At 46.6% G+C, this 72,089-nt stretch overlaps 1 protein-coding gene across 4 annotated transcripts; it reads right to left on the bottom strand.

Annotated features, from left to right (window-relative positions):
- Nucleotides 1-25,225: 25,225 nt before the first annotated feature.
- On the bottom strand, nucleotides 25,226-43,313 carry LOC123144528 (CLP protease regulatory subunit CLPX1, mitochondrial). 4 transcript variants are annotated; one of them, XM_044563719.1, is made up of 15 exons: nucleotides 42,467-43,309; nucleotides 34,468-34,529; nucleotides 34,226-34,326; nucleotides 34,012-34,091; nucleotides 31,425-31,475; nucleotides 31,240-31,314; nucleotides 31,083-31,160; nucleotides 30,416-30,472; nucleotides 26,722-26,792; nucleotides 26,526-26,625; nucleotides 26,309-26,413; nucleotides 26,150-26,212; nucleotides 25,962-26,084; nucleotides 25,713-25,856; nucleotides 25,226-25,608 (listed from the first exon to the last, which is right to left on the bottom strand). In XM_044563719.1, the coding sequence occupies exons 1-15, from the start codon at nucleotides 43,199-43,201 to the stop codon at nucleotides 25,534-25,536; spliced, it is 1,920 nt and encodes a 639-aa protein (XP_044419654.1). In that variant the 5' UTR covers nucleotides 43,202-43,309; the 3' UTR covers nucleotides 25,226-25,533. The 4 variants fall into 4 exon arrangements, with proteins under 4 accessions (XP_044419654.1, XP_044419652.1, XP_044419655.1 ...); XM_044563717.1 differs by having other exon boundaries at nucleotides 26,526-26,792; nucleotides 42,467-43,311; XM_044563720.1 differs by lacking the exon at nucleotides 31,083-31,160 and having other exon boundaries at nucleotides 42,467-43,311.
- Between the last annotated feature and the right edge of the window lie 28,776 nt (nucleotides 43,314-72,089).

Genomic DNA, 72,089 nt, shown 5'->3' with positions numbered 1-72,089 from the left:
ACTAGCCATTGAGTATTGTCGGCAACGTTACTTGTGCACATTAGTGATCCGTACCTTCCATTGCAATAATATCATATCATATTGGTATCATCATATCATCCCTTGTGTCACAAGATTGTTCCCGCATATACACAATTGCTATCTTGGTTTGTGCCTTTCGCATAAGTGGCCATAAAAAAAGAATAAGCTTTTAAGCAAAAAAGAGAGCAAAGAAGCTTGTAAGCAAGAGCCATAGCATCACCACATTGCATACCATACTACCATATTGATCATCTTGGATCATCGTGTGCGAAACACCGGAACATCATACATATATAGCATACTTGGGATAGAAAGTTGATACATTTTGCATCTTATAGGTTGTGCACAAGTGTTGTATCCGCCTATTGAGCAATATTTCTAGCGTCTCTCTAGAGTTGTGCAACACGAGCGTTTTCCGTGGATTCCACATTTTGTGCTCATTCCTTGGTTGCACGACCCCATTTATCTATATGTGTGTGTGTGTGTGTGTGTGTGTGTTTCCATGTGCCACTTATTGCTATTGATCTACTTGTTTCACTTGTGAATTTGTGAATCTTTTCCAACATTATTGACTCTTGCTAACATTTTGCATCAAACTTTTGTGCCTCTATCCTCACCGAGCTCCACCATAAGCCTTACTTGTGTAGGTGTGAGAATTGACAAGATCCGGTACCAATTGTGCTATTTCCTTGTTACATTATTGAGTGGTCATTGATCCATCTTCGACATTGGATAAGGTACATGGGTCTAGTTCTTTCCTTTCTTCCACTCACATTTGCTCGAGTCTTGTGATGGATAGGCAAGGCATTTCATCTCCGGTCTTCCACGACAACAATGGCGTGAACAACAACATCAACAAAACGTCCATCTTCGGACTACAACGAGCAAGGCAAGGCATTGAGCGACTCGCCTTCGACATTCGCCAAAATGAAGCAAGGGAAAGGGACTACATCGACACCAAGTTGGACGAACAAATGGATCAAGTACGAGACATGTTGGCCAACTACAAGTCTTCTTCCCCTTCGTCATCTTCAAGGCGGCGACGCTCTAGTAGCAAATCTTCGGAACGCCATCGAGCTCAAGCACTACAACACCATCAAGATGAAGATGCTCGACATGCGCAAACATAGAGATCCGAACATGCTCTACTTCACGCTAATGATAAGCTTCATGAGCAAAAGAGAAGACCGCGAGACAAGCACCACCAAAAGGAAGCTCCGGCTACCACGACTACTTCGGCCTCTTCGCCAAGCGTTATCAAGGCATCTTTGCCTTCGGACGTACGGCATCTTCACCTACTTGCCACGAGTACGCCTACTTCGACATCATCAAGTCCAAGGCAATCACCTATGAGCGAGGGAGACACTTCCATCTTTGGAAGCTCCTCAAGGAAGATGATCGAGCATGGGATTTTCCCTTCGGTCATGGAGGAGAGTGATGATGTGCCATCTTCGGCCTTCATCCACGGCGACAGTGACGAGATGATCGAGCATGGGATTTTCCCTTCGGTCGTGTAGGAGAGCGATGATGTGCCATCTTCGGCCTTCATCCACGACGGCGAAGACGAGATGGTTGAGCATGGGATTTTCCCTTCGACCACGGCGACGTATGATGACTTGAGTGACTTATGCCACCATATTGAGAGTGAGAGTGACTTCACCACTAGCCCCATATATGATGAGTTGCCACAATTCCCATGTGAGGAAAGCCACCACCACCAACACTTGAGTGATTTGAGTGACTCCACCATATGTGACATTGAGTGCACCTACCTTGAGGGAGTGTGTGAGACACCACCACATAGAGAGAATGAGGTAGTTGATAGGGCATGTGAGGCCATTTCGATTTCTAACAACTTAACCTATACCTCTATTATGTCTTCTCATTTGGTGCTAGGTCCCATATATGATGATGCGTCGATCCTCGACGACTTCTTCCTCCCTTTAGACAAGACGATGGCCATGGTGGAATATGATGCACCCCCACATGGTTCCATCAAGATGAAGATGATGACCACCATTTGGTCTTTGCCACCTCACCTACACCACTTGAGTGGAATGAACAAGGTAATATAGGTGAAGGTGATGCTCTAGTCCCACTAGTGGACATTCTTGACATTGATTGCTTGCATGATGTTGATCCATCTATTGTCATGTTTCATGCTAGTTCGACTTCCCCATGCGATGATTTACCCATTTATGATGAGTTTGATGATGTGATGCCATGTTACATAGGATTTCTTGTGATAATTCTCTCGGTCACATCAGGTTTCACAATCCGCTTGACTTGTCGTATGCGATGCATGAGATCAACAATATGTCATATTTGCAAGCTCATCATAGTGACTATGCATATGCCATCAACATAAACCCAATTTGCACATATGGCATAGATGACAAGCCCATGGTTATTGGCATTTGTTTTTCTTGTGATGATGTTGATATACTTCCTTTGCATCATTTATCTCATATGCCATGCCATGACCACCTAGCTTCGGATATGCATTGTTTTGGATGTTCTCCATTTTCTCCATATGATGTTTCCACTATTGCTCATGAGGACACCCCCATGGTTTCCTCATACATTTTAGGAGATTTTGATCCATCCTATCCATTGCATGATCCCAATACTTGTGTGCACCATATGCTCCCCATGAATAAACATGCTAGTGATGTGTCATATACTTGTATTCTCAATTTGTGTCCCCATCGTGTCATACATAACAACTATTCTTTCATGATGGATGACATGTTCATATACCGTGTTTACAATTTCTTGGAGCGATGCTTATCTTGTGCTAACTCTCACGAGCACATACACATCATGATGGATTAGGGATGAAAATGGAGTGGAAAGTTTCCGCTTTTCCAGAGGAAAAATGGAAACGGAAATGGAAATTTGCAAAACAAAAATGAAAATGGATTTTTTTATGCGGAAACGGAAACAAAAACGGAACAGTGTTTTCCGGTGGAACACATGTGGAAACGGAACTTTCCATTTCCGTAAATATGGAATTTCCGTTTCTACTATAGGCCTATTGCTGCTTTTTAGCCCAACTACCAAACAACACACAACGACGAGTAGAATGGGCAGAATGGATCATTTGAGGACCAACTTTTATTACCAGACACGTACTCAACTAGACCATATACACAATTGTCATGTACTACTACAATACTATCCTATGTTACTAACACAACCATATTATTTTGTAGTCAGGTTAACAATTCCATAAATTTGTTTGTTTTTGTCTATATTTCTCTATGATTCAAAGAGGTTTTAAGTTCTGGTCAACAAACCGTTTTGTTTTTGTGTCCGCTCTGTATTCGCTCCGTGTCTGTTTCTGGTAGTATTTGTTTCCGTATTCGTTTCCGGGGTTTCTGTATTCATTTCTGCTTCTGCAAAAAAATATGAAAACAAATATGGTAGCACCCAGTTCCGAACGTTTCCGCGCCGTTTTCATCCCTATGATGGATGATGTGTACATTTACCGCGCACACAATTTCTTTGGTTTGTGTCTCTTTTGTGTAGGTACTCATGAATACTTGTCAACTTCACAATCCCATGAGTTGACAAAACGAGCTCTGGAGAGCAATGATGACTTGGGATCCCATGGATGGTCTTTCCCACCACTCTCTTCGCGCATTTCTTCTACATGGCCCTCACTTGGCTATGGGTTATTGTCCATTACATATTATATTCCCATCTTGTCATGTTCACTTTGCATGATATGCTCATTCCTATGCCTTTGCCATGCATTTGTGACCCATGCTTTGCATTACACATGATGATTGATTCTAGTACTTGTATGTGTATTTGCAAGCTTGGTGGAGATATTGCTTGTTCTTGCCATGTTTCCTTTGTGATCCATTCCTATGATGATACTATGATCTTGCATTGTGCTCGTGCTCGCGATATGTCATGTGCATTTCCTATATCTATTATTTTCTCACATGACATGATTGCCATGATTTCCTCTAGGGTGTTGCATTTTCGCTCCACTAGTTTGCACGACTTGGTTTCTATGCTTTCTCATGTTGCATCCAATTCTTGGATTACTTGCTCCTATCATATGTTTGGTTGCAACAATCTCATTACTTGACATACACCATGTCCCATTGCTTGTCACTTGCTTGACTTGATTGCCTCACACATGATGAACAATTGCTCTTTCCATTGTGTTAACTGCCACACTATTTTCACTATACCATGTGCACATTATGCTCGGATTGTCTTGCACTTACCCCATGTGTTTAGACATCTCCTCTTATTTGGTGTTGTGAATGGTTCATATGCATACCATAGACCATTTGTTGAGCACTTTATGCATGCTTGCTATGACATTGAGGTAGATGCTTGTTTACTTGTCCCACATATTAGCATCTTTACCTCACCTTTGCATGATTGTTTCCATGATGCTTTTCCATGTGCTCAATTTAGATGCTTAAATGGCATGCCACACTTCTTTGTCAAACCATATGTTATGCTTGAGGACAACACTTATTGGGTTAATCACCTCTCGAATGCTTGGTTTTGCTCTAATGCCAACCACATTTGTTTTTCTGAGTGCTTGTTATCTTTGCGACTTTTCAAGGAATCACAAGACGGTGTGACATTGGAGAGTGACCATTTCGAGCTTCAACATGATAAGTGCTTGGTAGTCGTCCACTTCTACACGGCGACGCCCTCTTTTTCCCGTGGTGATGAAGATCATGATCCGTGGACGGATCTCTCCCAAGGGGGGGAGATGATGCGGAGCATCCCTCGCTCATCCCCATGGACTCTACTACAACTCGTCAAGCACCTCGAGGACCAATGACAAGAGCACATGCACGCACCATCGAAACCGAGGTTAATTCTTTCCTCTCTGAGTTTTGTCTGGATTCACTTGAGAACGGGATTCTACCTCAAAGAGACACATTGTGCATTCTTAGGTACTTCAGAGATCGTCACGAGGAAGCGCGAAGGAAGTACCAAGTTGACCGGAGACCCAAGAGGAAGGAGACGGAGAAGAGCATGAAGACTCGGAGGTTCTGGAACCCCCGGGTGCCCGGGCCTTCTACCGTCGGCTGGGCGCTAGCCCTGGCCACTCCGGGTGCCCGGCCCCCCAGCCTGGGCGAGGCGCCATCGCCCCGGGTGCCCGGCCAACTAGCCTCGGGTGCCCGGCCTTCCACCGCTGGGCGCTGGCCCTCCCCACCGGGTGCCCGGGCCACTATCCCCGGGTGCCCGGCCTCCCACGCCTGGCGCTGACTTGGGCCGCCATGGGTGCCCGGCCCTCCTACAGCCCGGCGCGCCCCTGACCACCCCGGGTGCCCGGGCCTCACACCCCCGGGTGCCCGGACGACTCCGAATATGCATGCGTGCATTTTGGGCAATTGACCCTTGTATCCCCCTCTCCCCTCTATTTCGTCCCTAGACTATATATACCCTTTCCCTAGCTCATTAGAGAGGATAGCAAAGTATTTCGTAGACAAAGAGAGAGCTTTGCTCATCTTCCTCATGGAGGTCATGAACTCCTAAGGGAGAAGATCCTCTTGTGGATATCAAGACCCCATCTAGGGAAGGATCCCCATCATAGGATCATCAAGACCTCTCTCCTCATAGGATTGGGATGAACTAGTTACCTTGTATCTTTCCTTTGTTGTCCTTGAATCATTGTGACCTCTTGTGTGTTCTTGGATCTAGCATATGTGTGATTGGATCTAGTCAATTTGAGTGTTTCCCCTCTCTTGTGTTCTTCGTGTTCTTGGAGATTTCCCCTCCAATTCGTGAAAGATCTCCATCTAGGGTTCCACCCTACAACACTACCTCAAATGGATACATCATGCATTCTTAGGTACCAAGGACATGACCACGAAGAAGCTAGGAGGGAGACCCAAGCAGCTGGGAAGGAGAAGAAGGAAGAAGGAAATATGAAGAAGGCGGACGGGGAGGTCCTGGACACTCCAGGTGCCCGGCCATCCATGGCCCCGGGTGCCTGGCCGCGGGCTCGGGAATGCCCCTGGCCACCCCGGGTGCCCAGCCCCTTTGCTTGGCGCTAGTTGTGGCAGCCCGGGTGCCCGGCCCCTTTACGTGGTGCTGGCTGTGGCAGCCCGGGTGCCCGGCCAAATGGCCCCGGGTGCCCGGCCCCTTCAGCCGCCCGCGGTCCGGCTCCCTGACCGCCCCGGGTGCCCGGCCAAATGGCCCCGGGGGCCTGGTCCCCTCAGCCGCCCGGCTCCCTGTACGCCCCGGGTGCACGGGCCTCACACCCTCGGGTGCGTGGCCCACCTTCCGAGGCACGCCCCAGGTGCCCGGACCCCTTGACTTCGGGTGCCTGGCTCTCCCTCCGTGGCTAAGTGTTTTACGGGACAAAAATGACCCTTGTAACCCCATGTTTTCCCCAACTCGTCCCTAGCCTATATAAATTCTTTCCCTAGCTATTTTGTGGGGATAGCAAAGTATTGGATAGACAAAGAGAGAGCCTTTCCCATCTTCCTCCTCTTGGAGATCATGACCTCCTAAGGGAGAAGATCCTCTTGTGGATTTCACGGCCGCCTCTTGGAGAAGGATTTTCATCATAGGATCATCAAGACCTCATCTCCCTTGTGGATTTGGGAAGAACTTTACCTTAGTTGTTATTTTCCTTGGATTGATCTTGTATGCTTGTGGATCTCTTGTATGCTACTCTAGTGGATTTGTGATTGTGGTTTCTTTGAGTGTTTTCCCTCTTGTGTTCTTGTGTTCTTGCTCTTTTCCCCCTCCAAGTGTGAAAACATCCTCCCCTAGGGTTTCACCCTACAACAGTTAAGCTTAGTGGAGTTGATACGTCTCCATCGTATCTACTTTTCTAAATTTTGTTGCCCTTGTTTTGGACTCTAATTTGCATGATTTGAATGGAACTAACTGTAACACCCCGGATGTAACTTTCCATATTTGCAACTCCAACTCTTGCCATTTTCGGCTATGTGTTATGATATTCCCTTCGTGGTCGGGTTTTGCCTTTCGTTTTGCATTTTGTTCATGTCATGCATCTCATATCATGTCATCATGTGCATCTCATTTGCATACGTGTTCGTCTCATGCATCCGAGCATTTTCCCCGTTGTCCGTTTTGCAATCCGACACTCCCACATGCACCGGCGCACCCCTCTTGTTTCTTTTCGTGAGAGGGTGTTAAACGTTCTCGGAATGGACCGAGGTTTGCCAAGTGGCCTTGGTACACCACCGGTAGACCACCTGTCAAGTTTCTTTCCATTTGGAGGTCGTTTGATGCTCCAACGGTTAACTGGATAACCGCAAAGGTCTTTTGTGTGTTGCAGCCAAACCCCCCTCCAAACAGCCCAATAACCCATCTAAGCCCCCTCCATGCTCTCGGTCGTTCGATCACGATCATGTGGGCGAAAACCGCACTCCATTTGGAGTCTCCTAGCTCCCTCTACCTATAAATAGGTGATCCTCCCGGAATTCTCGTGCAGATCAAACCCTAACCCCTTCCCCTCTCCGCAGCCGGACGTGTTCGGTCCGGCCGGACAAATAGCCGCCGCCGCCCAGAGCCAACCGTATGCCGCCACGTGGCCCCAGCCACCGCGCGCCGCCGCCGGCCCGCCAGGCCCGCGCGGGCCCCCCGGCCCGCTCCGCCACCCGGCACCTCCTGCGCCCGAGCTCCTCCTCCGCGCCCGTCTGCATCCGCGCTCCGCCCGCCGCCGGCGCTGTTCGCCGCCACCAGCCTCCGCGCGCCGCCCGAGTCGCCGCCTCTCCGTTCCCGCGCCGCCCACGCCTCGCCTCCGCTCGCCGCCGCCCGGTCGTCGTCCGCCGCCATCGCCTCCGTCCACGCCGTCGCCGACCACTGCCGCCTCCGCCGCCTCGTCCCGGCCCGGGTCCACCCCGATCTCCGGCGAGCCGCCGCTGCCTCGGCATCCGTGCCCGCGAAACCCTAGATCGAGGGTTTCCCCGTATTTTCCTCCAAGTCCTGAAGTTATCACATTATGTTGCTATGTTCATCACATCATATCTCATTGCATATTGCTCCGTTTCGCGTGCATGATATATAGAAAGGTTCATCAAGAGATGCTCTTTATTTTGTTCCATTGTGCGATGCTCGTTTGAGTCCAGCTTGACGCCAAAATCTCTGGTGCAAAAGTGCTATATGATGTTTACTGCTGTTAATTATCAGAACTTGATGTTTTGTTATTTTTGTTGCATTTGATGTGTGCATCTTATGGGCATGAGCTCTGCAGGTGTTTTGATCTATGCCATGCCATCTTTACAGAGGTGTATGCCATGTATTTTTGTGTTCTAGGTGGTGACTAGCACAAGCATGCAAACTAGGCTTCGTGATGTTTCTGTTTCCAGGGACTTAGAATTTTGTTGTCTGTTACTGCTGTTATTTTGTTGCCATATATCCATGTGTCTACAGTGAGATCTATGCTTCTTTTGGGCATGTTCAGTAAGGATGTTTTGTAGATATAGTTGTGCTCTATCCATCCATGTCCCTGTTTGCAATTATGGAGTGCCCTAGCATGTCTCAATCTTGCTCTACTTTTGCTATAAAATGTTCCTGGCAGAATGTTAACGTGATATTCAATTTTGCCTAGGTTGTTGTAGTTGATCCATACATGCTATGAACTTGCTCTTGCTATGGTTAGCTTCATGAACATGTCATCTTGCTGTAGGTATGCTTGTTTTGTCGTGAATTGCTTTGTGATGAGTGCATCGAGCTCACAAAGATGCCTTCATAATTCTGTTAATGCCATGCTCTGTTTTCTGCGAAGTCTGAAACCTGTTAACGAAACTTGCTATGTTTACATGGGTGCCATCATATCTTCTGATCCCTTTTGGCTCATGGTCAGTAAGGGACTTTTGTTCTATGCATTTAGTATATTCATGTCATGCCTTGTTTTGCTATGATAAGTTCCTGTAGCATGTGTTTTGCTTGCTCTGAACATTGCTACCTGATGCTGTTTCAGCCATGTTCAGTATTTTCACCAAGTCTGTGAAGCTGATATCTTTTGCACTTTTGCCATGTTTGTTTGAACCTGTTATATTGTGATCTAGCCATAGCTCAGTGTTCATCTTTTGTCAAGCATCTCCTGTAGATCACTTCCATATGCTTTGTTTCTTTGTTGGGGTGCTGTAGCATAGTTACTTGATGTATTCTAAGTGCTATCCTGCTGTTAATCGCAGATTTATGTCATTCTTGTTTTGCTTGCCATTTGCAAACCGTGCATCCGTTTCCGGTGATCTTTATATCGATTTCGACCGAAATCATCTCATATTTCCAGTGGCATACTTGGTTTGCCAAGTTTCTTCCTTGTTTGTCATTTTTCTTCCGGAGCACGCATACGCATCGCATATCATATCTAGCATATCATGCATGTATTGCATCATGTTGCTTGTGCATTTCCCATGATTGATTGTGGTTCCATTGCTTGTGTCTTGCTGTGGGTAGAGTCGGGAGACGAGTTCGTGAATGAGGAACCTGTTGAGTACGCTTACGAGGATCAAGCTTTCGACAACTCTGAGAACCTTGCAGGCAAGATGACCATACCCTCGAAATCACTTCTATCTTTGCTTTGCTAGTTGTTCGTTCTATTGCCATGCTGCGCTACCTACCACTTGCAATATCATGCCTCCCATATTGCCATGTCAAGCCTCTAACCATCCTTTCCTAGCAAACCGTAGTTTGGCTAAGTTACCGCTTTTGCTCAGCCCTTCTTATAGCGTTGCTAGTTGCAGGTGAAGTTGAAGTTGGTTCCATGTTGGAACATGGATATTTTGGGATATCACAATATCTCTTATTTAATTAATGCATCTATATATTTGGTAAAGGGTGGAAGGCTCGGCCTTATGCCCGGTGTTTTGTTCCACTCTTGCCGCCCTAGTTTCCGTCATACCGGTATTATGTTCCTTGAGTTTGTGTTCCTTACGCGGTTGGGTGATTTATGGGACCCCCTTGACAGTTCACCTTGAATAAAACTCTTCCAGCAAGGCCCAACCTTGGTTTTACATTTGCCTACCTAAGCCTTTTTCCCTTGGGTTTCGCGAGCCCGAGGGTCATCTTTATTTAAACCCCCGGACCAGTGCTCCTTCGAGTGCTGGCCCAAACCGAGCGATGTCCGGCGCCCCCTGGGCAACCAGGGTCTATGCCAACCCGACGTCTGGCTCATCCGGTGTGCCCTGAGAACGAGATATGTGCAGCTCCTATCGGGATTTGTCGGCACATTCGGGCGGCTTTGCTGGTCTTGTTTTACCATTGTCGAAATGTCTTGTAAACCGGGATTCCGAGACTGATCGCGTCTTCCCGGGAGAAGGTTTATCCTTCGTTGACCGTGAGAGCTTATAATGGGCTAAGTTGGGACACCCTGCAGGGTATTATCTTTCGAAAGCCGTGCCCGCGGTTATGAGGCAAATGGGAATTTGTTAATGTCCGGTTGTAGAGAACTTGACACTTGACTTAATTAAAATACATCAACTGTGTGTGTAGCCGTGATGGTCTCTTTTCGGCGGAGTCCGGGAAGTGAACACGGTTTGAGTTATGCAATGAACGTAAGTAGTTTCAGGATCACTTCTTGATCATTTCTAGCTTCGCGACCGTTGCGTTGCTTCTCTTCGCGCTCTCTTTTGTGTATGTTAGCCACCATATATGCTTAGTGCTTGCTGCAGCTCCACCTCATTACTCCATCCTTTTCCATAAGCTTAAATAGTCTTGATCTCGCGGGTGTGAGATTGCTGAGTCCTCGTGACTCACAGATTCTACCAAAACAGTTGCAGGTGCCGACGATACCAGTGCAGATGACGCAACCGAGCTCAAGTGGGAGTTCGACAAGGAACGTGGTCGTTACTATGTTTCGTTTCCTGATGATCAGTAGTGGAGCCCAGTTGGGACGATCGGGGATCTAGCATTTGGGGTTATCTTATTTTCATTTGGATTTGACCGTAGTCGGTCTATGTGTGGATTTTGGATGATGTATGAATTAAATTTATGTATTGTGTGAAGTGGCGATTGTAAGCCAACTCTCGTTATCCCATTCTTGTTCATTACATGGGATTGTGTGAAGATGACCCTTCTTGCGACAATACCTACAATGCGGTTATGCCTCTAAGTCGTGCCTCGACACGGGGGAGATATAGCCGCATCGTGGGCGTTACACTAACCCGGACTAACGTTGTTTTCAGTAGAATTGCCATGGTGTTATTTTTGTGCAGAAATAAAAGTTCTCGGATTGACCTGAAAATTTATGGAGAATATTTTTGGAATATATAAAAAACTATTGGTGCAAGAATCAACCAGAGGGGGGCCACCCAGAGGCCCCAAGCCCTGGGGGTGCGCCCACCCCCCTGGGGCGTGCCCTGCAGGCTTGTGGGCCCCCTGGAGCTTCTCCGACCCTAATTCCAACTCTATAAGTACCTATTCACAGAGAAAAAAATAGAGAGAAGGATTCATCGCGTTTTACGGTACGGAGTCGTCGCCACCTCCTGTTCTTCATCGAGAGGGCTGATCTGGAGTCCGTTCGGGGCTCCGGAGAGGGGGATTCGTCGCCATCATCATCACCAACCTTCCTCCATCACCATTTTCATGATGTTCACCACCGTGCGTGAGTAATTCCATCGCAGGCTTGCTGGACGGTGATGGTTTGGATGAGATTTATCATGTAATCGAGTTACTTTTGTCAGGGTTTGATCCCTAGTATCCACTATGTTCTGAGATTGATGTTGCTATGACTATGCTATGCTTAATGCTTGTCACTAGGGCCCGAGTGCCATGATTTCATATCTGAAACTATTATGTTTCCATAAATATATTTGTGTTCTTGATCCGATCTTGCAAGTTGTAGACACCTATTACGAGTTATGATCTGCATACCCCAAGGTGACAATAATTGGGATTCTTTCCGGTGATTACCGTAGTTTGAGGAGTTCATGTATTCACTAAGTGCTAATGCTTTGGTCCGGTTCTCTATTAAAAGGAGGCCTTAATATCCCTTAGTTTCCATTAGGACCCCGCTGCCACGGGGGGGTAGGACAAAAGATGTCATGCAAGTTCTTTTCCATAAGCACGTATGACTATATAAGGAATACATGCCTACATTACATTGATGAATTGGAGTTAGTTTTGTGCCACCCTATGTTATAACTGCTACATGATGAATATCATCTGACACAATTATCATTGCCGATCCATTGCCTACGAGCTTTTCACATATTGATCTTTGCCAAGTTACTTTCATTGCTACTGTTCTTACAATTACTACAATACTGCTATTGTTATTTTTGCCACCGTTACCGTTACTTCCATATTACTTTGCTAATAAATACTTTGCTACAGATATTAAGTCTTTCAGGTGTGGTTGAATTGATAACTCAGTTGCTAATACTTGAGAATATTCTTTGCCTCCCCTTGTGTCGAATCAATAAATTTGGGTTGAATACTCTACCCTCGAAAACTGTTGTGATCCCCTATACTCGTGGGTTATCAAGACCTTTTTCTGGTGCCGTTGCCGGGGAGCATAGCTCTATTCTCTAGGTCACTTGGGATTTATATTTGTTGATCACTATGAGGAATATTAGAACCAAGATTTTTACATCCACTACGAGGTGAGGTAAGGAACTGCCATCTAGCTCTGCACTTGATTCACCTTCTGTTTTGAGTAAGCTTGCTACACCTACACCTGCTATTGACTCTGATATATCGCATGTTATTGATGATGCTACTTCTACTATGAATGATGCTTATGATGCTACTACTTTGCTTGATAATACTGTGTCACTGGGTGAATTTCTTAACGAACAACTTGCTAGAGCTAGAACTATTGAGTATGCTGAAGATGATCATATTTCTGAAACTGATGAAATTATTGAAACTGAACAATTTGGATGACGGTTAGCGGGCAGAAGCAATAGCCGATTTATTATTAGGTGAAGATACACCAGTACTCCCCCTGTTCCTTCATATAAGATGTCTTTGTTTTTCCAAAAGTCAAACGAGTGCATTTTTACCAAGTTTTTAGAAAAATATATCAATATCCACAATATGAAATTTGTATCATTTGATCGATCTTCAAAGCTAGTTTCATATTTTATATATTAGGTATTGCAGATGTTTCTATTTTGTTCCATAATCTTGGTCAAACTCTCAAATGGTTCACTTGCACAGAAATCAATAGACCTTATATTTTGGAACGAAGGGAGTATTTGACAGGAAACGAGAAACCAAACACGCCATTAGGAATTCTTTTTATTCATAGAAAATTTGGACGTACAGACATACAACAATGTTTCCCATAATATAAGATAACTGCAAAAATGTCTTATATTATGGGATAGAGGTAGTATTTTTCTAGACCACGAGGGTGCATTGAGCCCAGCAGCAGAAACTCCCAAGTTCCTAAGGGCGCGTTTGGTTGCCCGCATGCAGCCCAACCAGGCCCGCGCGGGATGTGCATGGCCTATTTGGTTGCCTGGGCTGCATGCGTTTTGTGGCCCGCATGGAACTTAAAGCAGGCCTGAGCCTGGCCCGGCGGAAACTGCCGAATCGGCAGTTTCTCGCGAGCCTGGCTCGGCGCGGCCACGCATGCGAGGGGGTTGCACGCCTCGGGCAGCACGGGAGACGGACGGGACGTCTCATAACTCCCCTCCCCCCACTCTCTTGTCACCGCCCCACCCGCACTGTTCCCACTACCTCGCCACCCCTCCCTCTCCTCTCCTTCGATGGCCCCGCCTCGCCCACCGCCGCGCCGTCTCTGACCCCCGTCGACCAGTGCATCGCCAGCATCCAGGAGCGCTGGGTGGCCGGGCTGCAGAACTCTGGCAGGGACCTGGCGTCGGCGCTGTGAGCACCGTCCCCCATCTGCTGCCGGCCACCACGAGCACCGGTGATGTAGGGTGGAACCCTATACGGCCGATCTTTCACGAAAGGAGCGGATCCCAACTAAGAACACGAAGAACACACGGGGAAACACAAGGTAAAACACAAGAGGAACTCTCAAACCAACAAGATATAGTCACACATATGCTAGATCCTCGAAACATGAGAGGAGATACAAGATCCACGATCAACAAAGAACGATACAAAGGTAACCGGTTCTTCTCCTAGAGGAGGTCTTGATGGGGCCACCCAAGAGGGGGTCTTGAATCCAACGTGGATCGTCTCCGTAGAGGGGTCGCGGTCTCTCTCAAGGAGCAGATCCATATGGATGAGCAAAGCTCTATCTCACATATGAGCTAAACCAATGCTAACCCTAGAAAGAGGAAGATGGGGGAGTATATATAGTCTAGTCTAGGTGGGCGAAGGGGTACACGGGCCTCGCCCCTTACACTATGCGCAGACAGGGGAGGCCGGATGTCCGGGCGTCGGGCCGGATGTCCGGGCCTTCGCGAGGTGCCGGATGTCCGGGCTGGAGGGGCCGAATGTCTGGGCTAGTGCGGTTGGCCTCGAAGTTCTCTGGATAGGCGGGGTCCGGATGTCCGGGCGAGGGGCCGGATGTCCGGGAGCTCGGGACGGGCCGGATGTCCGGGCCTTTGGCCGGATGTCCGGGCTGAAGTGTCCTTTCTTCTGTCCTCTGGATAGGCTTGTCCAGATGTCCGGGGTGGAGGCCGGATTTCCGGGTCGGAGGCCGGATGTCCGGGCTGCTCGCCGGATGTCCTGGCCCTGTAGACTTGGCTGCTGGCTCCTTGACGCTGGTGACGCTTCTAGGGGCTGGATGTCCGGGGTTCTGGCCGGATGTTCGGGTCCTGGGAGTTGTACTTGACTCCTTCCATTGGTTCTCCTCATCCATGAACTTGGCGGCTTGTCCGTCTTCACGAGCATCTTCGGGAGGGTCCTCTTGATACCTAATCATGCACATCATCTCGGACTTAGGTAGTAGCCATGTCTCGAGTGGATCATATGTAATATCACTAAGGAAGGAAGTCACCTCGTTCTCGAGAGCTCTAGCTCGTGCTCGTGTCATGGATCCTCTTGGCACTTGATGAGACGATGGTAGGTCCATGGGGATGACCGTAGGATGCTCTGCATCATCTCCCCTCCCTTGGGAAAGATCCGACCTCGGATCAAAATCCTCATCACCATGGTACGGGGAGAGATCTTTGACGTTGAAGATGTCGCTCACGGAGTACTTGTTGCGTGGTATGTGGATCTTGTAGGCGTTGTTGTTGTAGCGTGCAAGCACCTTGAAGGGTCCATCGGCTCGTGGTAGAAGTTTGGACTTGCGTTCGTTGGGGAAGCGGTCCTTGCGAAGGTGTAGCCACACAAGATCTCCAATGTTGAATATCATGGGTTGCTTGTTGACGTTGAGCTTGGTCGCGAGTCGTTGTACTTGGCGTTCGATGGTGTGCCTTGTATCTTCATGCATCTTCTTGAGGTAGTTGACTCGGGCACTCGCGTCCATATTTGTGCGCTCTTGGAGTGGTAGAGGAAGAATGTCCAATAGTGACAACGGGTTGAAACCGCAGACGACCTCGAAGGGGGACTTGCCGGTAGTCGAATGTCTTGCACGGTTGTAGACGTACTCGGCGATAGGTAGGCACTCCTCCCACTCCTTGATGTTCTTCTTTATCAACACGCGTAGTAGAGTGGAGAGTGTACGGTTCATCACCTCCGTTTGGCCATTGGTTTGTGGATGGTATGCCGAAGAGAACATGAGCTTGATTCCGAGCTTGGCGCATAAGGTCTTCCAAAAGAAACTCAAGAACTTGACGTCACGGTCCGAGACAATCGTCTTTGGCACTCCATGTAGGCGCAAGATTTCCCTACAAAAAAGATTTGCAACATGTGAAGCATCGTCTATCTTGTTGCATGGTATGAAATGTGCCATTTTAGAGAATCGTTCCACAACAACAAACACGGAATCCTTGCCATTTCTAGTTCTAGGGAAACCAAGGACAAAATCTATGCTAATATCTTCCCATGGTTGGTACGAAATTGGAAGAGGCATATAGAATCCATGAGATTGAGCTTTAGACTTAGCTTTGCGACATGTAGAGCATCGGTTGGTGAAGCGGTTGACGTCACGAAACATCTTGGGCCAAAAATAGTTCTTGGAGAGCGTAGCAAATGTCTTGTCGCGTCCAAAGTGTCCCATGAGTCCTCCGCCATGCAATTTGTGCAAAAGCAACAAACGAAGAGAAGAGTCGGGGATGCAAAGTTTGTTAGCTCTCATAAGATAACCATCTTTGAGGTAATATCTATCCCAAGAAGTATGCGTCAAACACTTGGCATAAGGAATAGCAAAAGTAGGATCATGCGCATACAAGTCTTTTATGTGCTCAAAACCAATGACATTCAATTCAAGTTGAGTAACAAGCATGCATATACGGGAAAGCGCATCCGCCACAACATTTTCCTTACCTTTAATATACTTGATGATATAAGGAAAAGACTCAATAAACTCACTCCATTTAGCATGACGCTTGTTCAACTTAGTTTGACCCTTAAGGTATTTAAGCGTTTCATGATCGGTATGGATGACAAATTGATGAGTGCGGAGATAATGTTCCCATTCGTGCAAAACTCGCACAAAAGCATAAAGCTCTTTGTCATAGATGGGGTAATTGAGTTGCGCTCCGGGGAGTTTCTCACTAAAGTATGCTATGGGGCGCTTCTCTTGCGTTAACACACCTCCTATGCCATTACCACTAGCATCGCAATGAATTTCAAAGGGTTTGTCAAAATTGGGTAATGCAAGCACGGGAGCATGAGTAAGCAAATTATTAAGCTCATTAAATGCACTATCTTGCGATGGTCCCCAAACAAAGGGTGCATTCTTCTTGCTCAAAGCATGCAAAGGAGATGCAATAGTGCTAAAATCCTTCACAAATCTACGGTAGAAACCTGCTAAACCAAGGAAACTACATACTTGTTGCAAATTGGTTGGTTGGGGCCAAGTTTTAATAGCATTGATCTTAGATTCATCAACATGAACACCCTTAGAAGATACAACAAAACCCAAGAAAACAAGCTTATCAACACCAAAAAGGCATTTGTCCATATTAGCATAAAGACGCTCTTTTCGAAGAGTTTGTAGTACGGTGCGAAGGTGGGTGACATGCTCTTTGAGAGATTTGCTAAAAACAAGGATATCGTCGAAGTAGACCACAACAAACTCACCAATGTAAGGGCAAAACACATAATGCATAAGACGCATGAAAGTACCGGGTGCTTCCAATAAACCCATAGGCATAACTAACCACTCATACAAACCAAACTTTGTTTTGAAAGCGGTTTTCCATTCATCACCCTCTTGTATGCGTATTTGATAGTAACCCCTTTTGAGATCAATTTTTGAGAAAATAGTGGCACCGCTAAGTTCATCTAGCATATCATCAAGGCTTGGAATGGGGTACCTATATCTAACGGTGATAGCATTGATAGGTCTACAATCGGAACACATGCGAAAGCTACCGTCTCTTTTTGGTACAAGAATGACCAGAACGGCACAAGGGCTCAAACTTTCACGCACATGTCCATGGTCTATGAGATGCTTTACTTGCCTTTGTATTTCTTTGGTTTCTTCGGGGTTGACGCGGTAGGGAGCCTTGTTTGGAAGTGGTGCTCCGGGGATGAGGTCGATGCGGTGCTCGATGCCTCGTAGTGGAGGTAGACCCGGAGGTAGCTCGTCGGGGAAAACATCTTGGAATTCCTACAAAAGAGAAGATAACACTAGAGGTAGATTGTGAGAGGTGTTAGCTTTTGGTGCCTCATCTTTGCACAAAAGGACATAGTGCGTAACACTTGATGGGTTCTCACACACTTCTCTCATCTCACGTTTGGTGGCAAATAGGACTAAGTTGTTCTTGTCGTTCATCGTGGAGGCACTCAATTTGGGCTTGTGGCGCTCACTCTCTTTTTGGTGGTTCGCTCTCTCACTATTCTCTCCATGATGGGTGGCTTGCTTGTCGGCAATCACTTGGCTTGGAGACATAGGCCGTATCACGTACTCCTTTCCTTTCATCTTGAAGCTATAGTGATTTGTATGCCCGTTGTGGATGACACCTCGGTCAAATTGCCATGGCCGTCCAAGAAGGAGGTGGCAAACGGTCATTGGAATGACATCACACTCCAAAGTGTCTTCGTAAGCTCCGATCTTGAAGGAAACTTGTACCTTATGCTCGACTTGGATTGTGCCGGAGTCGCTTAGCCATTGAACCTTATAGGAGTGCGAGTGCCTCATCTTAACCAATTGGAGCTTGGAGCATAGTTCATCACTTGCTAAGTTATGGCAACTCCCTCCATCGATGATGACCTTGACGGACCTTCCATTGATGCCGGCCTTGGTGTGGAAGATATGGCATCTTTGGTCTTCTTCTAGTTGATGTTGAAGAGTCAAGACCTTGGAGACAACGAGAGCGGGGCTCGAATCTTCCTCACAAAAGACTTGATCATCTTCATCGTCATTCACTTGTTGGTGCATGGCCACTTGTTCAAGGGCTTCCATTTCTCCATCACTCATGGAGTCGTAGGTTCCTTCGTCGTGGAGGATCATGGTGCGCTTGTTTGTACACTCAAAGGACTTGTGGCCTCGGCCGCCGCATGTGAAGCATTTGAAGGAAATCGTCTTGATGGTCTCATCGGTTGGGGTAGATGATGATGAAGCTTTCGGCTTGAAGTTGCTTGTAGTAGGAAGACGACTTGAGGTTGTCGAAGTTTTCTTGTAACTTGACTTGTCGCAGTTGCTTGTAGATGGCTTGGTTGAAGTATAAGTTGTTGGAGTCGTTGAAGCTTGGGTGTTGGAGAAGCCATAGGACTTGGATGAGAACTTGGCATACTTGAAGTCATCTTGCACTCGGCGTTCCGCTTTGGTAGCTTGATGCACTAGCTCGATGAGGTTCGAGTATGGTTGGAAGTCGGCGATCTTCTTGATAGGATGATTGAGTCCATTCAAGAAACGTGCCATAGTTTGCTCATCATCTTCCGTGACATTGGCTCGTATCATGGCAATCTCCATTTCCTTGTAGTACTCTTCAACGCTCTTGGTTCCTTGCTTGAGTAGTTGGAGTTTCTTGAAGAGGTCGCGGTTGTAGTAGTTAGGCACAAAACATGCTCTCATGACATCCTTCATTTGCACCCAAGTAGTGATTGGTGGTTTACCTCTTGCCGCTCGGCGCTCAATGACTTGTTCCCACCAAATGAGGACGTAGTCTTGGAACTCAAGGGATGACATCGCGATCTTCTTCTCTTCTTCATAGTTGTGCAAGCGAAAGATTTTGTCAACCTTCAATGCCCATGATATGTACTCTTCGGGGTCATTGCTTCTGGAGAACTTGGGCATGGTGAACTTTAGCTTGCTGTATCGTTGCTCTTCATTGTGTTGGGGTCGAGGATGATGACTCCCATGTCGTTGAGGATTGACAATCTCATGTTGCTCTTGGCGAGGAGGGTTGTCGACCTCATGTTGCTCTTGCCTTGGAGGATTTCCATTATCTTCGTGCTCGCGATGAACTTGATGTTCTTGTCTAGCTTGAGGAGGCGCTTGTCAATCTTGACGAGGAACTTGACGGTGCACGCGTGATTGATAAATCCTTTCTTGAACGTCATCATGAAGCGCTTCTTGATGCTCACGAGCTTGTCGGCCTCGGTTGGCTACGGCGCGACTTGAATCACGAAGGGCACATTGCGCCTCAAGTGCTTGAGCTTCACGTAGTTGTTGTTCTTGTTGTTGTGCCTCGGCATCTTGTGCATCTTGATATTGTCGCGCTCGCTCCTCTTGTTCTTGTTGTCGTTGGCGTTGCCATTCTTGTGCTTGCGCGGATGTAGCTTGGTGTTGACGGTGTCGATGCTCTTGAGAGTCGGTGTCGTGTAGAGGATTGCGGTTTGCTTGACGATCTTGACGCGTAGCACGACGAAGAGTGTTTGATGTTGGGGTACTTGAGCCGGAGATAGTGTCGTCGGAGTGTCGACTCGAGCGACTCCTTCTTGAGTAGGACAAAGTGGTAGAAGAGCGGTTGACCAACAAGGCACGAATCTCGTCCATTCTTGCATTGTTCTCTTGCTTTTGTTTGTCGAGCTTGTTGTCGAAGTAGTCTCTTGTACGTTGCTCAGAGAGTCGCAAGTCGGTGGCGAGGTTGTCGATGCGGTCGCTCATTGCTAGTTGCTCTTCATGCAAAGCTCGTTGTGTACCAAATAGGTGTAGCTTGGTGACGTAGTTGTTCGGGTCGTCGTCTTGCTCAAGGAAGAGTGGGTTGGTAGAAGTACTTGGCTTATCCATCATTCCAAACAAAAATATGTGAGTGGGAGAAAGAGAAGAACCTATACCAAATGTACCTTGACCGATGTTGAAGATGGATCAATGATCACTCCAATGTGTAACAAGGAAATAGCACAATTGGTACCAATTCTTGTCGGTTTCTCACACCTACACAAGTAAAGTCTTATAGTGGAGCTCGGTTAGGATGGTGGCACAAAATTTGATGCAATTGTAAGTGAGACTCAATAATGTTGGAAAAGATTCACAAATTTGCAAATGCAACAAGTAGACCAATAGCAAGATGTGGTACACGGAAACACACACGCAAAATAGATAAGTGGGGTCGTGCAACCAAGGAATGAGCCAAAATGTGGAATCCACGAAAATGCTCTTGTTGCACAACACTAGAGAGACGCTAGCACGATTGCACAGTAGGCGGATACAAACTTGTGCACAACCTACTAAGCAAAAATGCAACGACTTCTATCCCAAGTATGCTATATGTATGGTATTTCGATGGTATGATCCAAGATGCCCGAGTATGACAATCTTTATGTTGTATGATGCTATGGTTCTTGCTTATAAGCTCTTTGCTTGTCTTTCCCTTTTTTCTTAAAATCTTGTTTGGCTCTTTGTGTTTGAGCTCTTTTCTCATGCAATGCTTCACGAACCAAGATAGCAATTGTGTATGCGATGACAACTTTGTGACACAAGAGATGATACCAAGATATGCAACACGATGATACGGTATGTGTGCTATGGGAAGTATGATCACTAATGTGCACAAGTCACGTTGCCGGCAATACTCAAAGGCTAGTCTCGATGGGTAAGTTACGTAAAATGGGCTATGGGGTTATCAATGCAATTGCAAGAAAGTATGATGATATCACGATACCGAGATGAGGTTACCGTTGTTGAAGATGAATCCGTGGCGAAGATGAGCGGCGGTGGTTTCGATGTCGAACCATACCTAAATAGCAGAAACACAAAAGGATACAGTTAACCGGAACTCAAGTTCTCAAAGCAAAACGTGTCAAAATTATCAGAGGTGGTAGCGGGAAGGCTATGGTGGTGCTATGTGGAAGTGGTGGTGGTATGCGGAAGTGTATGTGGGCACCGGGTCAAAATGTGACGAAAGTTAGGCGGAAAAAGAAGCGGTGGATGGAAGTGTTGCTGTCAGGGGCCGGATGTCCGGGCTGGACGGCCGGATGTCCGGGCTATCGGGCCGAATGTCCGGGCTCTGGATCCGTGGACGAACTCAAGGAACTCCACGTGGAGACGTCAAATCCGGGGCAAAATTCTGAAGAATTTGTGGATGGAAATTGGGGAAAAGATGGGGAAAAGCTAGATCTACCTGCAACACACGAAATCCGCGGATCAAATCCAACAAAACTTCATCACACCAACAAATCACAAAAAAAATTGGGGCAATTTTTGAATTAGGGACAAAATCAACAAAACTAGGCTAGAAAACTAAGAGAGGGGGCTCCGAAATCGTGATCAACATGGCTCATGATACCAAGATATCATGAGACAAGCTGGCTCTAATCCAAGATGATGTAGGATGGAACCCTATACGGCTGATCTTTCACGAAAGGAGCGGATCCCAACTAAGAACACGAAGAACACACGAGGAAACACAAGGGAAAACACAAGAGGAACTCTCAAACCAACAAGATATAGTCACACCTATGCTAGATCTTTGAAACACAAGAGGAAATACAAGATCCACGATCAACAAAGGGCGATACAAAGGTAACCGGTTCTTCTCCTAGAGGAGGTCTTGATGGGGCCACCCAAGAGGGGGTCTTCAATCCAACGTGGATCGTCTCCGTAGAGGGGCCGCGGTCTCTCTCAAGGAGCAGATCCGTATGGATGAGCAAAGCTCTATCTCACATATGAGCTAAACCAATGCTAACCCTAGAAAGAGGGAGATGGGGGAGTATATATAGTCTAGGTAGGCGAAGGGGTACACGGGCCTTGGCCCTTACACTGTGCACAGACAGGGGAGGCCGGATGTCCGGGCGTTGGGCCGGATGTCCGGGCCTTCGCGAGGTGCCGGATGTGCGGGCTGGAGGGGCCGGATGTCCGGGCTGGTGCGGTCGGCCTCGAAGTTCTCTGGATAGGCGGGGTCCGGATGTCCGGGCGAGGGGCCGGATGTCCGGGAGCTCGGGACGGGCCGGATGTCCGGGCTGAAGTGTCCTTTTTCTTTCCTCTCGATAGGCTTGTTCGGATGTCCGGGGTGGAGGCCGGATGTCCGGGCCCTGTAGACTTGGCCGCTGGCTCCTTGACGCTAGTGACGCTTCTAGGGGCCGGATGTCCGGGGTTCTGGCCGGATGTCCGGGTCCTAGGAGTTGTACTTGACTCCTTCCGTTGGTTCTCCTCATCCATGAACTTGGCGGCTTGTCTGTCTTCACGAGCATCTTCGGGAGGGTCCTCTTGATACCTAATCATGCACAGCATCTCGGACTTAGGTAGTAGCCATGTCTCGAGTGGATCATATGTGATATCACTAAGGAAGGAAGTCACCTCGTTCTCGAGAGCTCTAGCTCATGCTCGTGTCATGGATCCTCTTGGCACTTGATGAGACGATGGTAGGTCCATGGGGATGACCGTAGGATGCTCCGCATCATCCGGCCAATGCGGTACCGGCCCTGCCTGCTCCGCCGCCGATTCCGAACCTCGTGGTCCTGGGCTCGGCGCCGGCGCCATCCACGGAGCCGTCGCTTCTTGGGACCCCATTATGCAGGGGGGTTTCTTGACCCATGTCCAAGGGTTTTCTCCTGTCGGCGCGCCGTCCTCCTTGACCTCCGGCGTGGCCATGAGCACGGGGCCGATGCCGCAGGTCCTCGCCAGGGCCGGCTCCTCCTCTGCTCCGCCACCTCTCTCCTTCCCGTCGCGGTTTTCACCCCGGCCTCGGTTCGCTGCGACTGCACGTGCTCCGGTGAGCCAAACCCCCCATGCTTGCTCGTAGATGTAGATTAGGGGTTTATTTCTTAGGCATGTGCTAGTAGTTAGTGAATTCGATAGGGTTAGATAGGATTCGAGTAGACCCGATTGGATGCGATCCGAGTCGAATCCAATCAGACCGATATGTTCTTGTTTGCTACAGTGTGTGTCCTAGGATAATGTTCTTCTGCTCTAGTGTGCTTTGCTAGTGTCATGTGTTCATGGTAGGAGTTGTGTTCATGCTAGAATCCCCAATGCTAGTGTGTTTTGCTAGGATCTGTGTTCATGGTAGGGTCTTGCTAGGATCTGTGGTCATGCAAATGGCATGTTCATGTTCATGTTCAAGCTAGGATCATGTTAATGTTGTTGTTCATGTTGCATGCTCTAGATTGTTATACATGTTCAAGCTAGGGTTTGTGTTGCATGCTCTAGATTGTTATACGCGCATGTAGTAGGACCATTTTAGGATGCTGCCAAATGTACATGGGTGCACGTGGGTGCTTTTGATGAGTGGCACTTGTTGTTGCTCTTTTTAGATCTTTCCATGCTTAGGATAGTGCACTGATGAGTGGCAGTTGTACTTTCTTTTGCTATTTTTAGATGTTTCCATGCCACTGATCAGTGGCATTTGCTCATGGGCAAGTACCACTGATTAGTGGCACTTGCTGTTGGGCAAGTCTACTAATCAGTGGCATTTGCTCATGGACAAGTACCACTGATCAGTCGCACTTGCTGTTGGGCAAGTCTCATGATCAATGGCATTTTCCCAAGAGCAAGTGCCATTGATAAGTGGCATTTGACAAAGAGTTTGTGCACTGATCAGTGGCATTTGCTCTTGGGCAAATTTCTCTGATCAGTGCCATTTGCTGTAGTGCTAGTGCAACTGATCAGTGGCATTTGATAAGTGGCATTTGGCATAGAGTTTGTGCACTAATACTTGTCATCTTACCTGACAAGATATTGAGAGTGACTGGGATGTGGCTGGTGGAGGAGCTCAGGTGGTGGCCGGAGCTGAGGGCGCCGAGGATTTCGTCCCCACGAACAAGTGGCTCAGGACGGTGGACCTGCCTGGCAGGATCGCCTTCATGAGCCCGCCTCGTTCAAGGGGACGATCTCCGAGGCAGGGCCACGAGGAGGGGGCCGGGAGCCGCTGCGCTTCTACCAGCAGATTAAGGACAACGAGGACCTCGCCATGCTCGTCGTCCCTCGCAAGTTCGTGGAGGTGATGAACACCTGGCTGGTCATCAAGCGGCTCACGCGCGTGGACAGGCTGTCGGCGAACAAGCGGTGTGTGTTCTGGGTGCAGGTCCAGAACTTCGAGGGGCACATGGTGCTTGGCCGGGGCTGGAACTACTTCTGCCACCGCCATCGGATTGTCCCCGGCGACCTCGTCGTTGTGCGCATCTCAGGACTCGGACTGAAGGTTCAGATCTACAGCCACAACTCCTCGATCATGTGCAGGTTTCGTTGCAGCAGGCATAACTACGTTGGTGACATTAAGCATGCTATGTAGTTAAGTAAGGTGTTAGTGTTAAACTTTTATGGTGTGTGCCTAGACTTATGATACTTGTGTTGGGAACTTGTTCATATTTTGGCCAAGAGCAGCACCCTAGCGTGGAGCAGGGAAGGAGGATGCCCCTACTGTTAATCTAGACTTATGCTATGTAGTTAAGTAGTTTGCTTTCATTTCCTTGCTTGCTTTGTTTGATTTCATTTAGTTGCTTGTTTTGTTTGATCTCATATGTGCTTGCTGTTATGCTGATCATGTGGTGGTAAGGCCACCACATTTGAATGGGGTAAGCAAAACACAAACGATTTGCAACAAAACAGCTCAAATTTTCATCTGCTCACACCCTAAGCACAAAAATGGCAACCAAACAGCAGGGGTAAGTACCCCTTCATGTGATGCAGGCAACCAAACAGGTTGCATCTACTACATATGAGGCTGCATTTCAAAAATCTGGCTCGCTGGAGATGGGCATGTAATGCAGGAACTGTAGCAAACTGGAACCAAACACGCCCTAAAGCATTCGGATCTCTTTCTTCTTTCTACCAAGCAAGGCTGGTACACCACACAGCACAATTCGGGCAAGGAGCTGATAACATGATTTCGTATCTCCATGCTAAATTTCAGCCCCTTCATCTCAGTGTTTGAAGTTTTACAACATCTGGCAAGCATTACAGTTCTTCACATAAAAAGTCTCTCACCTTCACACACACGTCGACACCCAACTTGCTCCACTATACACTTCCCAATCCTGCTACAGATTATGCAAGGCGTGAGGACGGCCAGACAGCTGGGGTTTGAATTAGCAATGGGTACTGCACATGTGTTTTTTTTCTTTACATTAATACAGCTAGGATCAGATTTTACAGTGTACAGTAGAGCTAGAGGAACCATGAAATCACATGCTCATGGCTCTTGACGAAGAAAGGTCAGGATCCCCGTCCACTTCGCTTCCTGCTCCGTCTCCCATTGCCTGCAGCATTTTTAGTCCACGAAATATTACTCGCAGCAAATGATTGATATTAGCATCACAAGGCAGTCAATGAAGGCAAGCTGATTGAGGTTAGCAATTCCCACCTTTATCTGGGATAGATAACGATCAAATGCACCATCGCCGTAAAGGATCTTAGCTCCACAGCCAGGTCGGTCCACCAATCCTACTGCACCTTCATCTACAACCACTGCGTCAATTCGCTTCTCTCCAGATTTTGTATCTGGAATCTGCAAGGCAGTCGCAAATTCATGAATATATGGTATGAATGCCAGCTCCATTGAGTTTGTGTGTAAGTTCAAGGAAAAGGAATACAAAGTTGCTATCGGACGAACCTCATACATGGAATCCATGAGAATATTCTCAAGGATAGTCCTTAAGCCCCGTGCACCTGTATTTTTGCACATTGCCTTCTGGGCAATTATTCTTAGTGCAGCATCCGTGAAGTGAAGCTTAACCTGAAAGCCAACAGTGTGAGAAGCGCCAGATAACACTTGCATGTTTCCAATGAAAATATACTCACATTATTCATGCTGAACAACTTCTTGAATTGTTTACCTAGAGCATTCTTTGGCTCGGTGAGAACCTAGCAGTACATTATTGCATTAGCCATCAGTTCAATAAGAACCATATAGAAATATGTTTTCCACCTAATAGGATATTGTTTCTCCTACAGATCTACCTGAACAAGTTGGTCCTCATTTAGTGCTGCCAAGCTGACAAGGATAGGAAAACGTCCAATGAACTCCGGAATGAGTCCATATGCTATAAGATCGCCGCTCTCAACCTGAAAACAAAACCAAATAAAAAACACTTTAGCTTTTACAGAGCAAATGCATTCACATTCTCCCTGAAACAAAGCTTCCAAAAATAGCTGGCTCCTGGACTCTGGTACTCACTGATTCTAACAAGGACGATGTCACTTGAGCACTTGAAATACCACTAGTCCTCATGCTTGCACGGACAGGTGCCCCAAATCCAATAGAAGAATCCTGCCGCCTATTTACACAAAAAGGGGGTGGGATGCCCCTTAGATGAAGACTGATAGGAAACACCAGAGATAGCAACTTTGAAACATGTAAAAAACAATGGTACCTCTCTGATATAGTTTTCTCCAAGTCAATAAAAGCACCCCCACATATAAACAGAATATCCTTCGTATCTATCTGTATGGCATGCAGAATAGAGAATTAAAGCTCACCCATGATTACATTACCTTAAACAAGGAAGGCCTTGAAAAGTGGATCATGGTTTAGATGGTAGAAGGCAATTAGAAAAATGAAGTTAATATGACATTTGTGGTGCAAAAAGTGGTGGCACTTGGAGCAAGCTGTGGGGTTCCATCCACAGAGATTTCGGATAAACATAGTATTACAACAAACAAACAACAACAAAGGCTTTAGTCCCAAACAAGTTAGGGTAGGCTAGAGGTGAAACCAATAAGATCTCGCGACCAACTCATGGCTCTGGCACATGGATAGCAAGCTTCCACGCACCCCTGTCCATAGCTAGTTCTCTGGTGATACTCCAATCCTTCAGGTCTCTCTTAACGGACTCCTCCCATGTCAAATTCGGTCTACCCCGACCTCTCTTGACATTCTCCGCACGCTTTAGCTGTCCGCTATGCACTGGAGCTTCTGGAGGCCTGCGCTGAATATGCCCAAACCATCTCAGACGATGTTGGACAAGCTTCTCTTCAATTGGTGCTAACCCAACTCTATCTCGTATATCATCATTCCGGACTCAATCCTTCCTCGTGTGGCCACACATCCATCTCAACATACGCATCTCCGCCGCACCTAACTGTTGAACATGTCGCCTTTTAGTCGGCTAACACTCAGCGCCATACAACATTGCGGGTCGAACAGCCATCCGGTAGAACTTGCCTTTTAGCTTTTGTGGCACTCACTTGTCACAGAGAATGCCAGAAGCTTGGCACCACTTCATCCATCCGGCTTTGATTCGATGGTTCACATCTTCATCAATACCCCCATCCTCCTGCAGCATTGACCCCAAATATCAAAAGGTGTCCTTCTGAGGTACCACCTGCCCATCAAGGCTAACCTCCTCCTCCTCACACCTAGTAGTACTGAAACCGCACATCATGTACTCGGTTTTAGTCCTACTAAGCCTAAACCCTTTCGATTCCAAGGTTTGTCTCCATAACTCTAACTTCCTATTTACCCCGTCCGATTATCGTCAACTAGCACCACATCATCCGCAAAGAGCATACACCATGGGATATCTCCTTGCATATCCCTTGTGACCTCATCCATCACCAAGGCAAAAAGATAAGGGCTCAAAGCTGACCCCTGGTGCAGTCCTATCTTATCGGGAAGTCATCAGTGTCGACATCACTTGTTCAAACACTTGCCACAACATTATCGTACATGTCCTTGATGAGGGTAATGTACTTTGCTGGGACTTTGTGTTTCTCCAAGGCCCACTACATGACATTCCGCGGTATCTTATCATAGGCCTTCTCCCAAGTCAATGAACACCATATGCAAGTCCTTTTGCTCCCTGTATCTCTCCATAAGAGCTCAACCAGAGCTCAATGACTCTCTCCCATAGCTTCATTGTATGGCTCATCAGCTTAATTCCCCGGTAATTAGTACAACTCTGAACATCCCCCTTGTTCTTGAAGATTGGTACTAATATACTCCGTCTCCATTCTTCTGGCATCTTGTTTGCCTGAAAAATGAGGTTGAAAAGCTTGGTTAGCCATACTATTGCTATGTCCCCGAGGCCTTTCCACACCTCAATGGGGATGCAATCAGGGCCCATCGCCTTGCCTCCTTTCATCCTTTTTAAAGCCTCCTTGACCTCAGACTCCTGGATTCACCGCACAAAACGCATGCTGGTCTCATTAAAGGAGTCGTCCAGTTCAATGGTAGAACTCTCATTCTCTCCATTGAACAGCTTGTCGAAGTTCTCCCGCCGTCTATGCTTAATCTCCTCGTCCTTCACCAAGAGTTGGTCTGCTCCGTCCTTGATTTATTTGACTTGGCCAATATCCCTCGTCTTCCCCTCTCGGATCTTGGCCATCTTATAGATGTCCCTTTCGCCTTCCTTCGTGCCTAACCATTGGTAGAGGTCCTCATATGCCCAACCCCTCGCTTCACTGACAGCTCGCTTTGCAGCCTTCTTCGCCATCTTGTACTTCTCTATGTTCGCACTCCTATCCAGGTGTAGGCGTCTGAAGCAACCTTTCTTCTCTTTAATCGCCTTCTGGACAACATCATTCCACCACTAGGTATCCTTATCTTCGCTTCTCCTCCCCTTGGACACTCCAAACTCCTCCGAGGCCGCCCTGCGAATGTCAGTCGCCATCTTCATCCACACATTGTCCGCATCCTCTCCTTCCTCCCAAGGCCCTCCTTAATGACCCTCTCCCTGAACGCCTGAGCTCCCTCCCCCTTGAGCTTCCACCACTTTGTTCTAGAGACTTTGGCACGCTTATGCCGCTGGACACGAATCCGAAAGCGGAAGTCAGCAACCACCAGCTTATGCTGAGGTACAACACTCTCCGGGTATCACCTTACAGTCTAGGCACGCACGCCTATCTTCTCTTCTCGAGATCGAGAGGATGAAATCAATCTGGCTAGAGTGTTGGCCACTACTAAAAGTCACCAGATGTGATTCTTTCTTTCTAAAGAGGGTGTTAGCTACAATCATGTCGTAGGCTAGAGCAAAGCTTAAGACATCTTCGCCTTCCTGATTCCTGATGCCATAGCCAAAGCCCCCATGCGCCCCTTCAAAACCTGTGTTAGATGTACCCACGTGGCCATTGAGGTCTCCTCCTATGAAGAGCTTCTCGCCAATCGGTACACTCCTAACCATGTCTTCCAGGCCTTCCCAGAACTCCCTCTTGGTATTCTCATTGTGGCTTACTTGCTGGGCATACGCTGATAACATTGAGAACCAAGTCCCCAACTACCAGCTTGACCAGGATAATCCGGTCCCCGTCTTGACGTCTACCACTCCATACTTGAGGCTCTTGTTGATCAAGATGCCTACGCCATTTCTGTTTCCAGCTTGAAGCCGGTATCCTCCACCAGTCCACCTCCTTCGCCTTCTGTCCCCTCCATTTGGTTTCTTGGACGCAAAGGATATCAACACCTCTCACCGTTGCATCAACTAGCTCCGAAGCTTCCCTGTCAGAGATCCTACGTTCCAGCTACCTAAGCGAATCCTCCTAGGCTCGGTTAGCTTCCTTACCCTTCGCACTCATCGAGTCAAATGCGAAGACCCTTGCTCATTTTCCACTACATCTGGGCGCCAATGTAGCGCGCCACTAAGGATGCGACGACCCGATCCTCGCTCACTTGCCACCGTATCCGGATCAAGATACGGCGCGCCACCAGGGGGGTGATGGCCCAGCCCTTGCCCATTTTCTACCACACCCGGGTTCCGATGTGGAGCATCGCTGAGAGGGTTACGCCCCAAACAAAAATCTGAATAAACATAGTATTACAAATAGCATTAATCTCTAGAAGTTACTAACACCACATGTCCTAGCTCCTGCCTCCTGGCACCGCCACTGGGTGTAAAGAAACAATACAATACATGTATAAAGCAGCACGGTATGCATTCATAACAAATAAGTTCTCTTTTCTACGAAGGACTAATATGATGATAAGGTCACACAATTCCATATTTTTCTCTATTTTTGCTACCACTCAAGACACAGGTACTGGCGGTGTGATACTGTAATTCTTCAGGCAAAATGTATACCATGCACACTTTCTTGGGGAAGAATGTCATATACAAATTGTGCTGACAGTACCTGTATATTATCACCACGAGGATGCTTCCTTGCTCCTTTCTCAGGGACATTGACTATCTAAACATGACCACATTAGAAAAACATATCAAAAGGCATCCATATGTAGAGACAATTATCAAGAAATGATCTTGTCTTTTACCAAGAATCATAGTACCCCAGAAAGATCGCATGATATCAATGAAGCAAATGAGTTCCTTTTTAGTGCATAGTAGGATTAATGTAAAACAAAATTATATGATGCCTCGAACCAATACATTTGCAAATCCAATAATGACATAACTATAAAAGCTCCAAAATGCAAGCTCACAATACACAGCACAAAAGAAAGAAAATGCATGAATAGAACTAGGTATAGCATTCAGCCACCACTACACATTTCTGTACAATAGCATATACTCCCTCCGTTCCTAAATATAAGTCTTTTTAGATATTTCAGTAAGGACTGCGGATGTATATAGACATATTTTAGAGTGTAGATTCACTCATTTTGCTCCATATGTAGTCTGCATTGGAATCTCTAAAAAGACTTATATTTAGGAACGGAGGGAGTATTAATCTACGAATGATACATTTTAATCCTAGTGGCAGCCAATATCTGCTTGCAAACGTTCAAACTTTCAATTTATAAACATGCTGCTTCATCGGAAGGTCAATGAAGATGACTCACTGTGCCTTCCAGCATTTTCAACAAAGCCTGCTGAACACCTTCGCCTGATACATCTCTACTGATGTTAAGGCTCTCAGCCTGCATGTTGAATGCACCCAACTAATTAACGATTCCCATACCAAGGAAAAATGTTCAACAGAAGTTAATTTGGACAGACCTTCTTAGTGATCTTATCAACTTCATCAATGTACACCATCCCTTGTTGTGCTGCTTGCACATTAAAATCTGCCACCTAGTTAATGTTCAAATATAAGACCCAGAGTTCACTTTCAAGGACTCAATAGTGAAAAGTCAACTAGTAGCTCCTATTTGTTTAAATATATGTGCAATCAAAAACCATACCGTAAGTAACTTGTACAATATAGATTCTACATCTTCTCCTACATACCCTGCCTGCAGGAAGTTGAAAAATAAAGCCTTAGTGTCTGAACAAAGTAGAGAGAGAGAGATTCACTTAAAAATATGCCTAAAGGAATCAGGTGACGGCAGTTAATCATTTTTTATTAGTTGAATCGCTCACAAAGAAATGAAGTAGGCATCTTGATCAACAAGAGAGTAGTAGACGTCATGGTTAGGAGTGTACCTATTAGTGAGAAGCCCTTCATAGGAGGAGCCCTAAATGGCCACATGGGTACATCTAACACAGGTTTTGAAGGGGTGTAGGGGGGCTTTGGCTGTGGCATCAGGAATCAAGGAGAATATGTCTTAAGCTTCGCTCTAGCCTACGACATGATTGTAGCTAACACCCTCTTAAAAAAGAGATAATCCCATCTAGTGACTTTTAGTGGTGGTGAACACTCTAGCCAGATTGATTTCGTCCTCTCGAGAAGAGAAGGCATGCATGCTTTACTAGATTTAAGGTGATACCTGAAGAGAGTGTTGTCCCTCACATAAGCTTTAGGTGGCTGACTTCCGCTTTTGGATCCGTGTAGCGGGATAAGCGCCCCAAGTCGCTAGAACCAAGTGGTGGAAGCTCAAGGGGGAGGCGGCTCAGGCTTTTGAGAGGGTTATTAAGGAGGACCCTTGGGAGGAAGGAGGTGATGCAAACAATATGTGGATGCAGATGGCGACTTGCATTCGTAAGGTGGCTTCAGAGGAGTTTTGGGTGACCAAAGGAAGTAGAAGCGAAGCTAAAGGTACCTGCCGGTGGAAGACTATTAAGGAGAAGAAAGACTGTTTCAGATGCCTACACCTGGATAGGAGTGCAGACAACATAGAGAAGTACAAGGCGGCAAAGAAGGCTGCAAAGCGAGCAGTGAGTGAAGCAAGGGATCGGGCGTATGAGAACCTGAAGCAGCACAAGGTTGTGAGGAGCAACTCCACTTGCTGCTACAAAGTGAACAGCACTAGTGTTGAACGAACTACTTCAACGTGTTGCGCTACATATCGCTCGAGGAGAATATAGGACAATACGGCAGCAAGAGTTCAATCCAAAACTCCTAGAACACAAGATCTAGTCCAAGATCTTAGATAAGAACACCAAATTCTGTTATAGATAGTGGGGTACATAGTCTGGTTACAAACTAGAGGTAAGGACCTCTGTTTATAGGGCTTTGGGAAGCCCTGACATCTCACTTCTACTTATAGCTAGAACACTCTAGAAAACATTACAAGATTCACCATTCTCCTCATAGCTAGAAGACTAGAAAACAGTAGCTAGGGTTAAGAAAAGAAAAAAAAACTAGACTAGAGTAGAAGTAGCCAAACAGATTTGACATATGATTTTTTTCCTCCTCTGTTGTACCCCATAAGGACCTCTACCAGCACTTAGACACAAAGGAAGGCGAAAAGGACATCTATAAGATGGCCAAGATCCGAGAGAGGAAGACGAGGGATGTCAACCAAGTGAAATGCATCAAGGACGGAGCAGGTCGGCTCATGGTGAAGGACGAGGAGATCAAGCATAGATGGCGGGAGTACTTCGACAAGCTGTTCAATTGAGAGAATGAGAGCTCTACCATTGAGCTGGACGACTCCTTTGATGATACTAGCAGGCGTTTTGTGCGACGAATTCAGAAGTGAATCCAAGAGTCTGAGGTCAGGGAGGCTTTAAAAAGGATGAGAGGAGGCAAGGCGATGGGCCCTCATTGTATCCCCGTTGAGATGTGGAGAGGCCTTGAAGACATAGCGATAGTATGGCTAACTAAGCTGACTCCTTTTCAACCTCATTTTTCAGGCAAACAAGATGCTAGAAGAATGAAGGTGGAGTATGTTAGTACCGATCTTCAAGAACAAGCAGGATGTTCAAAGTTATACTAGTTACCGTGAAATTAAGCTGATGAGCCATAATGAAGATATGGGAGAGAGTCATTGAGCACTGCTTAAGAGGAATGCCAAGCGTACCAAAAATCAGTTTGGTTTCATGCCGGGAGGTTGACCATGGAAACCATTTTCTTGGTACAACAACTTAGGGAGAGATACAGGGAGCAAAAGAAGGACCTGTGTATAGTGTTCATTGACTTGGAGAAGGCCTACGATAAGATACTGCGAAATGTCATGTTGTGGGCCTTGTAGAAACACAAAATCCCAACAAAGTACATACCCTCATCAAGGACATGTACGATAATGTTGTGACAAATGTTCAAACAAGTGATGGCAACACCGATGACTTTTCGATTAAGATAGGACTGCACCAATGGTCAACTTTGAGACCTTATGTTTTTGCCTTGGTGATGGATGAGGTCAACAAAGATATACAAGGAGATATCCCATGGTGTATGCTCTTTGAGGATGATGTGGTGCTAGTCGATGATGGTCAGACAGGGGTTAATAGAAAGTTAGAGCTATGGAGACAAACTTTGGAATCAATAGGTTTTAGGCTTAGTAGAACTAAAACCGAGTATATGAGGTGCAGTTTCAGTACTATACATTATTATGCACTAATAATATCCTCCAGAATGTAAACATTAGTGAATAGCGAACCACTTACCTGGGTCAATGTTGTTGCATCAGCAATTACAAATGGCACATTCACAAACCGAGCTAATGTCTTTGCAAGCAAAGTTTTACCTGTGAAAAAATGAAGCATCCAAACAAAATACTACTGATGAGCGCTCTCTCTTTATTATAGTTCGTCCAACATAGAAGAAACCAGAATTCAGTTTATTCCAATCACAACAACTGAGGATAGTTGCAGATGCTACCTGAACCAGTAGGGCCCATTAACAGTATATTGCTTTTCTCTAGTTCAACATTGTCTTCACCATCAGCTTCTCCATCAGAACAACCCAAATCTGCTCCAGACCTAATGGTTTTAGCTTATACATCACATAATTAGTCGCTGAATGATATGCATGAGTTCTAATTTCTGTGGGTGCAGTAATAAATATTCTTACTCATTTCATAAGCAAAACAAAAAGAATTGAGGTGGTACAATGGAACTGACCCTTTCTGTAGAGACTGATGGTATATACGTTTATAGTGGTTGTACACTGCAACAGATAGCACCTACAAATTTAAATGGTAATGTCATATCAGAAAATCAAAGCTATGGAAGCGTTAGTGTTGAGTGTTGAGTACACAATACTAAGCAGGAGTACTTGAGCTTATCATGCCGATTATACTAAATCAATATCTAGGTGCCACCTTTGCCACTCAAGGCTAATATATCTTACAATTGAGAAAAAACACCCTTGACAGTACAAATAGTTGATCGCCAAATCTCATCAACACTAGCTGTACTATATTGTGTATGGAACATTGGAACTTGCACTAGATTTGGTTAGATGGCACAGATCAAGGAAAGGTGCACCCAGGTCAAGGTTGATTGAAGGTGAAATCACCAGCGTTCTTGATCAGTTTTTCCGTACAGCTTCTGTAGAAAACTGTTGGAGGTGGCAGACCTGTGGTTGAGCAAATCCACCTGGGTCTATATCCATAGCAACGCCAGACAGATTCTCCATGAGCACTACCAAGCTCTTGGCAGCCACTGGACGCAGAAAGATGAAGTGGTCGTCAATGCCGAGTTCATGCCTCCATGAGCAATCTTTGTCACTGGTGTCAGACAAGGAGAGAAACTAACGCCAAGGCCTCCCTAAAAGGATAAACCCTTCCGATCACCAAAGCATCCTAAGCTCTGCATCTCAATGGCTTGCTCAAGTTGTGCTCAAATGAAGCCACATCTCACAACTCCAGGCGTACATTGACCAAGTTGCCAAGGATCTAGACACCGCAGGCCTCTTTTTTTTTTTTGAGAAAACGCAAAGACTTTGTGTTTCATTGCATTGAAAAAAGAGAGGGGTCATCAGTACAAGCCTCCGAGAGGGAGGGTTACAGATACAAAACAAAAAAGGATTAGTGGACGTCCCAAGTGGTCGGTAAGACTACGCCTAGGCCTGTGGCTCCTGCTCTGACCCAAAGGGTCGCTTCCTCTCTAATTCTAGCCGTGAGTTCGGTAATGAAGGGCTGAGCGCCGCCGAAGACGCAGGCGTTCCTCTGCTTCCAGATCATCCAGACCTACCGCACTAATGACCTGTGTTATGACCGGCATGGGGCTTAGCCCAGTTAGTTGTGGCCCAGTTTATCTTATCGTTATTAGAAGCTTAGCCCAATTATCTTATTAGGAGGATTATATAAACTCGTGTAAGGACCCGTTTTGGGATTAAGCAAGAAGCAATCATATTTGCTCGGCTTCCTTAGGGAGCCGGGAGACCTAACCCTAGCCGCTGCCCCGGCTCTCTCTCTCGCGCGCGCGCACGCAACGACGGCACCCTGGTAGGGATCCGGTACCACAAATTTGGTATCAGATAACTTCGGTGCGATCATGTCCTCACTGCCGCCCACCCCGACCCTCCCGCTGTCGACCACGACGACCGCCCCGATGGCCACCACAGCCAGCGCCCCGCTCTTGCCGGTCACCTCCGTCGCGCCCGTCCCCGTCGTCTTCACCCTGGAGGAGATGACGGCTGCCATCCAGGATCTCACCCAGGCGGTCATGGGCATCTACACGTTCCTCGCGAGATCCTATGGGCCGCAGCCGCCTGTGCCCTTCGCCACCGCCCCGCCGCCGCAGCAGCCGCCATCCTCGGCGACCCCCGTCGCCGCCGCCATGCAGCAGTTGTCGTGGCAGCCTCCACCAGTGACGAACCCCGGCGCCTCCACCATGCAACAGGGGCAACAGCTGCAGCCGCCGCCACCGGCGACCGCGGCCCTGGGCATCCCGACGACGGGCCCGGGGGGTGCCCATCCACCAGGTCCGGTTTCCCCCGTCGCCGTCTCCGTTACCGGCCTGGCTCGCTGGGTCCCTTGAGCTGGTCTACACGACGGCCTCGGTCGGGCCGCACGTGCTGCCCCCGCCGGCGACGCACCCGGCCATGCAGTTTGGCGGGTCCTCGGGCTCCGTCGAGTCCTTCGCCAGCGTCGACGGGCCCCTGTTCCAGGGCGGCACCCTGATGCCCGCCTACTCGGCCCCGTCATCCTCGCTGCTCCGTGCTGACGAGGCGCACCCGCCCGTCGTCCACATCCAGACGCCGCCGAGATTCTCCAAGCTGGAGTTCGCGACCTACGACGGCACCGTCGACCCCCTGAATTGGCTCAACCAATGCGACCAATTTTTCAGGGGACGGCGCACGCTCGCGTCCGACCGCACCTGGATCGCCTCGTATCATCTCCGAGGAGCCGCGCAGACGTGGTACTACGCCCTCGAACAGGACGAGGGCGGCATGCCACCATGGGAGCGCTTCCGCGATTTGTGCCTCTTGCGCTTCGGTCCGCCTATACGCGGGAGCCGTCTGGCGGAGCTTGGGCGTCTTCCATTCCTCACCTCGGTGCAAGACTTCGCCGACCGCTTCCAGGCACTGGCGTGCCACGCCCCCGGCGTTTCGGCTCGTCAGCGGGCTGAGCTCATCATCGGCGGCCTACCGGACCACATCCGCGTGGACGTGGAGATGCGCGGGCCATAGGACCTCCAGACGGCCATGTACTACGCCCGCGCGTTCGAGCGTCGCGCGGTGGCCATCCAGCAGGCGCCACCGCCCCGTGCCACTGGGCCGCCACCCTGGCCGAAAGTTCCCGCGCAGGGTCGGCCTGCCCAGGCTTCCGCAGCGCCCCTCGCCACAGCTGCGGCACGCCCGTTCCGCCGGCTCACCCCGGCCGAGCAACTCGAGCGTCGCCCCAAGGGTTGTACTTCAACTGCGACAAGCCCTACGTACCGGGCCACGTCTGCCCACGACTCTTCTACCTGGAGGCTGCAGACTACATTGAGGAGGACCCCGCCGCCGTCGGGCTCGGCGACCAGCCCGCCCCAGTTGACGCGGAGGTGTTTGGCGACCGTCGATCTTCCCCGCCTTCCAGCTCGAGGACGAGCTGTTTGTGCAGGCAGGGAGAGATGTTATGACCGGCATATTAGGGGCTTAGCCCAGTTAGTTGTGGCCCAGTTTATCTTATCGTTATTAGGGGCTTAGCCCAATTATCTTATTAGGAGGATTATATAAACTCGTGTAAGGACCCATTTTGGGATTAAGCAAGAAGCAATCATATTTGCCCGGCTTCCTTAGGGAGTCGGGAGACCTAACCCTAGCCACCGCCCCTGCTCTCTCTCTCTCTCTCACGCACGCAACGACGGCGCCCCAGCGCCGGCGACCACGCCTTCCTCCACGCCATCCCTCCTTCCACCCCTACAACCTGAGACCACGCCCTGGTAGGGATCCGGTTCCTACCAACCTGCTCCGCGATGGGCACATTCCACACACCCGATTGAATCGCTCAATGGCTGGAATCCACATAAGAGCACTCTCATTAAGTTAATAGTTTGCCCTCAGCGTTAAGTAACCACTGGTGCTTTCTGAATTTGCATAAAAATAGTAGAAAAGCATACAAAGTCTTCACATTAGATCAATTGTGGGTTGTGGCTACGCAATATGTTTGGTTCCTTGTCATTGTTTCATGGTGTTCTTTTACGTGACGGGGAGAGTGACAACTTGTTTGTGAAACCCTGTTTATATCCTTTGAGCGCACTCCCATAACTAGCGATCACCTGGATCTCACCTTTGCTAGTGTGAATAAAAGCAGTACTAGCCATGAGACAAGTGTTATCAGATATCTTTAGGAGAAAACTAAATTAAACCAACACTCAAAACCCGCTGATCAAACTCCATTTCCAATCGAATCATCTCAACTACATTAAGATTTTTTTTCTCGAATACACAGGAGAGTTGTGTACCATTGCATTAAGAATAAATGTACATACAAGCCCTACTAAACAGCTAAAACGGATGCGCCAGAAGCAAGAAAAAGACGACCCACACTCAAACCAAGACCACAACCAGGACTCTCCCATGATCAGTCTTAAGGACCAAAGTTGTGCTTCATCTTTAATGGCCAGTAGCACCCTTTGAACATTGGGAACTCCCGTTGAAGACACAGTCATTTCGATGCTTCTAAATCATCCAAGCACAAAGGGTGATTAAGGATTTCCAACCACCCTGCATAGAACCTGGCACCTTAGAGATGGCTCTAGGGCACCAATCAAATAAATGAGCAGAAGGTGATTGGGGCGCCAAGTCGGGGAGGCCAAGATGTCTGAACAGGAGGGATCAAGTCTCTTGCAAACACACAAGAGACAAGGATGTGATGAATCATATACTCTTCCTGCTCACAAAATGGGCAACAATCTGAAATGTGGCGAACCCCTCCGTTAAAGGCGGTCAGCCATACAGCACTTATTATACAGGAAGAAATGGCATTTCTTAGGGGCACATGGCTTCCAAATCAACCTCCAATGTTCCAGACCAACTAAAACCAATAAAGAACACTTACGCTTTGCAGGCCGTTTTCACCGAATACTAACCATCTCCAGCAAATCTCCAAGAATGCTTATCTTGAATGTCATTCTAGATCTCCACTTTGGACACAAGATCCCATATATTTAAATATTCGGATAAGCAGCCACCAAGAGAGTGCCTTGAATATCCTGCACCCAACAACGTCCCACCAATGCATCATGAACCGTATGGCTATTAGCCGGATGCCCCGATGCTTTAGGGATAAGGGCAAAAAGGTACAGAGAAAGATCAACAATGGACTGCCCCTCCAACCATCCATGCAGAAAAGGGTGTTACGACCATCACCCACCACCGAGATAATAGCGGTGGAGAAGAGAGCCTTGATACAAGGATGAACTAGTATAGTGTATCTGGTCCCAAGGTTTATCTGGTTGGGTTTTATGCACCCATAGCCATCGCATCCGTGCCCAACCACAAGTTTTAAATCAAGAATACCCAGACCTTTCGAGCTCCTTGGAACGGCACACTATCAGCCATGCAATCAAACAATGACCAACTCTTGCCTCCTTCCTTCCTTTCCACAAGAAGCCCCTTCTGATTTTATCAATTGCCCTCAAAGCCCAATTTGGAAGATCCATGGCCATATCCAAATACACAAACAAAGATGTGAAAATGACCTTACCCGCTCAGCTAGCGCGTGTCATGACTTCAACCTTCCATCCCGGGAGTTGATCAGCAATTCTATCAATGATAGGTTGAATTTGGATTGTTGTTAAGTTTTGATGGACAAAAGCAAGCCAATATATTTGCAAGGAAACTCTTTCACCTCAGAAGGCAAATGCTCCTGGACAACAGCCAAGTCGCCGACCGAACATTGGATTGGTATAGCACTACTCATCTGAATATTCGTCTTAAGACCATATGCACCCCCAAGCACATGTAAAATATCCTTGATCAGCTCCGAATCTGAAGCCACCATTACAATAAGAAGCACCACGTCGTCAGCATAAAGAGAAACACGATGACGAAGTGGTCGGCTAGATAGGGGCTGCAGCAGCCATCATCCCTGGCCTTTTGAACCAAGCTATTGAGAGCGTCCATGACAAGGATGAACAACATTGGGGACAGAGGGTCCCCTTGACAAAGGCCTCTCATATGCTGAATCTCATTAAGATTTACATCTCATGCAATGTGTTTGCCAAAAAACTCTGATTAACTATACTAATAGCGTTCCCGCAAAAAAATATACTAATAGGTGGGTAATCATAAGTCCTCAATCAGCAAAGCTGAGCCAATCGAAATAGGATTCTATTGTGTAAAGATTGGATTTGGGTACCATATGTAGTACAACTGGACACAATGCTTGTACCTGTATCGATCTCCTTGTATGCCTATCGGCACTAAGCTGTATAAAAAACAACAGCTGCCCAAGATTGATCTGTGCTGAATCAGGTCAATATTTCTCTTCCTGTCTTCTATACATTGTTGTAAAACGTGGCAAACGGAATTCTGGTGTACATGTCGGGCTTCAGGCTGAGCTTGACAACGTGAGCTAGAGACTGGGGGCAGATTCGTTGGCTCGTATTTAGAAGTAAAACGTGCAGTTGGGTGCATCCATCTGCCCAGCAAGAGGGGCACATTTTATGTACAGCGCTAATCGACCGTAAACAATGCAATCAATGATGGCAACAGCAGCAGAATTTCTCAGGCATGTATGTGTGCCACATGGCTCTCCTTGAGGGTGCTGAGGTATATAGTTCATGACAGAAAGGAGACTGCGTGTGTGTTTCCTAGGAAGACCACACATAGGCTCTTGGTGACCGCATTATCCTTGCTCTGATACCATGAAAGAAGAAGTATTCAGCTGAACTTGATGATTTGTATTTTTCCTCATGGGGTAGTCTATAGAGATTAGAATAGAGCGAGGAGGAACAACATGCTCAACAACAATCTGTTGAGATCCTATTACAATAGAGCTAGAATAATGTATCTGCGTGTGAATGCAGCTGATGACCATGGGAAGCTGATGACCATGGGAAGCTGATGACTAGGGCTGGGTTAGTTCATTATCGTTACTTGGAACTACCATGGAACAGATGGTGTGTGAGGTGAGATTACCAGATTACCCTTCATTACTTTCAGTATAAGGTACTGATGCGGAGCATCCTACGATCATCCCCATGGACCTACCATCGTCTCATCAAGAGCCAAGAGGACCTATGACACGAGCACGAGCTAGAGCTCTCGAGAACGAGGTGACTTCCTTCCTTAGTGATATCACATATGATCCACTCGAGACATGGCTACTACCTAAGTCCGATATGCTATGCATGATTAGGTGTCAAGAGGGACCTCCTGAGGATGCACGTGAAGACAGACAAGCCGCCAAGTCCATGGATGAAGAAAACCAACGGAAGGAAGCAAGATCACCTTCCAGGCCCCGGACATCCGGCCCCTGGAGCGACCACATCAGCAGGAGCCCAGCCGCCCAAGTCTACAGGGCCCGGACATCCGACGTCCAGCCTGGACATCCGGCCCGAGCCCGGAAATCCGACCAGAAGCCCGGACATCCGGCGCCATGCACCAGAACCTACAGAAGCTATCGCCGCCAGCCCGGACATCCGGCTCCTCCTGAAGGCCCGGACATCCGGCCCGACGCCCGGACATCCGGCTCCGCCTGTCTGCGCACAGTAAAGGGCCGAGGCCCATGTACCTCTTCGCCCCCATAGACTAAATATACTCCTCCTCCCTCTTTCTAGGGTTAGCATTGGTTTAGCTCATATGAGAGATAGAGCATTGCTCATCCATTACGGATCTACTCCACGAGAGAGACCGCGGCCCCTCTACGGAGAAGATCCCCTTGGATTCAAGACCCCCTCTTGGGTGGCCCCATCAAGACCTCCTCACGGAGAAGAACCGGTTACCCTTTGTATCGTCCTTTGTTGGATTTGGATCTTGTATCTCACCTTTGTGTTCATCGTTCTAGCGCATGTGCGATCTATTCTTGTTGGTTGAGTGATTCTCTCGTGTTTTTCCTCGTGTTTCCCCCTCGTGTTCTTCGTGTTCCTCTTTGGGATCCGCTCCTTTCGTGAAAGATCGGCCATCTAGGGTTCCACCCTACATCAGGTACCAATTCCACACCATTGATCTGCATATCCGTAAACTTTTCTAAAAGTGGTATATCAAAACAAAGGTTACTAAATTTTCTTTCATTATCACGCAATGGGTAAAATAGGTTAAATCCGTAAATTCAGATGTATCTTGGTGTAAAGGAAGAACACCCTCCTTGCATGCCATCATTTGATGGAGCTCAAAATTTCAAACTGCTTTTGCCATTACAAACCTCCCCTCTGTAGGCTTCTTACAACTCCCGCAGGTCAAAATAAGAAAAAAGTAGGAAAGAACATAATTGTGTTCCCACGCGAGAGCAATGCCCCAAGTTTTAGCACAGCACAGCTGGCACAAAAACTGTTGTGCTGAGTGCACTGAGAGGAGCACACGGACTAGGCATTAAAGACCTAGCATTTGGATTCAGCATTAAGAACCCAATATTTCCCACAAGCTGACCAAAAGCAGCAGCAAAATGCCATCTCTGATATAAACAGTAAATAAAACAAGTGAACGGGAGCATGATTACAGCAAAGAGTTGTATAGAATCCTCACCTTCTTGGCTCGGTCTTGCCCAATCACATACTTATCGAGCCCCTTGGAAATCTCCTTAGGTGTCGGAAAATCCTTCCCAAGGTTCGACCCGCCCCATCCGTCCTTTCCCCCTCCCTCCTCGCCCCCACCGCCAGCAGCTCCTCCCCCGCCACCGCCTCCGGCTACGCGGACGACGTTAAGGCTAGGATGGAACGGTGGCCCGGGCGGCACATGCACGGCCACGCCACTACCATCCCCATCGTTGCGCGAAGACGAGCTCGCACGGATGGCTTCCCAGGAGGAGGGGTCCCTGACCCTGACGCCGTCCGGGGGCAGGTCAGCCCGGACGCGGCCGATCTCGACGAAGGTGCCCTGAAGTGGCGCGAGGTGGTTGGGGTGGAAGAAGTAGGCGGTGCGGCAGTTGGGACAGAGGTTGAGCGTCTGATAGCCGCCGACAGCGGCGGGGGCTGAAGGGGGATGGGCGCGGTGGGAGAAGAGGATGTCCATGTGCTTGGAGCAGCGCGGGCAGTGGGCCTCCGCGCGGATACGCCGCGGCTCCGGCTCGTCGTTAGAGGAGGACGAGGAGGAGCCGCCCCCGGAGGAGGACGAGGGGCCCTCCCACTTGCGCCGATCCTGGAGGAGGCGGTGCGGTGGCGGGACCGCCGCGATGGCAGGGGAGCATTCGGCTGCGGTCAGGGTGGAGGCGGCGCGCGTGGCTGCGGCGGCGAGGCGCCTCCACCGGAGGAGGCCAGACATGGCGGAGGCGAGGAGCGCGTGCGGAGCTGCGGATTGGGGGGGGAGTCGAGAGAGAGAGAGAGAGAGAGAGAGAGAGAGTGGGTTGTGTTTCCTGTGGTGTCTCGGCGGGTGTGGTTAGCGAATTCCTGCGTTGTTTTTCTCGCGTGTTTGTGAGTTTTTTACGTGGTGGGGGCCTGCAGATACGTGGATTCCGGGATGGCGAGGCCAGAATCTTGCGATCGGATAAGGTGAGTTGTTGCACGGTTTGGTTTTTTTACTAGGAAACATGAAACATGCCTGTGTGATGCAATGGGAATAAAAAAGAGAAAAGTCTAATATAAACCTTCAACTTATATTCGAAATCTGAATTGAACCATAACCTTAAAATCCCTGAAATTGTTACCCTATACTTTCTAATTCTGGTCAATCCTGGTTTTTTTTTTTTTGTTCATATCTTGTTTGGCACCAGGTTGCTTACATGGCATGGGATCAAGGACTATGTAATCGCTAGACAGATTGTGAGTCTGTTGTATATTCGGCCAGTACTCTCTTTTTTTTTAGCAATCCGGCCTCTACTTGCGATGATGCGTATGCATATGCGTTCCTTCATCACTTTTACATGTCGTCATCATTCATGGTGGTGTCTTGTTTCTTACCTGGTTGGCTAGTAGCATGCCGAAGCCCGTCGGCTACAAGGCTTATGCTCTCAGACATCATTCATGGCACAGCGCATGGTACTTCTATGACCGCCGTTCCTGGGTGGATGTGCACATCGTAGAGCTCACTAATGTACGTCGACACGCCACCGCCTCCTTGTTCGGCCGGAGCGGCCGAAACAGCAGGTGGTCCACGTAGTCATAGTACAAGTACAGGTTTGCGCGCAAGAATGTGTTTTACGTGTTTAACTATTTACGTAGCAGCACATCAAGCCGGAATGGATCAACCTGCTTACGTGCAGAGCAAGGTGAGCTTATTGTGTGGCCAACATCTGAAGAGTAGATATGCATGTGGCGTGGCCTAGTCCAAGAGAAAGAAAAAGAGAACGTGGGAGAGAAAGAAGATGGAGATCACCTGTGGGCCTAAAGTAGTCAATGAAAGAAGTGAGTAATCCCGGTTGGGATCATCATTTCCCGCTGCAACAAATAGGTTCAAGGTGAATATTGACCGGGATCAATAAATACAGGGTGCCAGTTTTAGGTATCGGAAGGTGAGGGTTCGATTCAGACTTTGAGTATGAATTCAAAGTTTATTTCAGACTTTTCCCAAGAAAAACATACGGTTAAGCATGCCACCACCGCCTGCTCTGTCCGTCGCTTCGGCAAGGCCACATGTTACACATGCGCCAGTACTGGTACGCGTCGGTGCTATACAAATTGTTGTTAACCCTTCTCCGCGACGGCATTTCGAACCGTCACCTAGTGAGTGATGGTGATAGGGGGGTCCTTCCCACATGACCCAGAAACCGTCGGGATATGCCCTCCTAGCACACATGCTCGGCAAAATGAGGTCGTGTGCGACCGGCGAGCACTCAAATACGGTAATACGTACAGTAGAGCTAACAAAATACAATTATACACGCGAAATTGTTTTCGGTCGCAAGTACATCTCACACAGTCATCCCCGCTAAACGTTTCTGTTCGTATGTATATCCCACACAGTCGCTCCAAAGAAAACGTTTCCGTTCATAGGTACATCAAACACAATTTTTCCCGTTAAATCGTTTGTGATAGCATTACCATTGCACACGATATTAACAATTTTATCGTTTGCGTTATTGAATGCATCACACACGGTGCGTAGAAGAAACTGTGTGGCAAAGACTGTCCATCACACACAGTTTTTATGTGGTAAACGTTCGTGCAAGGTGGTCTAATGCAAATAGTTTTCAAGAGAAGGTCGTGTGTGATTGTTCATTGATTCAACACGGTTTATTCCTAAAAACTGTGTGCGTTGCCTGATGTCATCGCCCACGGTATTTTCTGAATAATCGTTTGCAATAGCAAAACCCAATTAGCAGGATAGCAGGCTAATTGCCCTATTATTAATAATCCATTTATTAATCTAATTGACATTCATATTAAGCACATAATATATTTCATTTATATATTAAGAAAGCAGGATTTCATAATTGAAATACATCAGAGTACAACATGATATAGTTTCAGCACTCAGCTACCCCATTACACAACTGCACCAGCACCAAGTTTCACATGCAACATGTAGAACCTTTCGAAATTAGCATCATAGACGGTATATAGACAGATGCATCTCATCTGGAAAACTGCTGAAGCAGAAGGCGAATATTGAGCCTTCATTCATGTTGAAGGTCTTTGCAACTTTAGGCCAGTGCTTGTGGATGATTGACCGTCCGTCATTCATCCTCTTCAGGAACACTTCAATATTGAACCATGGATGTTGTATGAAAACCTTCCTCGCCTCCTGACCATAGAGGTGGTTTGAGGGGTAATCATCAGTGAACTGCTTTGGAAAGGCCTGAAAACAAGGATGTGCATAAATATCTTCTCTATATTGGAAATGGGGCAAAGAAATAAAAAAAGGCAAGGTATAATAGTTAGTACTATCTTGTAGTTAACTGATGTCTTCTTCATTGTGCAAACAAAGATCTTGTTGTTTTTTGTCGCTAATTTCTTTATCCTAACAATCTTTCTGAGTTTCTTGACTTGATTGATATTCATGGACAACTCATTTCCCCATATGCAAAAAGTGTCGAAAAATGGGTCAAAACCTCTGACAGCAGGACCTACATGTGCAAGACAAAATTGTTAAAAACCTAAATATTAGAATGGTTCCTGCAATTGCATAATAATGTGCTATTAGACAACAGACCATACACGTGCTAACCTCGATTGTAAACCTCAGTGCTTCCCATTGTTTCTCTGCAACGCATATAAGGTAGGTAGTCATCAGGTTAAGTAAGGGTTCGCATGCTATCAGTAAAATATGTTAATGAAAAAGCAGATTCATCAGATTAATTCAAGCCACATGGAAAACCCATTTATCCAAACTAAGCATGATTAAGAACTAGAAAATATAGCACTTGTATATGTTTCTCATGTATTAAATGCAGCCAAATTCGATTTATTCCTCACATGCACAACAGTACAAAATTCTACCCACGACAATTGGATATCGCATTACAGAATTGAATCAAGCAGTTAACTAAACACCACAACAAATGAACCAAACATTAACTGAGCACCACATTGCACAATATAACATACTCCTAATAGAAGTTCAGACAGTTAATCAAACCAAGCATGCTTAACAACTTGGAAATATAGCAATTGTATTCATTTCTCATGTATTTACTACAGCCAAATTCAACTTATTTCTCACATGGTATACAATAACAGAATGCACCCACAACTATTGAACATCGCATTGCAGAATTGAACCAAACAGTTAACTAAACACCACAACACAAATGAACCAAACGTTAACTGAGCACCACATTGCACAATGTATAACCAAACCAAGCATGCTTGACAACTTGGAAATATAGCAATTGTATTTGTTTCTCATGTATTTTATAAAGATAAATTCGGTTTATTTCTCATATGGAAGACAATACAAAATTGCAGCCTGAAGAATTGAACATCACATTTGCAGAATTGAACCAAACAGTTAACTGAAGACGACAACTAATTAACAAAACACTTAATAAGTGAGCACCACACCGCACGACATATAGAACATATACACTAGAGCAACAGATTGCATGGTAAAATTAGATAGCACAATTCACTAAAATTTGTAAAGGAAAGGCGGGAGCAGCACACGCAACGGGTAAACCGAGCATGCTTAACCGGCGTAGTTATCAAATGGCAAGGTGCTCCTCCAAGATTTGGGGGTCGGCACGAATGGCAGCCATCGCGACCTCATCCGCGCGTGCGGCCGCGATTTGCTTCTCCGCTGCTTAAATGCTCCTTGAGCTCCTGGCTATATTGCGTGCACCATGGCTTAGGGCGGTGCTTATTTGATGGAGGGGTCGGTGATTTGGGTGGAAGGTGTCGCGCCGGTGGTCGGGCATGTGGGATGTGGAAGGAGGAGGAGGATGGTGGTCGGGTGTGCATTACCTGCCTGGATAGACGAGGCTGAGCAGCGTGAAGGAGGGTCGCCGGCGAGGAGGCAGCGCTGCAAGCAAGGAGTGAAAGTTTCAACTTGGAAAGAAAGGCGGAAACAGGGGAAATGTGGCTTTTGGTAAGGGGGGCGGGAGGTAGATATTTCCATGGAAGCCGAAAATTTGGAATCGCTTCAGCGAAAAAACTGGCGTGCAAAGTGTCATCAGACACGGTCCCTTATTCAAAACTGTGTACGATATGTGAATATCACAAACAATTCAGATAGCTTAACCCATGTTTGATGAGTTTGAACGTCAAAAATTTTGGTTCGAATTTCCCTGGTTACAGTGGTCATCCACGTCATTGCATAATTTGGGTACACAAAGGAGACTACAACACACCCACACTTCTTAATCAGCAAGTTCAGCAATTAAACAGAGCTAGCTGACCTAAACATTACTCTAACAAATTAAAGACCGACGCTCTTAATTAAACAAAACAAAGAGTACTACTACAGCTAGTGCTCGTCGATCTCCGCCGCCGCCTCCATCTCCAGCTCGCGCCCGACGGTCTCCTGGGGAAGGGGCTCCATGGCATCCATCGCACCATACTCAACAATCATCTCGCCATCCTCGTCCGCATCTCTTTGGAAAAGGCCGCCACGAGCTGGGCGTGGGCGGCCGCGATCTGGGCTTGGACGGGCTCCATCGTCTCAAGGTATGCGACGGAGGAACGGACGGCTGCTCGAACGCTCTCGGCGATTGCCAACTCTTCGGCCGTGGGTTGCCGACCATTGTCGGAGAAGCTTTGTTCGATTTATGCGGTGACCGCCACGAGCTGGGCGTGGGCGGCCTCGACATGGTCGTGGGCGGACTCCATCAGGGCTAAGGCCGCCGCTGCAGAACGGATAGCTGTTGTGCCGCTCTCGCCAGTTGCTATCCCCGAGGCAGATGTTGCTGCCGCCACCTGAGAAGCAACAACAGCCGTTTGGGCTACCTTGGCCGCCCGGTCGCAGATTGCGGCCACGCTCATGCACCTTGTTAGCACACGCATGGCGGCTACGGCCGCGCTCTCGCCGGAGTGGGCCATCGAAGTTGCCCTCACGATGCGGGTCCATGTTCCCATCTTCCACCGACAACGATTGAATAGTGAAATGATATTTGGGGAGCGAGCTAGTGTGCTTGAGACACCGGCTGTGGACTGTAGCCGACGCACCTTCTCGCGGAAGCCATAGGTGTACTGTACACCAACAGTGCTCCAGGATATTTTGTGCTGCATCTCACACGGTTGGTGATAATAAACTATGTGTGATCTACTTGATTTTTCATCTTGATTTGAATTACATAATGGGGTCACAGCGGCAATGGACGGTGTGTGAATTGCTAGACCTTTTATCTGCAGTGAACATGCAACTATATGTGTGTCGTAAAAGAATTGGAATTATTCAGAGTTTTTTTGAACATTTTACACATTAAATTGGTTTTCTAGCCATTTGAGGTGCACAATTCAAAATTAAACTACATGCACGTTCTCCGGTGCATCAACATGAGTTGTAAAATCATATATGTGTCCATGGGTTTATGCTTATGTCCCATACAAGAAATGGGGATGAAATTCGAACACCACGGCACCGTGACTCTCCGGCAAATGTCGACGTACTTGTAATTCTAGTAAATCTAAAATTCGTCCGAAATTCATGAAACTTGGCATGCGGCATCAACATGCCGTGGTAAAAAATTTGTCCCATTTGGGGCAGGTTTGAGTATAAGCTTCTCATAAACCAGAGCTTCTCACAACAAGTGTGATGGTTTCAGTAGGGAACGTTTGACCTTTCTGGGCGAAACGATATCCGTTGCCTCTTCTCGATTTCAAATTTTTTTCCTAGTGTCAACATAGAACAACAGGAGTGTTGTGTCAATTTTTGGGATTTTTCGGGGTTCGCTTGGACATTTTTATACATTAACTGAGTATTCTATGCATTCATGTGCATAATTCAAATTTGAACTACAGGTACATGCTCTAATGCATATAAATTAGTTGAAAATTCAAATCGGTGTCCTTGGTTGCATGCTTAGGTCCCATGCAAGAAATGGGAATGAATGTCAAACACCCTGCCACCGTCACTCGACCGCAAACATTGAGATACGTGGTTTTTAAATCCTAGTAAATCCAAAGCTCGTCTGAATTTCATGAAACTTGGCATGCTGTCATGGAGCGGCATCAACATGCCGTGGTAATTTTTTTGTCCCATTCGGGGCAGGTTTGGGGATATGCTTCTCACAAACCAGAGCTTCTCATAACAAGCCTGGTGGTTTCGGTAGGGAACGTTTCACCTTTCTGGACGAAACGATATCCATTGCCTCTTCTCGATTTCAATTTTTTTCCCAGTGTCAACATAGAACAATAGGAGTGTTGTGTCAATTTTTGGGATTTTTCGGGGTTCATTTGGACATTTTTATGCATTTATTGAGTTTTAAATGCATTCATGTGCATAATTCAAATTTGAACTACATGCACATGCTCTAATGCATATAAATTGGTTGAAAATTCAAATTTGCGTCCTTGGTTGCATGGTTAGGTCCCATGCAAGAAATGAGAATGAATGTCAAACACCCTGCCACCATCACTCGGCCGCAAACATTAAGATACCTTGTTTTTAAATTCTAGTAAATCCAAAACTCGTCTGAAATTCATGAAACTTGGCATGCTATCATGGAGCGGCATCAACATGTCGTGGTAATTTTTTTGTCCCATTTGGGGCAGGTTTGGGTATATGCTTATCACAAACCAGAGCTTCTCACAACAAGCATGATGGTTTCGGTAGGGAATGTCCCACCTTTGGGGACGAAACGATATCCATTGACTCTTATTGCTTTCAAAAAATTTCTCGTGTCAACGTAGAACAATAGGAGTATTGTGTCGATTTTTGTGATTCTTCGGGGTTCGTTTGGACATTTTTATGCATTAACTGAGTTTTCAATGCATTTATGTGCATAATTCAAATTTGAACTACATGCACATGCTCTAATGCATATAAATTGGTTGAAAATTCAAATCTATGTTCTTGGTTGCATGCTTAGGTCCCATGCAAGAAATGGGAATGAATGTCAAACGCCTTGTCACCGTCACTCGGCCGCAAACATTGAGATACCTGGTTTTTAAATTCTAGTAAATCCAAAACTCGTGTGAAATTCATGAAACTTGGCATGCTATCATGGAGCGGCATCAACATGTCGTGGTAAAATTTTTGTCCCATTTGGGGCAGGTTTGGGTATATGCTTATCACAAACCAGAGCTTCTCACAACAAGCATGATGGTTTCGGTAGGGAGCGTCCCACATTTGGGGATGAAACGATATCCATTGTTTCTTATTGCTTTCAAAAAAAATCTCGTGTCAACATAGAACAACTGGAGTGTTGTGATTTTTCGGGGTTCGTTTGGACATTTTTATGCATTAACTGAGTTTTCAATGCATTTATGTGCATAATTCAAATTTGAACTACATGCACATGCTCCAGTGCATATAAATTGGTTGAAAAATCAAATATGTGTCCTTGGGTGCATGCTTAGGTCCCATGCAAGAAATGGGAATGAATTTCAAACAACAGGGCACCGTTGATTGCCGGCAAAATGTTGAGATAGTTTGTTTTTCAATTCTAGTAAATACAAAACTCGTCTGAAATTCATGAAACTTGGCATGCTATCATGGAATGGCACCCGACATGCCGTGGTATTTTTCGTATCCATTTTGAGAGAAGGCGCACTCGAATAACAGCCAACAAAGGCATTTAAAAAAAATAGTTGCCACTTTAAAATCTCAAACGTTGGTATAATTCAAACCGTGTGCATTCTGTTAACCATTCACGTGACGTAGGGATGGCAATGGGTAGGGTATGGCGGGTACAACCCTTTTCTGCCCAAACCCATACCCACAAAAACTTCCTATACCCACCCATTTCAAGACCCATGGGCACAAATTGACACCCATACCCATACCCATCGGGTATCCCATACCCAAGGGTATCCAATGGGTACAGTATATAGCATTTACATGTTGAGAAATTATAGAAATGAATCTAAAATTCAAGTGATGATTGGCGATCAGTTTAGCATCAATGTTGCCTCCTGCGATGGGCCTATTAGAGGTGGAAAGGGAGTACAAAAAGTGGTTGGTAGAAGGCCGACACAAAGAGAGGCGACCATGGGAACTAGGGTATATTGCTCCGAGTGTTGGGCAAGAGTCCGTTGCTGATTAGTCAAGATTTCATTATTTCGATGAGTCACATAGGTTGGAGGAGGAGTGGTGATCTATAAGTTGCGGTCCTATGACTATGGCTGGTTTATGTAATAAGGGATTGAGAGTTTGGCCATAGAAGTTATTTTTTTGGGTATCCACTGGGTTACCCATGGGCACAATTTCTTACCCATGCCCTACCCATATATTTTGCGGGTATGGATACCCATACCCATGGGTATCAAATCTTGCCAAGTCTTACCCATGCCCACTATTTTAGGGTAGGGTACCCGCGGGTACCCATACCCATGGGAAAAACTGCCATCCCTAACGTGACGCCATGTGTCTTGGTTTTAATGGCTATAGGAGGTGTCGTGCGGACAGCTACTTGACCTTGACTGAACGGGAGGCGTGCGAGCGCAGTCCGGTGCGCAGGCTGACCGAGAGGCATGCAAGCTGTCCTCCAATGCGCAGGCTCACCGGGAAGCATGCGAGTTGTATGCTGCACAGGCTCACTGGGAAGCGAGCCCTTTGACTTCCATGGCCGCCCGCCTTCCTCTCCATTAATGGCGCCCGAGCCGCTGCTTAATACGGGCGGCCTTACTATTCGTCTCCCATTCCCCTCCCTCCCGCAGACCTCCACTAACGCCATGGCGCAGAAGGATCATCTGCCACTAGTCTTCAAGTTTGGTGAAGTCGACTCCGAGCCGGAGGAGATAGAAAATAAGGAGGAATGGGGCCTCATGGACATGGCCCAGAACGAGTTGGCCGCTGCGGTTGCTGCCCCCGCTCCGGTCCCAACTCCCATCCCCGCGACCGCGCCAGCGACCATCCCCGTAGCATTGACAAGCTGGTCACCGAGCACTATCGCAGAGCTGGAAGCCGCGGGCATCAGCGAGGTCTCCGCGGACCCGCGCGAGCTCGTGTACATGCCGGCACCAGCGCCCGTGCCCGTGCGCGCCCCTCCACCCACCGCGGCGCCGATCCCCGTGCATTTGGCTGCACCCGCTACACCCGTGCCCGTGCGCGCGCCCCCCTCAGCGGCATGGGACGCCGCCGTGGACCGCTACCTCTCAGCGCTGCCAGCTGCCGTCCTCCCGCGCCCCGCCCATTGATCGCGCGATGACATGATGTTTGATTTACAAGTGACGAACATTCTGTGCTGCATTGAAGACTTCAACAACGGCGTCCCAGAGGACGACAACGACGGCGCGGCACGCCGCCTCCGCCGCCGCCGGAAATAGTTTTTTTGGGTTTAATACTGTATCTCGATCATATGAATATAAATTCGCAGTATGACTGAATGAAAGATATGGTTTGAGCGAACTTGTGTTTCTCTCTCTTAATGTACAGACTTATCAAACGATTTTCTTTTGAAAAAAACGTCAATGGTTTTTAAATATAAAATACTCGTCGCAAACGTTTTAGTTAGAACACCCGTATGCAAACCAAAAGCTTCCCCAGGAAGCCAAGGGGAAATGTGTCGAGCAGGATTTGTGCAGCACTTGATCGCAAACGTTTTAGATAGAACACCCGTATGCAAAGTGAGTGCAGGATTTGTGCATCTCTTCAATGCAAACGGTTCTTTTGGATGACCCATGTGCAACCACTTACAAATAATTTGGTAAGATTTGCATCTGTCATATTGGGTATGTTGCCATTTGTCAAACTGGAAAGATTGACATTTGTTGATCTAGTAACATTGCCATTTGTCAACCTTGTAACACTGCGATTTGTCAAAATCTGAAGCTAAAAATCACTAGCAGTATCTAATTTTTGCAACTAAAATTCAGTAATTAAGCATAGATTTCATTCATAGATTAAGCAGTCGTTCTTAATTTATACAAACAGTTCAACTCGACAACTGAACCGACCAAATTTTTTCCCCAATTGTTGCCAACCACGTACTGAAATAGCTAGTTCAACTATATATACTAGCTAATTTTAAGTACGTTGTACGGTTCCACCACATCTATAGTCAGATGAACTGAACAAAATAACCCCTAAATACTACTACTACTACGGAAGGGCTCTGTACTACTTCCGGCTGCCTCTCCTCTGCCGAGCACGCTCAGTAAGAGGCAGAGGAGGAGGAGCCTACCGACAAGCTGGGCAACCGCAATACGGTGCATGTCGCTGCTGCAGCTTCAGCGACGCTCACCTCGAATGCCCTCTGCCGCTCCAGATGACCCCTCTCGAAGCAGTCGTTCTCCTCGTAGATCTCCTGATTCCTCGCCTCTGAGGCGGCGTGTGCCGCGGCCACGGCGGCGGTAAGGCTCTTTGCGTGCTCGACGAGGCGCTCCTCCTCCTCTCGCAGGAACTCGGTGTAGCGCGCAAGGTCGTTGACGCACGTGCGGGCATCCACCTCCACCTTCCGCCTTCGGGCGGCGGTGGCGGAGCGGGTGATGACCCCGACGGTCGACGGTGGGCTGGCGGCCATGGCGGCCGACGATGGGGTAGCGGCCACGACCACCACCTCCCGCCTTCGGGCTGGTGCCATTGGCGATTGTGGGAGAAGCAGACGAGATAAGCTACAGGGAGGAAGGGGAAAATGCGACGTAGGCTCGCCGGGCGTGAGGGTTTATATAGCAGGCCGGCAAGTATTGGGATTTTGGGGGATTTCACCGAGTCGGGCGGGAAGCTTGCGCGGGAACCTGCGAGGTTGCGCGGGAATGGGCTCACCGACGATTCATTGGCGCCACTGTTTGGCCAAAAGAACGCCCCCGCGCGCTGCGCAAGCTTGCGCTGTAAGCCGTCTGCGGCAGCAGGGTGACAAGACGTGCGAGAGGAGGACGAAAGGCCACGTATTAAGCAGCGGCTCTCTACGGTTACCTACTATACGGTTAATAAAAAAATGTTTGCGATTTAATTACCTACTATACCCCCGTCCTGGTTTATAAGTATGATTTAACTAATAAAATACGAATGCACGTCGCCAAAGATTATATAGTTGGATTCATATTTGAACATAGTTTCCAATTATATAATTTTTATAACATGCATTAACATTTTGTTGGTAGTATAAAGGGGACTATAGACTAGACGGAGGTAGTAGCACACGGCCGATCTCTACGCAGTGACGCAACTGTCGCCAGCTTGTAGGCGACCATTTCCTGCTTGTTCAACTGCCCTATGCGTGTGGTTGCTTGATACGTCTCTAACGTATCTATAATTTTTGATTGTTCGATGATGTTTTATTATCAATCTGGGATGTTTTATAATAATTTATAGTCATTTTATATCATTTTTTGATACTAACCTATTGACATAGTGCCAAGTGCCAGTTGTTGTTTTTTCCATGTTTTTACATTGCAGGAAATCAATATCAGATGAAGTCCAAATGCCACGAAACTCCATGATGATTTTTTATGGGCCAGAAGGAAGGCAATGGGCCCTGGTTGCACCTGGGGGGTGCCCCGAGGGGGGCACAACCCACCAGGGCGCGCCAAGAGGCCCAGGCGCGCCCTGGGGGGTTGTGCCCACCTCGGGTGCCCCCAGACCGCCTCTTTGCTCTATAAATACCCCAAAAATACCAGAACCCTAGGGGAGTCGACAAAATATTCATCGACTCGTCGCAGATTCCAGAACCACCAGATCCAATCTAGACACCATCTCGGATGGGGTTCACCACCTCCATTGGTGCCTCTCCGATGATGCGTGAGTAGTTCTTTGTAGACCTTCGGGTCCGTAGTTAGTAGCTAGATGGATTTCTCTCTCTCGCTGAATTCTCAATACAATGGTCTCTTGGAGATCCATATGATGTAACTCTTTTGCGGTGTGTTTGTTGGGATCTGATGAACTTCAAGTTTATGATCAGTTATATATTTTTATATCCATGAAAGTTATTTGAGTTTCTTTGATCTCTTATATGCATGATCTCTTATAGCCTCGTATTTCTTCTCTGATATTTGGGTTTTGTTTGGCCAACTTGATCTATTTACCTTGCAATGGGAAGAGGTGCCCGGTAGTGGGTTCGATCTTACGGTGCTTGATCCCAGTGACAGAAAGGGAACCGACACGTATGTATCGTTGCTATTAAGGATAAAAAGACGAGATCTATATCTACCGCCATATAGATAAACGGATCTTGTCTACATCATGTCATCGTTCTTATTGCATTACTCCGTTTTTCCATGAACTTAATACACTAGATGCATGCTGGATAGCGGTCGATGTGTCGAGTAATAGTAGTAGATGCAGGCATGAGTCGGTCTACTAATCTTGCACGTGATGCCTATGTAATGATCATTGTCTGGCTATCGTAATGATTATTTGAAGTTCTATCAATTGCCCAACAGTAATTTGTTTACCCACCGTTTGCTATTTTTCTTGAGAGAAGCCACTAGTGAAACCTACAGCCCCCGGGTCTTATTTCTCATATATTTGCTTGCGATCTATTTTTTTCCTTTGCATTTTTATTCAGATGTATTAAACCAAAAATACAAAAATACTTTGCTGCACTTTATTTTATTTGCAATCTATTTATTCAATCTATTACAAATTTCTCCCGTCAACACGCAATTTCTGGCGCCGTACCCCGAAATGGATTGACAACCCCTTTAACACGTCGGGTTGCGAGGTGTTGTTATTTGTGTGCAGGGGCTGACATTGTGTTGCTTGGTTCTCCTACTGGTTCGATAACCTTGGTTTCATTTCTGAGGGAAATACGTACCGCCGCTGTGCTGCATCATCCCTTCCTCTTTGGGGAAATACCGACATAGCTTCAAGCGACATCAAAAGGAATTTCTGGCGCCGTTGCCGGGGAGGATCTTCATCATAACCAGGTTCCTAATCACACTCCTTGCAAGTTACATTATTCACCATTTGCCTCTCATTTTCCTCTCCCCCACTTCACAAAAAATTGTCGTTTTATTCGCCTCTCTTTTTCCGTTCACCATTTTCTCGTCAGATCTATTCTTTGCTTGCAATCATGAGTGATTTCGGTATGGCACCAACAGATGATGGCCTGACACCTAAGATTGGACGTACATGCAATCTGGATGCTGAAACTTTTATCTTGGGGCAAGGGAACATTATGGGAAAAGAACGTATCCAAGAATTTTTCAATGTGTTGGGAATCTAAGTCTTGATGATGCTCATATACTTAAAACTACTAGATCTTATGCGGATGCTATTACAACACTAGTTCTGAAACTTGAAAGTAAATTTATTCGTACCCATCCTACTTTGCAAAGATTGTTTTTTGAGCTCCCCGATATAAATAATTCTAGGGCTAAAAAGTTGGCCACTCTCGTTCTTATGAACGAGTTTGACTACATAATTCGGTGATGAGGACATCAATACCATTGTTACACCCACAGCCCCTGCTACTATACATACTGGACCAATTACTAGAGCTCGCGCACGCCAATTAAATTACCAGGTACTTTCGTTTCTTGGTAATGATTCTAATGTTCATGAGACTATGATGCTGCCTAAATTGGATACATTTGTTTTGCTTACAAATGAAGGGCCTAGCTTGGAGAAGGATGAACATTGGAGCAAGAACAAGCATGGAGTTGATGGCATGTGCAAGGGAAACAAGAACGGAGTTCCGGTGATGATTTCAGGACTTTGAAGCCACCATAATGAGTGCATGAAGCCTTGGACGAAATATACAAGATGCCACTTAATAAATTTCGTCCAAAGGTTATTCTAGGTGTTGCGTCACCTTATTATTGGGCCAGGCCCATGTAATTTCGAAATACTTGAATATAGGCTGTTTTTAGAGTCCGTATGTGTGGGGAAACAAGAGTTAGGATTGGTTTCGGACCCCTCCTCCAAGGGCCACGAAATTCCCCCCTCTTCCTCCATATATACACCCCTTAGGGCATCGTTTAGACTTTGGGTTTTGTTTAGATTAAAGTTCGCCATAGCTGCAACTTCGCGTACTTCGTTTGTGTTCAACGACCAGACAAAGGCGTCACAGAACCCCACCTTGATCAATAAAGCTTTCCTCTTATATTCGCAATATCCAGATTGCAATCTTAGTTTCTTGCTTGTTCTTCGTTTGCCTGCAGGAAACAGACCTTCGTGGTCAGGTTGATCGTGCTCCGGCGTGGTCAATAACCTCTCAGAGTTGGTTTAGCGATTGCTAAGGCGTGACGTCCTCGCACGTTCGTAGTCGGATCATCAAAGTCGACTTCCTCCAAAACGACAGCCACCATCTCATCGAAACACGGGACACCTTTGCCTCTATCATTAGGGAAGCTAGAGAAATCTTTGACTTTTATGGTATGAATCGTGAAAAACCTGTGATAGATGAAATTCTTTACAATAGTGACAATGCTTTGAGACATTTGCTTGGGGATAATAAGATCTTTGACGAGAATCTTAAAAAGGAGGTCCCCGTTCTAGAAATAATCCAACAAGTTTTCAATAATGTTAATCAACACTATTCTTGGATTGTTGCGGGAAATCAAAGGGGTTATGATGAAAGCCAACTAAGGAATGCTAAAGTTTATATGGATAATATGTTTTATGTTGTGTTTACAAAACCTCTTGATAAAAATACCCCCAAGAAAATTAAGAAGAAGAAGGACGACAAAACCTAGATCCTTGCTTCATGCCTAGCTAAGGGCGTAAAACTATAGCGCTTGTTGGGAGGCAACCCAATGAATAAAATTTATTTTTGCTTTTTGCTTGCTGTTCTTGCATGTTTACACAATTATGCTACTGTTATGATTGTGTTTTTTGTGTTTTAATTAGCATTTGTGCCAAGTAGAACCAATAGGATATTCTTGGGTGATAGTTGTTTGATGTTGCTGAAAAAGATAGAAACTTTGTGCTCACGAAAATAATTTTCACAATTCACCAGAATGTGATAAAATGCTAATTCTTTTTGCAGAAGATCAATATACAAATTATCTAGGTTTTCCTAGTTTTACAGAAGTTTTGGAGTTCCAGAAGTATTCTAACAAATCAGATTGCTACAGACTATTCTGTTTTGACAGATTCTGTTTTCTTTGTGTTGTGTGCTTATTTTGATGGCTCTATGGTTTTCTTTGATGAGTTTTTGCCATATAAAAGTTGAAATACAGTAGATATAATACAAAAAATAAGAATTGGTTTGATACAACACTTATAGTAGTGATTTATTTTTCTTACACTAACGGATCTCACGAAGGTTTTGTTGAGTTTTGTGTGATTGAAGTTTTCAAGTTTTGGGTTATCTTACGATGGATGAAGGAAGGATGTAAGAGCCTAAGCTTGGGGATGCCCCAGCATCCCAAGCTATTATCCAAGAATGAACAACCAACTAAGCTTGGGGATGCCCCCGAGTGGCATCCCCGCTTTCTTCCAACAACTATCGGTATTTTACTTGAAACTATATTTTTATTCGTCACATGATATGTGTTTTGCTTGGAGCGTCTTGTATGATATGTGTCTTTGCTTGTTTTATTTTGTCTTTAAGTCATCAATCCTTGCTGGACACACCTATTTGAGAGAGCCAAAATTATATCATGACTTGTTAGAATTGCTCTCTATGCTTCACTTAAATCTTTTATGAGCTAGGACTTGCTCTAGTCCTTTAGAGTTTCGAGTTCTGTTCACAGGTTGTCACGTCGCCGCTGCCATATATCATGACTGCATCATCATCATCGTTGTTGCCATATACCACCACCGCACCAACTTCATCGCCGCTGCCATATACCACCACCACATATTCACCGCCAATCCGAGTCCATATACGCCACCACATATCCGCCGCCATCACGCCAATCCGAGTCCACCTACAACATATATCCGCCACCAGTCCGAGTTCCACCAGATTCATCTCCGCCACCAGTCCGAGTTCCACCAGATTCATCTCCGCCACCAGTCCTAGTCCGAGTCCAGTATTTTGTTACTCTATTTTGGATTTCCATATCATGCCATACTCCGAGTCGTGACAGAGTAGGACTCCCGAACTTTCGTGCTACCCATACAAGAAAAATAGTTCCAGTTTCAAAAAAAAACTAAGTCTGGAAAATTCTGGCTAGGCAATTTTTAGGCCATTTGTAGACTTTTTCGAAAAAAAATTGTTGCGGAGGAAAAAAAAAGAGGGCAAAAAAGGTGCCGAAAAAGTGGAAAAAAGAGAAAAAAATCCAGAGTGTGCTCCTCTCTTGTTTACGTGCAGCGCCGTGATTTTGTTAGTGTTCTAGGCTCGCGTCTCTAGTACGGTCTAGCCTAGGACCAGCACGGTACCGTCGTTGAGCGTTTATTCAACTTTGCATCTCTGAATTGATTATTGTTGACCTTTTTTGCTACCATATTATAAGCCTTCCCAGCTCCACATACATCTACGCCGTGCATTTGACTCTCCCTGGTAATTGCTCTATCCAAGCTTTGAGAGTTTTGACCTCAATGGTTGCCGATCACCGCCTGCTGCTTGGTAAGAACTGGTAATAATTTGAGATTCGCTTGACGGATTTGTGACTGTCCACCACACCACTGCCACCGCTTCCTAGTAGTTTGTAGGATCATATTCTTGTGTATTTCTATTGCTGCTAACCATGACAGGATCACAAGCCGACGAGACTGACTGGGAGAACATGACGAGCAAAGAGTTACATGATAAGTTTCAGCAAATGATGAGTGGACAGGTGGAAGATGTGCTAAACAGATTTGAAGAGGCCATGGAGAAGATAGATGGCATTGAGAAGGCATTCGAAACAAAGCTCGATAACAAGTTTAATGAATTGCTCACGCGTCTTCCACAACCACCGCCTGCTGCACCTATCGCACCTCTACAACAACAACAACAACAACATCACCTTCCTTATCAAGCGGGACGAGCACAGCGCGTTCCCCTTGAGCCTGGTCAAACTTTTGGTGCCGCTGTACATACTGTTGATGCTTCTGTAGCTCCTGCTGCTACTACAGAGGTGGAGGACCATTACGAGGATGAGGTTGATCAAAATCAGAACTACGTGCAACCACCAGCACCACCACCACCAGGTCGTCCTCATGCATATCATCGCAACGGTAGGGCTGCACCACCTAAGGTACAAGCTCATGACCATCTTCCTAAACTAAAATTGAATATTCCACCATTTGAGGGTAGATATGTTCCTGATATATATCTTACTTGGGAGTTAGAAACTGAACAACGTTTTACATGTTTACAATATCCTGAGGAGAGACGTGTTCCTGGTGCTGTTTGTGCTTTTATTAGTTTTGCATGTGTTTGGTGGTCTGAACATTGTAGATTATATCCTATTCCAGCTACTTGGGCTGCTTTGAAAACTGTTATGCGTACTCGTTGGGTTCCACCATATTATCAACGTAAATTGCTTCAAAAATTGCAGCGTTTAAGACAAGGAAAAAATTATGTAGAAGAATACTATCAGGAATTACAAACTGGCATGATTAGATGTGGTATTGTTGAGGAGAATGAAGCTATCCTTGCATGTTTTATGGGTGGATTAAGTAGAGACATGCAGACCATTCTCGAGTATAAGGAGTATAATAATATCACTCGTTTATTCCATCTTGCTTGTAAAGCTGAACATGAAGTGCAGGATCGACAGACATTGGCGTGAACTAACTTTTCTGCAGGTCAACTTTCATCATGGACACCACATGCATCCTCTACTTCCACTGCACCAGCACCTCCATCAGGTGCCACCTCCAACCGTGATACAAGAAAGCAGGCACAACCACCACTATCTTCCAAGAGCACACCTGCCGGGCCTGTATAGAGCTCTTCTTCTTCCATGGCATCAACAGGGCACACAAGTGATATTATTTGTCGCCGTTGTAAGGGAAGATGTCATTATGCGAGAGAATGCAAATCTCAGCGTGTGATGATTGCTACTGAGGATGGTGGTTATGAGTCCGCTATTGACTATGATGAGGAGACTTTGGCTCTTATTACACGTGAAGAACACGGTGGATATGATTCTGAAAATGAGACGCAATACATGGCTCCTAAAGACGCTGACAGGTATGAATATTTAGTTGCTCAACGTGTTTTGAGTGTGCAGGTCACACAAGCAGAGCAAAATCAGAGGCATAATTGTTCCATACAAAGAGAGTTGTGAAGGAACGTTCTGTTCGCGTCATCATAGATGGAGGGAGCTGTAACAACTTGGCTAGCATGGAGATGGTGGAGAAGCTATCTCTCACCACAAGACCACATCCACATCCTTACTACATCTAATGGTTCAACAACAGCGGCAAGGTTAAGGTAACACGTACTGTTCATGTGCATTTTAGTATCTCTACATATGTTGATTATGTTGATTGTGATGTGGTACCTATGCAAGCATGTTCCTTATTACTTGGTAGACCATGGCAATTTGATAAAAGTTCTGTACACCATGGTAGAAACAATCAGTATACTCTTGTTCATAAGGATAAAAATATTACTTTGCTTCCTATGGCTCCTGATTCCATTTTGAAAGATGATATTAATAGAGCTAATAAAGCAAAACAGGAGAAAAATAAGAGTGAAAATCAGATTGTGGCAAAAGAATTTGAGCAACAAATGAAGCATAATAATAAACCATCTAGTGTTGCTTCTGAAATTAAATTGAAAAGTGCATGTTTACTTGCCACCAAATCTGATATTGATGAGCTAGATTTTAGCAAATCTATTTGCTATGCTTTTGTGTGCAAAGAGGCATTATTTTCATTCGAGGACGTGCCTTCCTCTTTGCCCCTGCTGTCACTAACATTTTGCAGGAGTTCGCTGACGTCTTCCCACAAGATGTGCCACCGGGATTACCACCTATTCGAGGGATTGAGCATCAAATTGACTTAATTCCCGGTGCATCGCTACCCAACCATGCACCATACCGTACCAATCCAGAGGAGACGAAGGAGATTATGCGTCAAGTATAGGAGCTGCTCGACAAAGGTTATATACGCGAATCTCTTAGTCCTTGTGTTGTTCCTATTATACTTGTGCCTAAAAAGGATGGTACATCGCGTATGTGTGTTGATTGTAGAGGCATTAATAATATTACCATTCGTTATCGTCATCCTATTCCTAGGCTAGATGATATGCTTGATGAATTGAGTGGCTCTACAATATTTTCCAAAGTTGATTTGCGTAGTGGATACCATCAAATTCGTATGAAACTGGGAGATGAATGGAAAACAACATTTAAAACTAAGTTTGGTTTATATGAGTGGTTAGTCATACCTTTTGGGTTAACTAATGCACCTAGTACTTTCATGAGACTAATGAACGAAGTTTTACGTGCTTTCATTGGACGATTTGTGGTAGTCTATTTTGGTGATATACTAATTTATAGCAAATCTTTGGAAGAACATTTGGAACATTTACGTGCTGTTTTATTGCTCTACGTGATGCACATTTGTTTGGTAACCTTGGGAAGTGCACCTTTTGCACCGACCGAGTATCTTTTCTTGGCTATGTTGTTACTCCATAGGGAATTGAAGTTGATAAAGCCAAGATTGAAGGTATTGAGAGTTGGCCGCAGCCCAAAACGGTCACACAAGTGAGGTGTTTCCTTGGCCTCGCTGGTTTCTATAGGCGTTTTGTGAGAGATTTCAACACCATTGCTGCACCTCTCAACGAGCTTACAAAGAAGGATGTGCCTTTTGTTTGGGGTACCGCACAGGAAGAAGCCTTCATGGTATTGAAAAAATGCTCTCTTGCTTCACTTAGATTTATTTGAGAGTTAGTAAAATTTTGAAGAAATTCTCTCTTGCTTCACTTAAATTATTTTGAGAGAAAGAAAATTTGTTATGCTCATGATCTTCACTTATATTTGTTTGAGCTTATGAAAATCAACACATGAAAATTAGTCCCGAAGTGATAGATATCCAAGAAGGATAAAGTAAAAAAATGTCGTGAAGATCATTGGATAAAATAAACTTGATTCTTAGTAATAGTTTTGAGATATGATGGTGTGATATGTGAGTTATGTTGATGAGTAATTGTGCTCTAGTAAGTATATTGGTGTTAAGGTTTGTGATTCCCTATGCATGCACGAAAGTTAATAATCATGCAATGAAAATTATATCCTACTTGTGGTGCATTATTCGGTGTTAATTATGCTTAATGCTTGCTTATGAGATTATTCGTTTCTTGGTTGGTCGCTTCCCAATCTTTTGCTAGCCTTCATTTTGCACTAAGTATGATCTCTACTTGTGCATCCAAAATCCTTTAAACCAGTTTTGCCACATGAGTCCACTATATCTACCTATATGCGGTATTATTTTGCCGTTCTAAGAAAATTTGCATGTGCCATCTCTGATTTTCAAAATAAACGTCTCTTTTGTGTGTTTGTTTCGCTCGCGGAATGGTAACGGGTGGCTAATATTTTCCATGCTGGATGTGTTATTCTCGAGATGAGTGTTTATTCACTTGTCATTGCACGAGAGTAAGGCAAAGGTCTTAGGGATGCCCAGTCCCGAAATGCAAAAAAATGAATTTACTTTATGTTGTCAAATAATAAATTCCTTAGAAAATGTTGGTATGGAGGGCACCCGTGGATAGGGTTAGCCATGGAAAGTGAAAGTATGGTGGAAAAAGGAATAAACTTTATTTTCTGTTTGGGAACCGCCTATGGCATATCTAGCATGGAAAGTGTTGGGAACTCTAAGTTGTTTTCGTTGGTGGGATGGATACACCTCCCCAAATGTTTTTATCTCTAAGTCTTTCGCTTTGAGCTCTGGCACCTCTACAAATCCCTACTTCCCTCTGCGAAGGGCCTTTCTTTTACTTTATGCAATTTTTATTTTGAAATTTGAGTCTTCATCTTCTCTAATAAAAAGCACCAACTAGGAGGCAATATGATCGTGCTTAAGTATTGGGTGTAGTTAATATTCGAGTGTGTTTCATGAATGGATCAATGTTTAAGCATGATGGGGTAGGGATAACTTATTTTAGCGTTGATAATTTGAAAGACATGGTTGCTTGTTGATGTGCTTGAGTATCTAAATTATTATGTCAAAACTAGACTATTGCTTTGAATCACATTAAAAGTCCAAATGTCCATGCTATAAAGAAAAGAATATGATATGACATGATGAACAACACTCCACATCAAAAATTCTGTTTTTTATCACTTACCTACTCGAGGACGAGTAGGAGTTAAGCTTGGGGATGCTGATACGTCTCCAACGTATCTATAATTTTGATTGTTCCATGCTGGTTTATTATCAATCTTGGATGTTTTATAATCATTTTATAGTCATTTTATATCATTTTTTGGTACTAACCTATTGACATAGTGCCAAGTGCCAGTTGCTGTTTTTTCCATGTTTTTTACATCGCAGGAAATCAATATCAGATGAAGTCCAAATGCCACGAAACTCCACAGTGATTTTTTATGGCCCAGAAGGAAGGCAATGGGCCCTGGTTGCACCTGGGGGGTGCCCCGAGGGGGGCAATAACCCACCAGGGCGCGCTAGGAGGCCCAGGCGCGCCCTGGTGGGTTGTGCCCACCTCGGGTGCCCCCCGGACAGCCTCTTTGCTCTATAAATACCCCAAAAATACCAGAACCCTAGGGGAGTCGACGAAATATTCATCCAGCCGCCGTAGAGTCCAGAACCACCAGATCCAATCTAGACACCATCTCGGATGGGGTTCACCACCTCCATTGGTGCCTCTCCGATGATGCGTGAGTAGTTTTTTGTAGACCTTCGGTTCCGTAGTTAGTAGCTAGATGGCTTTCTCTCTCTCGCTGAATTCTCAATACAATGGTCTCTTGGAGATCCATATGATGTAACTCTTTTGCGGTGTGTTTGTCGGGATCTGATGAACCTCGAGTTTATGATCAGTTATATTTTTTTATCCATGAAAGTTATTTGAGTTTCTTTGATCTCTTATATGCATGATCTCTTATAGCCTCATATTTCTTCTCCGATATTTGGGTTTTGTTTGGCCAACTTGATCTATTTATCTTGCAATGGGAAGAGGTGCCCGGTAGTGGGTTCGATCTTACGGTGCTTGATCCCAGTGACAGAAAGGGAACCGACACGTATGTATCGTTGTTACTAAGGATAAAAGACGAGATCTATATCTACCGCCATATAGATAAACGGATCTTGTCTACAACATGTCATCGTTATTATTGCATTACTCCGTTTTCCATGAACTTAATACACTAGATGCATGCTGGATAGCGGTCGATGTGTGGAGTAATAGTAGTAGATGCATGCAGGAGTCGGTCTACTAATCTTGGACGTGATGCCTATGTAATGATCATCGCCTGGATATCGTCATGATTATTTGAAGTTCTATCAATTGCCCAACAGTAATTTCTTTACCCACCGTTTGCTATTTTTCTCGAGAGAAGCCACTAGTGAAACCTACGGCCCCGGGTCTTATTTCTCATATATTTGCTTACAATCTATTTTTCCTTTGCAATTTGATTCAAATCTATTAAACCAAAAATACAAAATACTTTGCTGCACTTTATTTTATTTGTGATCTATTTATTCAATCTATTACAACTTTCTCCCGTCAACACGCAATTTCTGGCGCCGTACCCCGAAAGGGATTGACAACCCCTTTAACACGTCGGGTTGCAAGGTGTTGTTATTTGTGTGCAGAGGCTGTTTACGTTGTGTTGCTTGGTTCTCCTACTGGTTCGATAACCTTGGTTTCATTTCTGAGGGAAATACCTACCTCCGTTGTGCTGCATCATCCCTTCCTCTTTGGGGAAATACCAACGTAGCTTCAAGCGACATCATTGCTTGCGATTCAGGCGGCCGCGGCACGCTCTGCTCTCGCGTCCCTCCGGGTGCTCTGCCCTCGTCCCTCCACGCGCGCTACCAGTGTTTGGGGCCAGCGCACGATCACACACGTTCGCATGCATGCGGTTGCGCCAGGCGCGACGCGACAACGCAGTTCCGCTGCAAAAACTGCCATGCGGACGCGCAGAGAATCCAGGCCGCCCGACCCCCATTTATTCCTACGGCCATTTACCTTCATCTCTGCGTCACATGACACAATAAGCACACCCACGATGACATATACAGAGAGGACATCCAGCGGTTCCAATGGCGCTCCCCGTGGCTCCAATGGCGCTCCCAGCGGCCGACGGCGAAAACGGCGGGCAGTTCACCACGCATCACGTAGTGGACACCCACGTGAGGGGGAAGACCCTCTCGGTGGTGTACACGAACGATCCGGTCTCGGTGGAGTTCCAAACTATGGAGCAGTTCCTTGTCGAGGACAACTACCAAGTGGTCGGCTTCGACCTCGAGTACACCATCGGTCGTGCCTGGCATGATCAGAAGTTTACCGTCGCCCAGTTGTGCGTGCGACATGACGTCCTCGTCTACCACTACCACCTTGCCACAAGGCCTTGCGAGTGTTTCTCCAGGTTTATCAACAGCTCCAACTATAGTTTCGCTACGGTGGACACCACCAACGATCTAAAAGCGCTCAAGGTTTCGGGCTTGAAATGCCCGAATCTTGTCAACATCCAGCGCCACTACAAGGTTTGGGCTCAGAACAGAAAACGGGGAGAACTGGGAGATCGGGCAACTACGAACGAATGCAGGTTTTGAAAACATGAGGATGCAATGCACATGATGACATGGAAAAATGCAACACGCAAGCGAATGACATGGCAACGACGGCGAATAAACGAAAGACATCTGGCGCTTCAGTCTTGGGGCGTTACACAACTTTCATAATTTGGTTCATAATTACGGAGTGGAGAACACCCCTTGTGCACATATACCCTCCAATTAGGACATATCCCGTCCAAGTGAAAGCAATGCAGGAAAAGGTTCTTGGTGGCCTGAAAATAAGCATCTTTTGGAGGAAATCCAGAAGAATGCAAATATGCTCCAACGTGTGCTCCAAGAATTGCAAGTCCTGAAAGGTGCCTTAATGAAGCTGATAGACAAGCCTACAATATCACCAACTCCATCATCACCACCTCCGAAGAAAGAGATCTAAATACATGGGTATGGCGACTCCCCATGGCAACTGCCAAGCTTGGGGGAGGTGCCCCAGTATCGTATCACCATCACATCTTTACCTCTATCGTTTTTCTTAGTCCTATCCTTCTTGTTTATCTTGATCTAGTAGAATAAAAGTTTTTAGTACGATCTAGCTTTGAGTTTTGCTTCGTGATCCATCTATGTAATCGAGCCCGTGAATTACATAATAAAGAGTAGTTTTGAGTTGAGGGCTTTGCTTTCTTGCTATGATCTTGAGGGAAAAGAAAAAGAAAGAATAAAAAGATCATATAATGATCTTATGTAGAGTGATGACTTCACATATAAATAGTATGATGAATAAAATTTGTTGAGAGTTGACAAACACAATTTTGATCATTGTTGTAATTAATAGGAAGTAATAAAGAAAGAGAGGTTTCACATATAAATATACTATCTTGGACACCTTTTGTGATTGTTTAGCACTCATTAAAATATTACATGCTAAAAAGTTGATGTTGGACAAGGAAGACAACATAATGGGTTATGTTTTCTTATATCCGAATAGAAGTTATATTGTCATGGATCCTCCAACATGTTGAGCTTGCTTCTCATCCCATGCTAGCCAAATCTTTTGCATAAAGTAGAGATACTACTTGTGCATCCAAACATCCCTTGAACCAGTTTTGCCATGAGAGTCCACTATACCTACCTATGGATCGAGTCAGATCCTTCAAGTAAGTTGTCATCAGTGCAAGCAATAAAAATTGCTTGCTCTCTAAATATGTATGATCTTTTAGTGTGGAGAAAATAAGCTTTATATGAACTTGTGATATGGAAGAAATAAAAGTGACGGACTGCATAATAAAGTTCTTTATCACAAGCGGCAATATAAAATGACGTTCTTTTGCATTAAGATTTTGTGCATCCAACCATAAAAGCGTGTCATGGTGATCTTCACCTTTACTTTTTTACACTTTTTCTTTTTGGCAAGCACTATGTGTTGGAGAAAGATCCAGATATATATATATATACATATATATATATATATATATACATATATACATATATATATATCCACTCGGATGTAGATTATCATAAAGTTTTATTGTTGACATTACCCTCGAGGTAAATGGTTGGGAGGCAAAATTAGAAGCCCCTATCTTTCTCTATGTCCGAGGTTTTGAACTCATAACTATCAAGTGAGAGTTAGCAATTGTGAAAGACTAAAAGATGGTTAAGTATGTGGACTTGCTATACAAAAGCTCTTATACATTGACTCTTTCCGATATTATGATAAATTGCAATTGCTTCAATGACTGAGATCATAGTTTGTTAGTTTTCAATAAAAGTTTCTGATTCATACTTTACCTTGTGAACGAATTATTACTTTGGCATAAGAGATTATATGACAATATATGTTGCTGTTCTAAAGATGATCAGGATGCCCTCATGTCTGCATTTTATTTTATCGACACCTCTATCTCTAAACATGTCGACATATTTATCAATTAGGCTTTCGCTTGAGGACAAGCGAGGTCTAAGCTTGGGGCAGTTGAAACGTCAATTTTGCATCATGCTTTTATATTGATATTTATTGAATTATGGGTTGTTATTACACATCATGATACAATACTTATGCCTTTTCTCTCTTATTTTACAAGATTTACATGAAGAGGGAGAATGCTGGCAACTGGAATTCTGGACCGGTGTCGGCGTCCTGGGAACGGGGGTCCCCAGACTTGCCTGCCTGCGGCCCATGGCGTGGCTCCACCAGCGGCCCTATACGGCCCATCCTCACTAGCAAACACTCAAGACCCTCGCGAGGGGCCAAGCCCCGCGAGGCGGATGACACAAGACCTCCTCGGGAACGGCCTCGCCAGCCGGCTCGCGAGGGGTGGAGAGATCAAGGCAAGGGACACCTCGCGAGGTTTCTGTGATGCAAGCCATGACGACTGGAGCCAGGCGGGCGCCAGCGCGCAGTGTCCTCATTTCCTCTTTGGTGCTAAAGAGGCAAGCGCAGGCGAGGAGTCCCGAGGCATCAGGCAAAGGTTTTCATATCGGTGCAACGAGACCAAGACCAGCAGGACGGCAAGACGGAGGTCACCATGGAGCCCAAGACAGCGTCACCACCAGAGCCTTTGGCAGGCGAAGACCACCTTTAGTCAGGATAACTTGTAGTAGTTGTCTCCCTTCAAATTTGGCCTTTGTTGGATCCCTTCCCGCTCAATATTTGGGGAGAGGACCAGGGCCTCTATAAATAGGACTAGCCACCACCATAGGAGGCATCTCATCTGGGATCGAAGCCATTCCATCCATAGCCACACACAAGTTCACCAAGCACAAGAACACCTCTCCTTAGGAGGCTGTTCTTCCCTTGTAACTGTTCATCCTCAGCCCAAGAGGCAATCCACCACACCACACTGGAGTAGGGTATTACACCGCATCGGTGGCCCGAACCAGTATAAACTCTTGTGTCTCTCGTTCTTTGGGTTCGTCGAGCTAGGCCTTGTGATTGTTGCGAGAGCGATCTAGGGAGAGAGAGAGAGAGAGATCTTCATGCGCAACCCAGTGTTTGAACCTCAAGGGTTTTGCCAGAACCCGAAATCCGACATTTGGCGCGCCAGGTAGGGGTGCGCCGAAGCTTCCGTTTCGTCGATCTACGCTTCGCCACCACAGCGCTTCGCCCCCATGGCCAGCGCCGCGCTTCCGGCTGCGACGACAGACGCCTGCGGCGGGGCCAGGGGGCTCCGAGCCTTGGCCCCCGCCTTGCGGCGAGTGCAGTGGCCACCCAAATTCAAGCCAGAGATGCCGCCGCACTAGGACGGCACGGCGGACCCGTCGGCTTTCCTGCTGGCGTACGAGGAGGCCGTCCTTAAGGTTGGGGGCGATGACAAGGTCATGGTCAACTGGCTTCCCATGGCCCTCACTGGTGCACCGCGCGCCTGGCTGCTCAACCTTCCAAGGTCCGCGGTGGCGTATTGGGAGGAGCTGCGCAGCCTCCTCGCTGCACGCTTCACAGCGCAGGCGCCCCCCGCCATTGCGGCCCTCCTCGGCGGCTCACAAGCGCCGCCCTTGGACCGTCACACCAAGCCGTTCTTTCGCCAGATCGGCGCCGCCTCCACGCGGCAGGGGGCTCCTCCAGGCTGGGTGGTGCCCCAGGCCGACCTGACCTTCGACTCGGGAGATCACCCCGCCACCACCATCGGCTCAGGCGTGCTCCCAATGCTTTGCACGCCTACCATCTGCAGCGTGGCCGTCACCAAGACCCTCATCGATGGCGGTGCCGGCCTCAACATGCCCTCTATGGAGGCTTTTAGCCTCCTTCACGTACCGCTCGAGCGGCTCCGCCCCAGCAAGCCCTTCTCCGGGGTCAGCGGCGGCTTCGCCAGTCCCCTGGGGCAGATCCGTCTTCCCGTGACCTTCGGCACCCGCGACAACTACCGCACGGAGCTGATTGACTTCGACATCGCCTGCATCGGCCTCCCGTACAACGCCATCCTCGGGTACCCAGCTCTAGCCCACTTTATGGCAGCGACCCATCCGGCCTACAACCTCATGAAGATGCCCGGGAGCAAGGGCGTCCTGACCGTGGTTGGTGTTGGGGAACGTAGTAATTTCAAAAAAATTCTACGCACATGCAAGATCATGGTGATGCATAGCAACGAGAGGGGAGAGTGTTGTCCACGTACCCTCGTAGACCGAAAGCGGAAGCATTAACACAACGCAGTTGATGTAGTCGTACGTCTTCACGATCCGACCGATCAAGTACCGAACGCACGGCACCTCCGAGTTCAGCACACGTTCAGCTCGATGACGTCCCTCGAACTCCGATCCAGCCGAGTGTTGAGGGAGAGTTTCGTCAGCACGACGGCGTGGTGACGATGATGATGTTCTACCGACGCAGGGCTTCGCCTAAGCACCGCTACGATATTATCGAGGTGTAATATGGTGGAGGGGGGCACCGCACATGGCTAAAAGATCGTTGATCAATTGTGTGTAGAGAGGTGCCCCCTGCCCCCGTATATAAAGGAGCAAGGGGGAGGCCGCCAGCCAAGGGAGGAGAGGTGCGCCAGGAGGAGTCCTACTCCTACCGGGAGTAGGACTCCCCCCTTTTCCATGTTGGACTAGGAGAGGAAGGGGGAAAAGGTGGAGGGGAGGAAGGAAGGGGGGGCGCCGCCCCCCTCTCCTTGTCCTATTCGGACTGGGGGGGAGGGGCGCGCGGCCCTGCCCTGGCCTCCTCTCCTCTCTTCCACCTAGGCCCACTAAGGCCCATTAAGTTACCGGGGGGTTCCGGTAACCTCCCGATACTCCGGAAAAATCCCGATTTCACCCGGAACACTTCCGATGTCCAAACATAGGCTTCCAATATATCAATCTTTATGTCTCGACCATTTCGAGACTCCTCGTCATGTCCGTGATCACATCCGGGACTCCGAACAACCTTCGGTACATCAAAACATATAAACTCATAATATAACTGTCATCGTAATGTTAAGCGTGCGGACCCTACGGGTTCGAGAACTATGTAGACATGACCGAGACACCTCTCCGGTCAATAACCAATAGCGGAACCTGGATGCTCATATTGGCTCCCACATATTCTACGAAGATCTTTATCGGTCAGACCGCATAACAACATACGTTGTTCCCTTTGTCATTGGTATGTTACTTGCCCGAGATTCGATCGTCGGTATCTCGATACCTAGTTCAATCTCGTTACCGGCAAGTCTCTTTA

The sequence above is a fragment of the Triticum aestivum genome, chromosome 6D (genome assembly GCF_018294505.1).
Source record: "Triticum aestivum cultivar Chinese Spring chromosome 6D, IWGSC CS RefSeq v2.1, whole genome shotgun sequence".
Classification (NCBI taxonomy): domain Eukaryota; kingdom Viridiplantae; phylum Streptophyta; class Magnoliopsida; order Poales; family Poaceae; genus Triticum; species Triticum aestivum.
The sequence above is the reverse complement of the archived record's forward strand: the minus strand, read 5'-3'. Positions and strand labels throughout refer to the sequence as shown.

What these genes read in the sequence shown, in the direction of transcription:
- LOC123144528 (XM_044563717.1), bottom strand. Translation starts at nt 43,201, where the DNA reads ATGTCTGGCCTCCTCCGGTGGAGGCGCCTCGCCGCCGCAGCCACGCGC. An exon ending in AATGGGCCCTACTGGTTCAG is followed by an intron (nt 34,092 to 34,225) that starts GTAGCATCTGCA and finishes ATTTTTTCACAG; the next exon opens with GTAAAACTTTGCTTGCAAAG. An exon ending in ATGCAACAACATTGACCCAG is followed by an intron (nt 31,476 to 34,011) that starts GTAAGTGGTTCG and finishes AACTTCCTGCAG; the next exon opens with GCAGGGTATGTAGGAGAAGA.